General features: G+C 34.9%; 1 protein-coding gene across 1 annotated transcript; it reads right to left on the reverse strand.

Annotated features, from left to right (window-relative positions):
* Positions 1-11,118: 11,118 nt before the first annotated feature.
* aos (protein argos) lies at positions 11,119-60,123 on the reverse strand. Its single transcript, XM_089105961.1, has 5 exons — positions 59,758-60,123; positions 50,361-50,365; positions 37,727-37,891; positions 29,116-29,331; positions 11,119-14,883 (listed from the first exon to the last, which is right to left on the reverse strand). Exons 1-5 carry the CDS (start codon positions 60,074-60,076, stop codon positions 14,698-14,700), a joined length of 891 nt encoding a protein of 296 aa, XP_088962087.1. The 5' UTR covers positions 60,077-60,123; the 3' UTR covers positions 11,119-14,697.
* Positions 60,124-68,951: the final 8,828 nt, after the last annotated feature.

Below are 68,951 nucleotides of genomic sequence, written 5' to 3' on the forward strand. Positions count from 1 at the left end.
GTCCGGTGTCAAACAGGGGTGTGTCCTCTCTCGCCTTCTTTTTGTCATTGTAATCGATTATGTGCTTCTAGATTGCACGGGGTTTTGTATTCAACTCCGCGACAATAAACAACTAGCAGATCTCGATTTCACCGACGATATCACCCTGATGGAGGCAAACAAGAAAAAGCTCCAATACTTTCTCGATGTCATCCGAGAGAAGGCGAGCCTTTTAGGATTGAAGATCCACTCGGGCAAGAGAAAAAGCATGACAACAAGCGACTCGCCACTGGACATAAGGTGTGGGGATACGCAGTAGAGCAGGTGGTTGAGTTTAAGCACCTTGGAAATACAGTTGAACGAACGGGATCTAGCGAAAAAGAGGTGCAGTCGAGGATTGGAAAAGCCAGTCGAGCTTTTAATCGACTAAAGCTAGTTTGGCGATCGAAAAAGTACTCCACCTAACTGAAACTAAGGCTTTTCCACAGTAACGTCCTCTTGACCTTCCTGTATAGTAGCGATTGCTGGAAACTTAACCATCAACAGGAAAAGAGGATTCTTGCATTCGAGAACAACTGTCTTCGAAGAATACTAAACATCGACTGGAGAGCAAATGTGACAAACCAGTCAGTTCGATCTATGTCGTGCCAGCCCCTGGTAACAGATGTCATCCGCCAATGAAGATGGCGATACTTGGGGCATGTTACTCGTATGACGGAGGATAGACTTCCTAGAACCGTACTGGAATGGCAGCCGCTGGGATCCCGTAGAATAGGACGACCAAAAAATACACTTCGTCGCACATACCAGCGGGACCTCAAACACATCAATACGACGGTCCAGCCCCAGTGGGAAGATATATGGGCAGCAGTACATATGAGGGATGATTGGCGGCTCTTCCTGGATGCCCTGGGGGACCTGGTGGCACAGGAGGAACTAAGGTCTAAGGTAAGGTCATTTTCACTTACTTTGCTACTATTGGGTAAACACCAAGTCTTATAATAATTCAATCTTAAAACGACCAGAAATTACTATCAAGAATAAATGAAAAAAAAACGAACAAAAACTAACCTGAATAATCACACCAACTATAAGGATAGCTGATACTGAAATATATGAATAAAAAAAATTAGAAATTAAAATGACTGCTCAAGGCAAATCTAAAACAAATAAAAATTATTGGAGGAGGAGTTTGGCTCCTCCTCCTCCCCCTTGTAACTATAAACCTTCTAAAATCTATTGCGTCATCTGTGCTTCAGTGAAAAACAATATATCAATATTAGTTCAAGATTATAGAACTGAAATGTGAAAAAATACTGTTAAATAAAATCTTGAATTACTGAGATTTTCAGATTCAATATCATTATATATTAAAAACTCAGTTAACTTTCATTAGTTTTTTTCCAGTCATCCTGATTATTACAGTGAATTCGTTTATTTTTTATTTTTCGTAGATGTTTTGAAAAATTCAAGCATAGTCCAAAGTGCATATAGTTTTCAGTAAAACGAAAATGACGCGATAGACCTTATAAATTTTACGGTTATTTGAGGGGGGGGGTATAGGAGCCAATATCCGTCTTGTAGTAATTTCAATTTGTTTAAGTTGACTTGAGTGTTCATTTTAGTTCAACTCGTTTCAGGATTATATGTCATCTTTATGTTTTATGTGGTTATTAATTTTTTATTTCTGTTCGTTTTATGTTTTGTTTTTCAGAAAGATTTTAAAAATTAATTTTAAGTCCAAATCTAGTTCTTACAAAGTAGGAGTAGTTTAGCTTAGGAAAACCTTGACAGGTTAAGAAAGCTTTAAGCTCTTGGCTTTAAGCAGGCAGGCCTGCTGGGAACATAATCTCTGCTTTATTTACCTTCCTCGGGAGCAAGAAAAGACAGGAATAGGCAAGTGCAAATTAGTTTTGAGACAAACAAAGTCGCCAAATGCTAGATGGCGTTATCGATTTTTTTCTCGATACTAGCGCCAATTTTCGATCTTACAAGTTTCATATACTCTTTGTGTAAAGACAACATGAATCAGGATCGAGACGATATGGCTCAATAACATCCCTACTGTAGTGTCAGCAGAATAACACCATGTAGCAGTTCTTTATTCCCGTAAATAAATATGAAGTGTACTTACCATTTGTGCAGGCATTACTTAGTACAGTAAAAATTAAGGTCAGTCATAGATTTTGAAAGTTATGTAGTTGGTAAGTAGTTTCGAAACCTGCTTGGTAACCACTAACTATATTTGCAGGAATACAGCTATGAAATATGTAGGAATGTAGTTTTGCAGGTATACAGGCAAGCGGGAATGCTGGAATGCAGATATTTATTATACTGGAGTGTGGAAATCTAGTTGTTCAGTATACAGGAATGTAGGAATGCTGACATTCATAATACTGGTGTTTAGAAATCTAGTTGTTCAGTATACAGGCATGCCGGAATGCAGATTTGCAGTATGATTTCATGTAGGAATGTTGTTATTCAGTATAAGTATATGGAGGAATGCAACTTGCAGGTATACAGGGATTTAGACCGTGGTGCCTTCGGAATTTTCCTAAAGTTTAATTTTTTGTTATAATTAAATAAGAATGTCACCTGAATCACAAACGCCGTTTAAATAGAATAATAAGCTCTTTTAAAAGTTCTAAAAAAAATTTAGCGTAAAGAGCGAGGTATTGAGGAGAGGGCCACCCCCTCATACATACGTCACAAGTTCTGTTCGTTCTAAGTTTTAATGTTGCTCCTTATTTCAGTTGATAAAACTTGTCTTTTTTTATTTAATTTCTGATTGTTTATTAAATAATGCTGGAAAATCCAGCTCCCCCTTCATGTAAAATTTCCTCCCCCCCCCCAAAATTCCTTCATGAAAAAGAACCTCCAATGCTACCAATCCCCCCCTCACCTCCACCAGAAAAATCCCCCCTGAAAAATGTCTCTATAGTTCCCAATAACCAATAAAATATGTAAACAATGGACAAGCTTCATAGCTTGCCGCCCTTCCCCCGGGGACTTTGGGGATCAAGTCATCCTCAAAGACATAGTTATTAGATTTTTCAACTATGCTGAAAAAAATAGACTATCTCAAAATTTTGATCGGACGACATTGGGGAAATAATGAGCATGGAGGGGGGGGGGGGTTGCTGCCCTCCAATATTTTTGGTCACTTAGAAAGAGTACTAGAAATTTTTATTTCGGATCAAATAAGCTGTCTCTTAATCTTCTATGATCACAGGTTCAATACGATTACCCCCTGGAAGAGAATAAAATAAAATAAACACGCATCCGTGAATTTTCTTTCGGCAAAAAATTCCAAATTCCACATTTTTGTACATAGGAGCGTGAAACCTTTGCAGTAGGGTTCTCTGATATGCTGAATTTGATGATATCATTTGCATTGAGATCAATTGATGTTTTGGGGGATGCTTCCTCCCTTTTTTCAAGAATTGGGCAAATTTTTTCAGGGTCCTAACTGTGGATGAGCCCCATTAAATTCGATGAATTTACATATTTTGAATAAGCATCCAATCTCGATTCCTTTGATGTTTCTATTGTTAAGAAGACTCTGTTTCTTAAAGTTTCGGTTACTATTGAGCCGCATCGCTCCTTACTTACAGGTCTTTACCATGAACTGTTTGAAACGCTCAAAATATACCCGCTCAAGTATTACCCGCAATAAAATGGTTTTCCGCACAAAATTTGTGATTTACCCAATTGTGAACGTTCGCATTTGGTCAGTCCAACAGGTTGGCTGTCCCTCAGCCCCCTCTTATTGCACTTCCTGGCTGAATGGTCAAGAAAGGGAGATCAATACTACCGTTAGGGACTGTTGAGTCAAATACCGAATCTTTTACCTTTTTTTAATTTGAAAATTGTCACACAAATCAAAATGTTTCAAGAAGTCTCCAAAATCTCTGGAATACAAGGTTCAAGGTCACCATTTTCAAGGTCACCACTTACGAGGGTTCAAGGCCACCAACCAAAGTGTGAATTTAGCTTCCAAATAAACACGTTCAGGATAATAAATAACTATCAAATAAAATTTCTGATTTTCATCTAATTTACAAATTCTCATACAAATCTAAAGGCTTCAAAGGTCTTATGGATCTCGGGATTGTAATCACTTACGCATTAGGGGGCCAAGGCTCTATCCAATTTATGTAAGTTCATTTATTATTGAATAAAAATGTCTAATTTTCACCTAAGTTACAAATTCTTACACAAATCAAGATGCTTCAAAAAGGCTCAGAGATTTTGGGGGTGTAGGCAGCTTTGAGGGTTCAAGGCCTCAGTGCAAAATGTGATTACAATTTTAAAAATGAGTGTTTTTGCTATGAATCAACTTTAAACAAGATTTGATTATGCAATCAAAATGACATAAAGAATTTTAATAAACTTAATAATGCAATCCAAATGTAAGGAAAAGTTTGTTAATTTTTCTTATCACTAATTGGAAAAATAATCAGACTCTTAGCAAACGTACCGACTAGCATTTATTTTTTGTTTACCACTCTTAATTTGCTTGAAAATCCTGCTAAGAAAGAGAATTATATAGAAGCAATCAGCATTAGTTGTTCAACTGGTAGGCGACATCACATTTTAGGTTAAACCGTGATAAAAATTTTCCGTGATTGGAAACTCAAAATATAAATTACTCAATCATAAATATTAACAAGGTTCGAATTTTTGATGCAAGACATGATATTCTTTTAAACTGGTATTTTATCCAAAATAAGGAATTCTCATCGTCACCCGCGGAAATTTTTCAGGGGAGTGACAATTATCCCAAATTTTTTTCAAGGGTAGGGCAGTTAGTAAGAGTAGGTAGTTCTTTTCAGAATTATGTGTGTGTAGATTTTGTGTCATTTGATCTTCTAAGGTCGAGGTGCTTGCGTTGCTGCCCCTCCTCATCTTACGGGTGCCCATGGAAATTTTTGTCTCATTTATAAAATTTATATCCTTTTGTTTAATTTACAATAATTAATACATTTCCTCATTGCCACTGTCAACTGCCCACACCATCACATTCCTGGGTTAATACCCACAAAGCAGTTACTGAGATGTTCTCAGAGGGAGCTGTTTGATTGGAAATGGAAATGAAAAGCAGATGAGAGAAAAAACTGGACTTGTGAGGTTTAATAGCTGGGCCATAAAGTCGCTAATAATATCTGAAATTTTCTAACTTCTAAGGAAATTGTCAGAAACCAGTTACTAAGCTGTTTTCAAATGGATTGATGGGAAACGAAAATATAAAGGTCAACCATAGAAAAAACTGGCCGTGTGAGGTTTAATAGCTGGGCCATAAAGTCGCTAATAATGTCTGGAATTTTCTAACTCCTGAGGTAATTGTCAGAAAGCAGTTACTATGCTGTTTTCAAAGGAAATTTATTGACAGGAAATGAAAATATAAAAGGTTAATCAGAGAAAAAACTGGCCTTGTGAGGTTTAATAGCTGGGCCATAAAGTCGCTAATAATGTCTGGAATTTTCTAACTTCTGAGGAAATTGTCAGAAACCAGTTACTAAGCTGTTTTCAAATGGAATTGATTGATAAGAAACGAAAATATAAAGGTCAACCATAGAAAAAACTGGCCGTGTGAGGTTTAATAGCTGGGCCATAAAGTCGCTAATAATATCTGACATTTTCTAACTCCTCAGGTAATTGTCAGAAGGCAGTTACTAAGCTGTTTTTAAAGAGAATTGATTGACAGGAAACGAAAATATAAAGGGAAACGAAAATACAAAGGTGAACCAGAGAAAAAACTGGCCGTGTGAGGTTTAATAGCTGGGCCACAAAGTCGCTAATAATATCTGGTATTTTCTAACTTCTGGGGAAATTGTCAGAAAGCAGTTACTATGCTGTTTTCAAATGGAACTTATTGACAGGAAATGAAAATACAAAGGTCAACCAGAGAAAAAAACTGGCCGTGTAAGGTATAGTAGTTGGGCGATAAAGTCGTTGCTAAAGACTGTATATGATATCTTCAAACTTCCGGAAGAAAAACTCTGATTTCGGTTGCTAAGGTGCTTTCAAGGGGAGGAGCACCAAAGTAGTGCATATTCAAAATCAAAAAAGTGAGTTTTGTCTTTATACGACGAGGCTTCCCGATTGTTGAAAAAGGGAGAGAATCTAAACCATTACAACTTTTAATAAATGAAACAATCTAAAGAAAACAAAACGAAAAAATTATACCAATCCCCGCCCTATTTAAAAACCACGGAGGTAGAATATAAAATCAATGAGTTACTCCTCCCAACGAGGTGAAAGCAACTAAATGTATTCAGATGAACTTAAATTGTCAATCATCAATTGTCTCTATTAATTCTTAACAAGCAATTTTTCCAACAATCCATTTTTGTAAGCTAACAAAAAATTCTTAGCCAACATTGCTGTTGAATTTCACTAAGAAATTGAACGGTTGTTCGAAAAAATTGTTTGAGAATTTTTATCGTTCTGCAATTTTCAATGCAGCAAATTTCAATGCTGCGATATCCAAATACCGATATTGCAGCAACGCAGAATTACTAGTTTCTACATCATAAACAGGACAGTAGGCAGGATTTTTCAGGGGGAAGTTTGTTTTCGGAGGGGGGAGGAGGGAGGGAAAAGAGAACATTTAAAAAAACACATCAAAAATTTGTTTCTATGCATTTTAGTTACGACTTCACGAGTCGGACAAAGATTTGAGGGGAGGGGGTCCCACCCCTCACCCACCACATACGCCCCTGGCCATACACATTGAGAAAATTCGGGACCAGTGTTTCCCCATTAGTCTATTTTACGTCTACTACATTGGCTTATTTAGAATACGTGGCTGCTAATACTTCTTATAACTAGAAAACTCCTTCATTACTTCCCTGTAAATATCTTCAGAGCTAGGCTAGCGTAATGACAAGGACAACAATTTAAGGGTGGGGGAAACTGCTTCCCCTAGGTTTGACAAACACCTCTCTTGGTATCTCCACTAAAGAAATCAACAGAAAACAAAAATTTCGCCTATATTTGAAAAAAATTCTATCTTTAAAAAAATTGTAAAGATCCTTACCCCACCCCACTTTTTTGTTAACTGGTACCCCTTTCTAATAGGCAAAGCTGATTAAAATAAATTTAATTAATGCTAGGCTAGGCTAGGCATATATTGACTGAACTTGTCAAAAGTCATCCAAATGCTCTTTCCCACTTTCATCAAAGACATTTTCAATCTATATTTATTATAAAAAAAAACAATTTTTTAACTGAAAGTAAGGAGTAAGGACACTAAAACTTAAAACGAACAGAAATTATTCCGCATTTGAAAGGGGCTGTCCTTTCCTCAACACCCCACTCTTTGCGAAATTTTTTTAATTGTCTTAAAAAGTAAAGTTGTGATAAAGTATCAAACCTTAGTGGAAAAAGCGAGGTGCTGAAGAGGGGACAGCCCCTTTCATATACGGAATTATTTATGTTCGTTTTAAGTTTTAATGTCGCTCCTTACTTTCAGTTAAAACAAACTTTTTTTATTTAGTTTCTGAACGTTTTTGAATTAAAGCAGGTTTCGAAGATTGCTCAACGTACATGAATAATTAAAACGAAATTTGTCTATTCATTTTACTTTTTTTAACTAATAATAACCTTATAATAACTTAAGTTTGATTTGTGTTCCAGTTATTTAAGAATATCTCCTGAATCACAAAGGCTGTTTAATTAGAATAATAACCTTTTTTAAAAAGTTACAAAAAACTTTAGCTCAAGAGCGAGCTATTGAGGAGAGGCAACCCCCCTCATATACGTAATATTTTCTGTTAAGTTTTAATGTTGCTCCTTTATTTCAGTTGAAAAAAAGCTTGTTTTTTTATTTAATTTCTCGTCGTTTTTTAAATAATTTTGGGAAATCCGGCACCCGTCTCATGAAAAATTCCCTTCCCTCATGAAAAATTCCTTTATGGAAAGATCCTCCCACGTAACCTTCTCCACTCAACCCCCCCCCCCCACCACCACCAGAAGAAATCCCCCTGAAAATGTCTGTATACTTACCAATAACCAATACTATCTGGAAACAATGAACAAAGCTCACAACTTGCTGCCCTTCCCGCGGACTGCGGGGTCATCGTCAAACACATAGTTGTTAGATTGTTCGACTATGCTGAACAAAATGGCTATCTGAGAATTTGATCTGGTGACTTTGGGAAAAAATGAGTGTGGGGGAGGGAGCCTAGCTGCCATCCAATTTTTGGTCACATAAACAGGGCACTAGAACCTTTCATTTCTGTCCGACCAAAAAAAAAAAATATAAATAAATAAACCCGCATCCATGATCTTTCTTCTGGCAAAAAATACAAAATTCCACATTTTTGCAGATAGGAGCTTGAAACCTCTACAGTTGGGTTCCCATAATCTTATGGTGTGTTTTTCATTAAGATTCTATGACTTTTAAGGTATAATTCCCCCTTTGTTTGAAAATAAGGCAAATATTCTCAGGCTCTTAACTTTTGACGAGGAAGACTAAACTTGATGAAACTTAAAGATTCCATTTTTTTAGAGTTTCGGTTACTCTCGAGCTGAGTCACTCCTTACTTACAGTTCGTCACTACGAACATTTGATTGTTGGTAAATTGATTGCACAAAGAACTCCCCCTCACCAACATATTCACCTGTTCTTTGGCCTAAAATAGGTGCAAATAATTACAGACCCTGCCTCCAATGGGAGGCATAAAAAGAGAGGAGTCTGAAATGTTACAAAAGTGAACTTTTAAGCCACAATTTTCCGATTATTAAACATTAGAATTCAATTATTACTATTATTAAATTATTTTTAAATTTGATAATTATTATTGCTAGATTTTTGTTAGAATTAGATTAAATTTGATTATTAATAGATTATTATTCCAGCTATTGCAAGATTATTAACTAACAATTGGACGTGCAAGAACGAATTTTTGGTCAAATATTATAGATGGTGTTAAGGTTTAAGTCTCTGAAACATACCAGATTATCGGGCAACAAAATAGCATAGTTTACAGGAAGAAGCAGAAATACTAATTTACGTGCTACGGAAAGAAAATTCCGATGGGATAGCTTAAAAACGCTTCTTCTAAAAATGTACATGGCCATCCTAATTTGTAAGCTGGCTCATTCTCCTGGTGTTGAAGCTAAGAACTGCATGGTGTAGGATGATGGCTGCAGTCATCACATGAGTGACCGTAAAAGTTGCGGTGAACAGTTGCATCGCAATAAAAAAAAAAATTTAAGAGCTAAGAACTTTGATTAAAAAATCCTTTTTAACAGCATGATATTCCTAAGTTACTTACGTAAACCAATTGTAAAGAATGTTGGTATATCTTAAGATATTATGCAACACCCAATGGGCTAATTGATGTCCTCCAAGACCAAAGAATATCCCTTTGATCCCAGATCAAATAGTATTAAAATAACATCTTACTTGATCTACACATCTAGATTTTCGGACGCCATCTCAGAATCCACGTATACAACGTCTTTTAGAAATAACAAATTTAAATTTTACCGTAATTTTGTAATTTACAATTTTAAATTACATTCGGTCATTCATGACAAGGGATAAGGCACAAAAAAGTTTAGATTAGGAGCACATGCGCTCCAAATGGGCCAGAAACTGTTTTCATATCAGTTTAAAACTTGAATAAGGGAATTAACGATTTTGATCTCAAACTGTCAGTAAAAAAGTTTTTGGCCATTTTGTGTGCCCACTGTTAGGTTAACCAGATTTTTTCCAGTTTTTAATTAATATCCAGGTTTTTTGGGGCCTAGGACTTAAGGATATAATGTATTAGCCGATTGGAACTATGTCCATTAGCAGTTTTAATACACGGGCATAAAAGAATTCTTCTTTCTTTTTTATGGTTGTTTGGATATATTGTAGTTTCTTTTTTTTTTCATTCCCCCTTGTATCCCTGGCCTTGGAGCCTTTCGAGGGGGATTAGGAGTGTTGTGGATGGATTGTATGTTTTGATTAAATTATTCAATATATGCCTATTTTAATGTTTTTCTATTGATTTAGTGTTTGATTTAAACGGTATGTATTCCCCCTCTATTACAGGCCTAGGAGCCTTTGGGGGATTAGCACAATATATTTTCTCTAATGATTAATTGATTAGGCATAAATCTTATCTTATCCATAATTAATTTTTGCATGTAACAAATATTAGAGATTTCTCTATGGCAAGAAACAATCCCTAAGAATTGAAGGCCTATCAAACTGCCAAGATAAAATATTTCGAAAATCTACTACGGACCATATCTGCAAACAATGGGCCAGTTGCATAATCTAGTGTCCTTTCCCTTGTGGCTTCGATTAAGATCATCCCTGAGAAATTTGTATTTGACCTTTTCACTATTTGAGACTAACACCTCATAGGAAATTTCCTTGAAGGGTTTTCGAGACCCCTGAGCAAATGAGCAGAAATTGAGGCATGAAGGGCGTGAAAATAAATAAGCCCCACGGTTACCCGTTATGGATGAAGTGACCTGAGAAAAAATATACGGGAGACACTTCACTCTTTACTAAGTCGGCACTAATACTTTGAATTTTTTTTTTCTTGTTTTAAGGGAAAAAAGAAACACTCTTCTAAATATAACTTGTGGTCAATGAAGCGCAATGACACTCAAGCGTTAAGAGGCATTTAGGGGGGGGGGGAGATGATTACAAACTTGTTCGTGGTGCGTCTGTTCATTTTGATTTTTCTTTTCATTGTAATATTTGTTTGCTTTGGTTTTATTTCTCCATTGATGGTGATATTTGTTAGTTTGGAAATTGGATTCCTAATGTAAATTATTTTCAGCTTTAACGAAAACTAACTCATTTAAAATCTCATTTTTTGCCAATAATAAAAGCTGCCCTTGAGAGAAGGGTCCACGGCACCCACACAGAAGAACACCCCACCACGAACACCCCTAGGAGACCTGGGGTAAGATGCTGTGATAGCTTTAGAAATGACTTTAAAATCAAGAAAAGAACCGGACATTCTAAAGGTAATCCATGAACGTGCTAAGGAGGTGCCCCTAACGCGACCCAAAATTTCCAGGGCATATATCAACCCGAAATGTCCGGTACAAAACCAAGTCAAAGAAACAAGCAAATAAGTCCTTCACTAACAAACTTTAAAAAATGCTATAATATTATTGTAATAATGGTTTTATTAATAAAAAATATTATGACTTTAGTAAATGAACTCACAGCAAGTGTAAAACAATAACATCAAACAACAAGTAGCTGAATAAAATTTCAAAAGTTTACAAAAAAGCTTAAGCACCTAATCTTCCCAATATTCTTGTAAACCTTAGTCATTGATAATTTAATGTGCATCTTAGTACACCATAGTCAATTCAAAAGTATACAAAAAAAGCTCAAGCACCTAATCTTCCCAATATTCTTGTACACTTTAGCCATTGATAATTATACTTGTACATAAAATTGAGCATGAATTATAAATTCAAACAACAAAACCAAAATCCTTAAGCATATTAATTTTATTATCAAATAAATCACCTTCTTAAAACCTGATTGGTCTTCTTATATTTCTGTGTGAAATTTTCAGTCAATAAATAAGACTGAAAGTTTTGAGCCACAAGATTTTTTTACAAGTAATCTATCTGGGGTACTTGTGTATAAAAACGAGCATCCATTGCAAGTTCAAAACACTCTAAGGCCGGGCTCAGACAAGCATTATAAGTAAAAATAGGCAAAATTTGCGTAAGGAGTAAACAGTCAAGATTATACGCCGACGAGAAAAATGAGCCGATATTTAATGAGCAGTTTCTTAAAAACTTCATAAAAATATGCAAATTAACAAAATTATTTAGTTACTCGAGAGGCTTCTGAAATAGCCTACGTTTTAAGCCCATCCTTAATTGGTGTAATGGTGTGTTTTAATTAACAAATAATGAAAATGATGATCTTTCAAATGAGCGATAGCATTTATGAGGCGAATTGCGTTACTAATACTAAATGAAAAGAGTGCCATATTTTCTTATTAATCTTAGTGTTAAAGCAATATCCGATTACAAGTTCAAAATGGGTATTGGTTCAGATGAAGAGGACGGCGTGGCCCTTTCTAATCGTCTAGTATCTACTAATAAGGGACTAATTGAGGAGAGGAGGGCAAAATCTCTTATGAGAAATAAAATACATGAAATTAGACTTATACAGGAAATGTATTACCCATAAAACGTATAATGCGTTTTATACATGATATGAGACAAGGCTAAACTTGATCTCTACTTGTGTATATACTTGCCATGGCGTTCCTAATGACCATTATTATACCAGTTATGTTGGGGCTTTAAGTAACATTATTTCCACTCTGGTACCAATTCACAAAGAAGGAAAACAGGGTCGTATCAGGGGTAGAGGTTTTGAACCTTCCCGAAATTTTGTCCGACTCGTAAAAACGTAACAAAAATTAATATAAACACTTTTTAATTCGTTTTATAAAGTTATTTTGTATCCCCCCCCCCTCCCAAAAAAAAGATACTGGATACGTTCTTGGAGGAGAAATAGATTATTCAGATCTTTTTAAAATGGAGATTTTTAAAAATTCTAGGGGAAGGAACTTTCTTTTCATTCGATTTCTTTAATGACAACGAAAAAGTTATTTCCGATATGAGGCCCCTGCAGGCCCCTGTAGCATATATAAGGCCCCTGCAGCACCCCACTTTTGCATGACGTCGAACAGTATTCGAATTGCTACGTCGAACCGTGAAAATATATAAACAAAACTAGTTAAATAGATTTCATAACGCTTTTTGTTCTTAAATATTGAAACATTAACAATCTGTTTATTTCCAAAGGCATCTATACCTAAAAAGAAAGCTATACCTTCTTAAGCTGTTTGATGCCATATGCTTTAAGTCTAGTTTATGTTGTTTTTTCATTCACTTTTGAATGAAAATATGGCACCTACTAATATTAATAACTACATATGAAGGTATTTTCCCTAAAAATTGAATTCCCAAATTTTCCTAATTTTTAAGATTCATATGGTTGTGTAAGTTTCTACTTCAGCAATTCACACAAACACATTACACTGTCCTTAGCATTTTCAAATTGCTAAAAAAAAATTGTACTACTTCTCATTTTTATTCTGTAGGCTACAAGTATGTCATTTTTATGGTTTGAATCTTGATATTTATTTCAGCCTTTTTCTTATAACAGTTTGGTTACTAGCTTGGTATAAAATACAGCAAGCATAAAAGCAAAAATGGATATAAAGCACTCTTTTCTACGCAAAATGGGCAAAGGTACAGATTTTCAAAAGAATCGCTTTGAAAAATGCATTGATCTAAGGGATTTAATGTACAACCACCCAAAAACGCCGAAATGTCACAAATATACCCCATTTAGCAACACTGATTCACGCTAGGTTTTATGAATGTTATTTAGAATCAGCGTGTAGTGATCTTTTTGAATTTCAATTAAAACTGATGGAAAATGACAACAAAATAATCTATTTCAGGCTTATCTATGTGAACACGGGGTTGGAAAAAATTGAAAAATTTGGAAGGAAAGGAGAATGAACATATACAACTGATATGATTTTTAATATGATTTTATGAATTTAGTATCAAAATTTTTTAAATACGATTAGTGAAAACTAGAAACATTGTTGAAAAAATTTCTTCTCAGTAAAGGTCCCTGACTTATCAAAAGAATCGAAATGGAATTAGAGGTACAATTAAGCAGGATATAGTAGATAGTATAATTAATTGCACATAATATAAACAGAAATAGAATCTAATAGTAACAATCAAAAATGGTACTAGCCAGGAACCCATATATAAGCGGGAAAGCCTCGAGCCCTTCCAAAATTTTAAAATTTCTTGAAATTCTGGACACTTTATTCAAATTACCAAATTAAATGTGTTTTCTTACTGTTAGCCCCCTCCTACCAATTTCTTATGAATCCCCCCCCCAAAAAAAAAAAATTATGAGCACGTCATTGCTAGCCGGGTATCACCCTCACACGCTTAAAGTATGAAGGATATCAAAATAAAAACATTTTTTTTCCTGGGCCCATCTGTCTATTCATACCCGAAAACTACGATTTTCTAATATTTTTCTTTTGGTTGTTTCAAAAAAATGAGGTTTTAGGGTATTAGTACATTCCCGTCAGTATTGCCATATTGCATAAGTTGCCTATAAGCTGCATAAGTTGCTATATTTCATAAGTTGCCATATTGCATAGTAATACATACGATGTTTGTCGTAACCTGTTTGGTACCTTTTTTGATGTTTTTTTTTTACTGTTTTTCAGTTGTTATTTTTTTTTTATTATTTGGAACCCGCTACCAAAAAAAACTGAATAATTGCTTTTCGGCCTTTTTCGACCTTAAAAAAAAAAATCAGTTCCCGATGTTCTGTTTTTTTCTAAGATTTTCCACTTAACCAACTCAAACAATCTGACAATTATCACTGCCGTTGGTACTTTACGTAGGTTATGTAGATAGAATACTTAATCAAATTATTATAATCACATAAAAAGAATAGCAATAAAATTAAATAGAACCATTTCAAAAGAGGTACTGGATATGCGCTCACACACAGAATCACTTTAGAAATTACAATACATCATAGTACAAAATAAAAGTAAATATTTACTTCCATGAACAACAATTGAAGGAAAAACAATCCAAAAGTAACAACACTTATGTCAGTGAATACCACTTGTTATTCAGATATTGGCACATATTAAGAACTGCAATAAATAATTATATACAATATCCAGAGAAAATATTATAGTCCTTGTTAGGGACAACGCCGACATCTGTGTGCTTATCAGGGCATTTGTGACCGCTAGGGCATCGGCAAAGGGTATCTACCTTAACTTCATCGACTTCAAGCCGTTTTTTGACATTGAAGAAGCGGCATGGCTCTTTCCTCTTGCAACGAATCCTCTGCAAAAAAGGTATATTGAAGAATACTAGAAATTTACAGACACTAAATGAAATGGAAAAAATTAAAGAACTTAACTAATTTTGTCATAATTCTCTTCAAGCTCTAAGTTAAATAAAAAAAAGTACTAGGAATTTTGCGAGAAAATTGAAGTTGTTCTATGAGAACAAGAATTAACGCCATCTAGCGTTACTCAGAAAAGCTAGCAAGTTGTATTCGTACAAACTTATTTTTTTTTTAGCTGATTGAATCCTCTCTTCTTGCTTTCTTCTTTTTTCCTCTTGCTTTACACCAGGCCAAAAATAAAACCTTATGTTCACTATTACACAATGCCTAACATTATAAATAGTTTAAATATTTTAAAATCGGTAAAAATAGTTCAAAAACACAAGATGCCTATTTTCAGAAAACACCTGGTTGTATCGAAAAAATAGGGTTTTACTTAAAGTCTCAACTTCAATAAATCAAAATTAAGTTTTTTGAATTTTCATAGTTCAGCAGATTAACACTTCAGTCGCGCGTTTTAATACATATTAAAAAAAAAGCTTTATTTATTAAAGTTACATCCTTTGTCCGTTTTCTTTATTCTATAAACTGGTATAATACTAGAAAAAGTAGCAAATGTAATAAACAAGCCTTTTCCCACATTTTTCGTTTCCTTTGTGACAGAACTTTTTGTCGAATAGAATAGCTTTTAAAACTATCTTTTCTTAACATATGTTCAATATTTACCATATTTTCCGTATTTACCATATTTACCGTATTTTGACATATTCTGTATCTTCCCAACTTACCAAAGTCCTTTTTTCTAGGGGATACTCATGTTGAGTACATTAGTCAAAACGTGATAATATTAAAACTTTGATATTTATATTTTATTTAGTCAAACACATAAGACGTTCTTGTGTTTAGTTAGCCCTACTGCTGTTTTTGGTACTTTCTGTTCATTTTAAGTTTGACTTGGTTTTTGATCATAATTACTGTATATTTTGGGATTTATTTATTTTTTGATTTATTACATTTTGTGTTATTCATGTAGGTTTTATGCTTAAATTATTATTTGACTCTATTTCTGCTCATCTTTGGTTTAATGTAGCTCTTTAGCTGTGGAAATTTTTGTTTGTCAAACTACTTTCCGTTCGATTCTAATTGACGTATTTTTTGGTGAAAAAAAGAATATTTTAAATTGTTCAAGTTTTTCTCCTTAAGAATCAAGATTTGGCTTGCTATTTATATTTCGGAGAAAAATTTACAAAAATTTTAAAAGTAGTTTTACTATAGTACTTTGGATAGATCGGTATGGCAATGTTATTAAAATAAATAGATTGAAAATCTGCATAATCTTTGGGCCTTTTATTGGTCTGAATAAGTTCTGATCTGCATCATTTTATGATCATGAGCATAGACAAATGTTAGTCTACTATCCCCTCAACATACACTGAAAGTTTAACCTTTATTCCCTTATCCGTTCCTGAAATTACAACTACATCATTTTGACAGCTTGGTTGCACTTAAGTTCCTTTGATTCAGTTCAATAGTAACAGTAGCAGTAACAATTGCAGTAGTAGTAGTAGTAAAAGTCACAAGTAGTCGGAATCACAGTCACAAGTAGTCAAAGAAGCAAGTAGTCATAGTCACAGTTAGGGGCGGATCCAGGACTTTTTTGAGGGGGGGGGGAGTCAAAATAGGTTCATCCGATAAACTTGCGTTAGGAGCAAGTATAATTAACGCAAACTTGCGTTAATTAAGTAAATTACACAACTTTATTCTACGTTAGGGGGCGCGCGCCCCTCGCCCCCTGGATCTGGCACTGGTCACAGTCATGAGAATCAGCAGTAGTATTCACACTTAGTCGCAGTCACAAGCAGTTGCAGTCTCAAGCAGATGCAATCACAAGTAGTCGCATTCATAGTCACAAGCAGTCAGAGTCGCAGTCACAAGTAGTCATAGTCGCAAGTAGTTGCAGTCAAAAATAGTCACAGTCGCAGTCGTAAGTACTGGTAGTAGTAATACTAGAAGGTAGTAGAAGTAATATTAGCAGAAGTAGCTCTGAAAGTTCCAACTTAGTACGCTAAGCTGTTGTTGAGATATTGCTGATCCGCTCTTTTGAAAACCTGCATGCACTATGTGTGTTTTAATTTAGTTCGAAATTCCCATAAGCGATTCACTTAATTTCATCTCTAATTTGCGGATACCCATCAAACATACCTCCCTTCCCCAATAACAAACCCTGTATATAAACAATGGGATCTTGCATAACTTACAGTCCTTGCCTCGGGGGCTGTGAGGGGCAACATCATTCCCTGAGGTATAGTTGTTGAATCTTACGACTATTTTGAACAAAATTGCTATATCAAATTTTTTATCTGTTTTTCTTTTTTGGGTGTAGGCAGCTAAAAAGAGGAGGCTGTTTGCCTTGCGCTGCCTACGATACAAAAAAAAAATAAAAAAGGGGTTTGTTACTACAGACAAATTAAAACTTTTTGTTATTTAACTGGCTTCACATTTACAGACTCAGACAAGAGAGTCAATCAGGTTTAAAACGACGGGGTTATTTATCTCTCCAAAAACTACGTTTTCTTGAGTGCCTTTGAAATATGCGTCACAGGCACAAGCCAATGATATTGAAACACACTTTTTACAACAAAATCAAAGGAAACTAAAGAAACTTTCTTCAAGGGTCGAGAACTGTGAAAATAAAATCTGATTTTGAATTAGTTAAGTGGAAATTTAAAGAGGCGTACACATAATTTAAAAAAAGCAAAATTAGAAGTTTAATTTTGATGAAAAACCGGTCCCTATGCAGTTTTTGTTAGGTGCGAGCAAGGGGGTATCCAGAGGGGGAGGGGGTTGACCCCCCCCCCCTTCGATATATATTTCTGACTAATAAAAACGTAAGAAAATGAATATAACAATTTTTTGAAGCGTTTTTTAAAGTTTTTTCTGTACCCTCCCCACCACAACAACAAAAAACCGTTTGTACCGATTTTTTTGTTTGTGCAAAATGATGCACCCAATCACCTAAAAAATGGTTACGAACATTTATTGGCAACAAAAAACATGCCTTATTTCCTGTTCATGACAATCCACTGGCAGGGTTGCGACCCCTAGTGATTTATCACTATTTATAGTTATTTTTATCCAGACAAAAAAACACTAAATTTTCACATATAATAAGATTCACATAATAATAAGATTATTTGTGATAATAAATTTTCACAAATAAGATCTTATTGAAAAAAATCACTAAACCAACCAGAAAATCACTAGAATATACTGATATTTTTGTCACTGGGTGGCAACACTGCTTACTGGGTTAATAGTTGGTATAAAAAACATAATTTAACTTAAATTATATTCATTGTTTGCCTGACCTATTCATTTCCGTAATACATTACAACCAGACATTAATATATCATTGTTTTTCATGTGTATAATTAGACTATATTTCTAATTTTGAACAAGAATCCATTTGTATTTCTTTATCAAACACGTGATTAGAGGTCTCTCCTAGCTTAGGCGCCAGTTATAACCTGGAGGAATATTTTTACCTGAAAGACGCTAATGATGAAAAAATTATTACTCAGCTTCTTAACCAGCGTTGTGAGATAAGATATATAATTAAGGACACGCCCCGGAACTGGCATGCCATGCAGAAGTTGACATGAAGCTGATAAGCTGAAATGATTTTAATTAATTTGATCATATAATCAAGACGTTCAACCTGTTTTCACTCGGAAGCTTTGGAGTATTTCTTTATCCAGGGTTGCCACTATTGTTTTCTATAAAAAGTGACCAATGCCGATAAAAAACAAATCTTTCCGATTTTCTGGTCTTCACTTTTTCCAAAATATCAATTTGATTTCTTTTCCTGTTTTCCCAATTGGTAATCATTATTATTGCTATTATTATTATTATTATTATTGTGGATGGACTCATAAAACTTAGTCAAGACTAAATTCCCAAAGTCAAATTCCTTCCACCCCCACCCCCAAAAAATATAGCACCAATAGCCGCAGGATTACTTGGATGTAGTATTTTGCGGTAAGGTTTACCTGCCTCATTTTTGCTCATTTGTAGAACAGGCTTCCTTTGTAGTGTCAGGACAACCGTCATTCCCCCATTTGGTGAGCCCCACCAGCTAGCGTCAGATTGGCTTGGACACGGAGAGTGACCCATTAGTTGCTTTCCATCAGCAGCAAGCGTCACTTTGTTTCCCAAGACTGGTTCTAGCAAGAGGACTTCTTTCTTACACCTTCGATTACCTAATGCACATGAGTCAGGGCTACATTTGTGCAGGAGATACCCCCTGTGTATAATTTAGAAAATCATCATTGGCTTCAGTCCATCCGATATCAGCAATGTATTCCTCAATATACCCAGCCTCATTGTCAGACGCTGGGCAGGACAGCCAATGACTGGACGGTGACTGAAATTAGCAGTAGCTGGCCCCTACTTTTGCTTACTCTTCTCAAAGGCATCGCGAAAAGGCTATTACCATTAGCCCCTGCAGTGGCATCGTTGGGGGGGGGGGGCAAGGGAGGCAGTTGTTCCCCAATAATTTGGAGAAAAAATTTCTACATAGCCCGTGCCCCTTGATTCTCCGGGTGCAGACCCCTCTTGCCCCCTCCCCCCAATGAAAATTCTGGAGCTACACCCCTTCATCCCTGAATAACAATAGTCAGATTGCTTAAACTGAGTTAAATTAAATTGGTTTAGACTTGTTGAGAATTGAGTTGAAGCTTTCAAAGGAAACGACGTTTGATTAGGATTGGAGAGGAGGTACGCTTCTCATTTGGGCCAAAAATTATAGGAAAATTGTAAGAGAGGGAAACAGGCACTGGTGTCGAAACGAAAAATCACCAATACATTCTAGCGTTTGGGGATTTTATGACTTTTAGAGTTTATTTTATTACTTTTATTTTATTACTTTTTACAGTTCTGTCCCCTAAATAATTGCATACTTGTCTAAGAGGGTACTTTAAATAAATTACTTTTGCAAATACTTACGACTCACTGCAGCACCAGGCCACCCGATGCCAACGCAGATACGCATGATCCTCCGCCATCCCATTATATTTAAACTCTCCCTTTTTACACCGCTGATGAAGTTTCCATTTCCTTTAAATCTTTCTTTATGACGTCCTCCCACCCCAGACAGGGACGACCTGCTTTCCGTTTAGCCCTAGATGGTTGGTCGAAAAGAACAATCTTCGGCAATCTGTCATCCTTCGTTCGCACAGCGTGCCCTAACCACCTCAACCTTTCTTTCATCATAGCCCTAGAGAGCGGTATTGAACCACATTTTTCGTATAGCCTATTGTTAGAAACACGGTCAGTCAGCCGGGTACCCAGAACAATCCTTAAGCAATTTCTCTGGAAAACATTTAGCAAATCTTCATCCGTTTTTCGAAGCGTCCATGCTTCAGAGCCATATTTGACTACTGTCATCACTGTAGCTTCTAATATTCTAATCTTGGTTTGCAGACTTATCTTCATATTCTTCCAAACTTTTTTTGACTGTGAAAAAACACCCTGAGCCTTGGCTGTTCTATTTTTAACATCTTCACTGCTCCCACCATCTTTACTAATAATACTACCAAGGTAAGTAAAGCTGTCCACCTGATCAATCTTTTTATTACCCAACATCACCTTTTCATCTTCACTTATTCCTAGCCTTAGTGGCTTAGTCTTCCTAACATTAATTTTCAAACCAATTCTAGCACCCTGAACTCGCAAAGCCTCTAAAACGACATTCATTTTGCTCACGTTTTCATCTAGGATGCTTAAATCATCAGCATAATCTAAGTTCATGAGACTTTTTCTTCCCCTTTTGATTCCATGGTTACCCATTGCCTTTCCTGTGCTCCTTAAGACAATGTCCATCAAAATAATCCATATAAAGGGGGATAAAACAAAACCCTGCTCAGCTCCTGATTTAATACAAAACCAGCTGCTAACCTCATTTCCTACCTTAACCGCAGCAGTGTTATTCTCCTGTATAGCACTAGTCACTTTAATGTATTTGTCTGGTATACCATACAAGGATAAGATCTTTACTAAGGCTCTTCTATCAACAGAATTGGACGCTTGCTCACAATCCATAAAATTGAGGACAAAAGCTGTTTTAAAACTCAGGAACTTCTCGATTATTACCCTAAGAGTAAAAAAATGATCGACACATCCTCTACTTTTTCTAAAACCGCACTGTTCTTCTATTAAAACTATGTATACTGCATCTGTCAGTCTAAAGAGTATCAAAATAATAGGTACTGTACCGTATAAAGAGACCAGACTAATGACTCGATAATTACCACACTCACTTTTATCCTCTTTTTTATGAAGTGGTTTAATTAAGATTCTTCTAAAATTGATAGGTATTTCCCCTTTTTCAAAAATTATATTCATAATCTTCAATAACTTATTTCTAACCTCAGAGCAACCATATTTAAGAAACTCATTTACCACCCTATTAGCACCTGGAGCCTTATTATTCTTTAATCCTTTTAGTACTGTTGCTAATTCCTCCTCACAAAACAAATCTTCCTTCACATCCAAGGTATCACAAACTTTTTCATTTTCCTCTATTTTTTTTCCTGTTCTCAAAATGCAAGTTCTCAAAATGTTCGGCCCATCTCTCTTTAGTTTTTTCCTTATCGCTAATTGCGACCCCATTCCTATCTTTAACTGGGACAAGTCCAAATTGACTATTCCCTCTCAATTTGTTAACGTGCCAGTACAAAATTTACTATTATGCCGTCTAGCTGCATCTTCCAGATCCTCGGCAATTTTATCCTTGACCTCAACTTCACGCCTCCTTCGTTCATATTTTAATGCTTTCTCCACTTTCTTTACATTTCTTTTGGTTTTCATACGATTTATCACTCAGATAATTCTTGTACAAGTCCTTTCTCCTTTCCATTGAAAATAAAGCTTTTTCACTAATATTCTTAGCTGGAGTTCTAGCTTTCTTCCCTAATACACCTTCAGCAACTTAACAAATTATTTTTCTAAAATTACTCCAACCATCTTCCACATTGTCAAATTTCAAACTCTTAAGTTTAGTATTCAACTGTTCCAGGAAATTTTCTCTCAAATTCTCATCCTGGAGTCTACCAACATCATAACTTCTCGGGAGGTAGTTACCCTTCCAATATATTAGCTTTAAATTGACCCTTGACACTACTAGGTGGTGATCTTTACTTTTAAGATCAATAACAGTACTCCTATATACCCTAGTCTCCTGTATTGACCCGGCCAGCCTTCAGTTTAATGTAACATAATCAAAAAGGTTTGCTGTCATACCATCACGTGAATGTCAAGTTAACTTACGGGTCAATTAATGATCAAATACCGTGATTGTTATAACTAGATATGTATAACTGCGAATTTGCAAGAGTCCTTAGCCGTTACTGTTTTTTTTTCCTAAATCGAATTTACCTTGGCTAGAATACCATCTATCCCTTTTTCTACCAACATGGACTTTAAATTCTTCCAGTAAAACATCATATTTCGACCTGGGACCCTGTCTATTTGCTCCTGTAACTGTAAGTAAAATTCACCTGAGTCACTAGTATCTCCGTCAGTCGGTTCTAAAGGGGCGTATACTACTATAACTGATACCCTGAACTTTTTAGTCATAAAATGAATTTTTTAGTCAGCAATTATTATTCTATTATTAATATTTTCCCAGCCTAAACAAGAGTTAACAGCTTCCTTATTCATCATGAGCTCTATTCCCTGTCTATGTACCCCATCCTTCCTGCCTGAGTGAACAAATTCTACATCACCAAATTTCATACTTCCTACTCCTGGGATATGATTTTCTGAAATTCCTAATAAGTCCAGTTCGAATCGTCTGAATTCGCCAGTCAAAACGTCGATACGATAGTCATTTTTAAATGTCGTAACATTCCAAGTTTCAATTTTCATGTTCTTTAAATCATTGAAATTATTTTTGCCTCAGGAAAAGCAATGATCCCGGATACCAGTGCAGGACGGGGATCACATATCTTCTCAAGTCTACACCGAAGTGCTTAAGCCGGCTTAGAACCGGACAGCAAGAAGTCCCTGGGACGTCCATGAATGGAGGTTTTGTGCAATCTTAGGCCCATTTTTGTTACAACAAGGTTTTCAGCATATGGTGATGCTTTTGCATAAACAAGAGTCGAAAATTCTGTACAGGCAGACTCAAGTCTACTACCTCCAACTCATTATACATTCATGGTTACAAATATTATCTACTATACGGAGACAGACCATAAGATAAATTAACCAGGAAGAGGGTTTTCAGGCCAAAAACGCCCATCAAAACATACCAAGCCCAGAAGAATTGTCCATTAGTCAGAATCCCGTGCGAATGCTGTGTCGTTTACTAGGCTATAATTTTCTCGAGAGGCACCACTCCTCAAGTGGGAATAGAGTTGACCGCAAGGTCCCCAGTCTTGCAGGTACCCCGGAAAGGTCGAGGCAGCCCTTTGCAGAAGCCGTTGTCCATAGACCAGGATCTTACACCACAGTTGCTCTTCTAAATAGGATCCTTCCGTGATAGTGTTCTGCATCACCATGCAATTTAACCCATTACTGGGAGAAGGTTTGTAACTCTTGGGACTTGTGGACAAACCAGTGGGCCCTTTTGAGTGTACATTTGAGGGGCCTTCTTCCTCCTCCGCCTGTATTTGACCCCGGGAGAGGGTGCCCGAGATTCTATTATGGACCCCCAGGGACAAGGTCCCCCCTTGGTCTGTGCCTCCTATGGAGGTACCTTAAATATCTGTAGAGCGTTCCCGTATCGCCACCTGGGGACACGCTGAATGGCCTGGGGGAGGCCAGATAAACTGACAAGTCTCCTAAAACTTATTCTACATTTTTAACACAGGCTTGGGTCAGAATTTGGTTTGTATATTTACCAAACTTCTATTCATTGCGGGTTTGAATCCTATTAATTCCCAGAACTAGCTGGATTTTGAACAAAATCCAAAGTTTCAGCGGCCCTGTTTATATCCCTCTGCTGATTTTGGAAGTTATAAGAATTTATATAGGAATTAAAATCACAAATGAAGTATTTTACTAAAACAAATCAACTATAAACAACCAAGACAAACGAAAGTGATAAGAAAAAGAAAATAGGATATAAGAAAAAAAAAGACAATTAGATAAAGCACCTACCAGTTAAGTTACAATATGAAATTAAAAATTGAACAGCTAAATTAACCGAAAACGCTGTAAAAAAGATGAGAATGATGGAGATGCAGGATGTTCAAAAGCTGTAAAAATCTTAAAAAAAAAACTGCAATTTGTTCCCAAACAAAAAGACAAAAACAGTTGGGCCGCTTTCACACCCAAACAACAAGACGATTAGGAAAGTAAGCGCTGTTCGGTATATCAATTATGTAGGTATTATAGAGATACATTCAGGGAGAGGGGCCTCGGGACTCCTCTCCCCCCCCAAAAAAAGAAAGAAAAATTATGGGCCCTCTTATTCAATTAATTGCATAAACATTGGGCTTTTTTTTACAGCCAACCCTCCAATTAAAGGAGAGGGTAAAAAGCAGAATTCTGCCCCCGGAAGGCCTGGCAGCTTAACGTCAACTAGTCTGCATAGCTTGCCAAAATTTTCCAAAAATTACCTTTTGTGCAGGCTGAATTTCAAATTAAAACAATTCTAGAAAAAAAGTCAGACCAATTATCACTTATAGGGAAATTTATACTGAAAATGCTCGACTTTTAGGAAAAGGAACTAAGGAACGAACTTCATAAGACTTGGTAAGTTTTGAAAATCCCCCACTCAAAACCTAAACACATTCCCTGTGAGACGGGAAATGAGGTACCCTGTCTTGTAATTCTTTTTTATTCAAAAAATAATAATATAAATACATAAGATGAATAAGTGCATACACCAAAAAGGTATAATCAAGGCCATATCCAAGTTTTTTCGGGGGGAGGGGAGTTACAAAAAAACTTTTGAAAACGCATAAAAAAAATTGTTTATATTTATTTTTGTCACGTTTTTACGAGTCTGACAAACAGAAACAGAACAGCTAGTTTTTAGGAAAAGGAACACCAATCATAGACATATTAATGTACAAAGTAAAACATCTATTATTTTTAAAAATGATAAAATACTATTTGTGTAATATAATCACAATAATTCTGCATTTTATGATATTATTAATTCTGTAGTTTATGAAACTTCAAATCAATTATCCAATTGTCTTTAGATTTTTCTTTTTTTTTAAATGAAGTTGCCAGATATTATACTTTCAGTGGCGTTAGTAATTTCTGCGTGCTAGTAATAATGCTAGTAAAGTAATGTTGCTATCAATTTCAGTGGCGCTAGTAGTAAATCCCTAGTTGCCAGTTATTACATTTTCAGTGGCACTAGTAGTTTCTGTGCGCTAATAATGGTGCTAATAAAGTAGCGGTGGTAGTAATTTCAGTGGCACTAGTATTAAATCCCTAGTTATTCTCTGTCTAAGACTGCAATTTTTCAATTGAAATACCCCCCAAAAAAGTATTTTTCGAAGTCTAAGGGGGGAACTGGGGGGGGGGGGGCAGGGGTTAGGATTTTAAAGTATAAATAGTTGAAAATCTAACTCTTATCCGTCTTCGATTTCATTTGATTTTCCAGAGATATTGCTTAAGGATTGTTCTGGGTACCCGGCTGACTGACCGTATATCAAACAATAGGCTTTACGAAAAATGTGGTTCAATACCACTCTCTAGGGCTATTACGAAAGAAAGGTTGAGGTGGCTAGAGCACGTTGTGCCGATGAAGGATGACAGATTGCCGAAGATTGTTCTTTTCGGCCAACCGTCTAAGGCTAAACGGAAAGCAGGTTGTCCCCATCTGGGGCGGGAGGACATCATAAAGAAAGATTTAAAGGAAATGCGAACTTCGTGGGAGGGTGTAAAAAGGAAGGCTTTAAATACATTGGGGTGGAGGAGGAGCGTGCGCAACTATGTTGGCCTCAGGTGCCTTTGCTCTGTAGTGAACTGTTAGTAGTAGTAGTAGTAGATATGCAATTTTGTAATCCTCAAATTTTCTAATTGTGGTGATTTAGTTGTAAAAGAAAGGGTGCTGTTCTAAGTCCAGGACACATGCGAGAAGTGACGTTTGGTTAATGCTACTGAAATAAAACAAATAAGATAAAAATATAATAGTTCATGAACAAACTTGGGCTATATATTTGCATATTAGGGGAGGGGGAGGTTAAAGCATAGCCATGGGCAGCATATTGTCTAGGGGTGGGCAGTCGATAGTGTGATGGAGGGCCTTTTATCAACTGCTTTTTCAGCCATATCTAATTTAAACTTGAAGGTCTAGGGGGGGGGGGGCAGCTGCCCCCCTGCCACCCCCTCCTTGCGCCCATGAGCATAGCATATATTAAATACGTAGCCTAAACTAGCTACCTTTTAGTCCCCTTAAACCCCAAAAAACTAAAGTTTAAATCTTTGTCACGGAGTGAGCAATATCTCACTATGCAGCGGAAACCTATTTATCAATAGCGGCTTTGATATTTCGATGCGGTCTTTCTTTCGTGTGTCCTGAATTTTAGCACAGTACCAAAGAAAGTTATAGTAGTACATTTTTTAAATAATAATTGTTATCATAGAACAGTTTTATCTACTGGTCATCATAGTTTCTCCTGATTGAAACGAAAGGGCATAAATGCACAATGTGGTGTCTTATGTTTCGTCAGCCGATAAATGGTCAGTTATTCTTATCATTTTAACCCCAGCAGCGTTGCCAAATGGGCTATTTTGCTACCAAACGAGTACTTTTTACGAAAAGGAACAGCAATCCTAGACATATTAATGTATGCAGTAAAATAATTCAAAATAATAGATCTAAGAATTTGAGTATTTAAAATGTTATTTTCTATGGCCATGAAAATTAGCTACCACCTTTAAAACCAATTTGGCGGATAAAATAGATGGCAAACACTTCGTTCTACCATTTGTTTTGATTCAAAACCCTACTCCATTACAAGCCATTATACGGGTCTAAAATGTGACGAAAACCCTCAGATGTGGAGTTGAAAGCACGGCCCACATTCTATCAAAAAGGCAACAGCTTTCCTATTGAAGAAGCAACTTTTTTTAGGGTGATACCCTCGAGTTCCCTGGGATCCTTCAAACGACTTTAAAAACGACAGTCTTTAAGCTTTATAAATATGCATATTAATTATAATATGTATTATAATATATTAATTTTTTATACATCATTATAAATATAGTTATGAACTGGCAAAGAAAGGATAATAATCAAAAAAAAAATTTTTCGTTGTTGTTTTTGTGATGAAGGGCTATTTTGTGATGAATGTGATGAAGGTAAAATTAATATTTATAATATTTATCTTGCGATTTGTATTATCGAGTACAGTGTTTATATGACCTTATTTAGCTTATAATAGATTTATTATCATTACGATTTAGCATCCTGCACTCGGCGACACATATAATCTTGGGGGAAGGGGGCTGAAATTTCGGAGTTTTAATGAGCTTTCTCTGCTCGCAAAGATCCGTAGAGTTGAATTTTGACAAGTATATATAAAAGTTGCATATTTATATGAATAAAAGTAAAAACTGCGCACCATAAACTACCCCCAAGCCAGAGAGGTTTGTACCATTGACGGTAGTTAGATCGAGTCAAATGAGAATAAAGCAACATAAAATTATACAACATATTTGCCAGGGAGAAGGTTGCAGTGGAGATTCGCCGGTAGACTTAAAATTTGATGGTTATTACACACTATGCCGTAATACCTTTCACAATAGCACAGCATAAGACGGTACTTACTTATTATACCGACAACACTCAAGAAGAGAAGTTAGATGGATCATAATGAAATATACCAAAATATAATACTTTAGTAACAAAATTATGGAAACTACAACAGAGAATTGTGGAAAGCAGGCTGCCCAGAACACATTATATTAAATACCTAACCTAACCAACTCTATATATTAAATATTTAATAAAAATTACCTGTATAGTAGTTTATCTCACTCAGGCTAAGCTAATTATCTCCGAGTGCACATAGAGAAACCAGTTTTAAGCAGATCAAGAACAACAGCGTGGTTGGTATAATACTCAGGTGTCCATAAGACTTAACTTTGCGTTAAGTAATCTTAAGGAGCAGAATCACTCCATAACATAGGGAACGTCTTGTAGACCCGAGCCCTTTTTAGAATTTTAATTAATTTGCGGATTTTAATTAATTGTGGATTATCAGAATTTGAATTTGCGTATGTTACGTTATGGGAAGGTCAACATAGTAACAGCAAAATAGAATTTCTGGATGCGCAATTAATAAATTTTGAAAAGAAATAAATAAAATGTTCCTAGAAAGCCTTATATTTTTGATCAGAGCTAGAATCTCTATCTCAATTCACGTTTTTTCAATTTTGAATTATTTGCTCATGGTGATTGTGATTGTGATGACCTTAGACGATGAATACGATGGTTTTATGAATTTTAACTAGTGTAAAACTAAGTATGAAATGTCATGTCATTTTAAAGTAACTTTTTAATTAACGTAAACTAAAATAAACTTACAAGTATTAAAATTTCAAGTAAAATGATGGCAACCTGTAAATACGTGAATCATAATTAAATTATTAATTAAATTACTTTTTAAGTAATAATTAAATTATTATTAATTAATTTGTGTTATAAACTGAATAATCTAATCAAACTAATACGATATATTAAATTATCTTAAATAATAAATTATACTTATATTTAACTCCTTTTATGATTTATTTATATCATTTTACTGTATTTGATTAAATCGCTTCGTAGTTACTCATTACTACGGAAATATGGACATATCTGCGGAGTCTGGTAGAATTGACCATAATATTTTCGAGTCACATCCACTATTTTTCGAAGCAGTTCATTTGTACTCAGGGTTGCCAAAGTTCTTAATACTGAAGAGTTAAAATGAGCAATAAGTTGATATTTTTAGCGTCGTTTCTGAAAACTGGCGGCGTGGCCGAGTTCAAACTCAAATTTAAGACCTCTAGTTCTAGCTGCTTTTAACGGTCTGGTCACATATTTTTTCTAGCTGCAAATTTGTTGTATTCATTTTTTTTGCGTTTTGATGAGTCAAACAAACATTTCGGAGGGGGGGGAGGGGTCAAATCCCTAACCCCCTGGATACGGGCCTTGCAGTCTGGATCAAAGAGAACGGCTGAAAATTAATAACACAAGGAGTATATCAACTTACCGTTGGGGGGGAGCACACATATGAAAACTCCATTCCAATCGCATCGCCATCTCCCGTCAAATAACGCTGCGGTCTGTCAACAAAATAGGCCTTACTATTCTTTGGACAAACGCAGTGAATGACTTGTTGCGTTTTGTTTTCTGGAAATAGTATATACGTCCACGCAATATTCCGAAAAAACTCACATTTGGGTAATTTTTTCACTGGCTCGCATATCTAGAAATAAAAGAGTGCAATATTCAGATATAAATGGCATAAATAATTTAATTAAAAACAATTCAAATAAATTTAGCAGCCATCCTGGCTATTTCTGTTCTTTTCTAAATAAGTAAAAATTTATATTTTTTTACTTATTTAAATGTGAAACTTTGATCGTTTTTATTTTTTTATAGAGTTAATGTCTTTTATTTATGCTTTCTTGTTTTTGGTATTTTTCTCATCAATTTAGATTTTAAGCTAGTTTTTCTCTGTCTTTTCTTTTCTCTCCGTCGATAAAGACTTCTGATGTAAAGCCAAATATTCGGACTTTTATTATTTTATTCGGAACAATTTTTTTATTTTCTATAAAGTTTTACCATATTATTAATCTTTTTAATCAGTTATTCAGTATGTCAGTTCGTTTTAATTAAATAGATCGCTTATTAGGTTTTTCCAATGTCTGCTATACAAGTGGTTTCCAAACTGTTGTCCGTGGACCTTTGGGGGTTAATGGGGATTTCCGCAGACCTTTAGGGGTCATAGAGGCTTGAGGTGAAGCCCAATATTCCTTGTTTTATTTGCGATGATCTTTTTAGATTTTTAGTTTGTACATGCTAAAGGTAACATCTGTTTCCTTACAGATGTAAGGAAACATCTGTAACGTTTTTATAAAATCATATGGATTTATTTTATGAAATTATTTTTTAAATTATATCCATCTTCATTTATCTGATTATTAGTATTGGATGGTACGTCACAAACTTATACAATCTTCTATATATGTATATTTTTAGTTTTAGTTTTAAGGGGACCGCAAAACATTTTAGGAGTTTTCAGAGTCAGTCATTGTAATTTAATTGGGGGCCACTTGGCTACATCAAAATTATTGCAGGGACATACGATTTTACATAAATTTCGGAAAAGAAAGTTTTCAAAAAAAGTTAAAGTTTAAACCTAAAACGAGAAAAAATATGTCCTATCAAGGCCGTATCCAGGGAGGGTTTAGGGGTTTAAACCCCCCCCCCCGGAATGTTTGCCCGACTCGTAAAAACATAGCAAAAATGAATATGGATACGACCCTGTGGTTCTATGATCATTTAAACTTAAAAAAAAAAACATAAATTACTATCAATGAATAACCGAAACCCAAAACGAACAGAAAGTAGGATAAAGAATCAAGACAAGCAGAAATAAAGTCTTATAATAATTCAAAATTAAAAGGAACAGAAATTGCTATCAATAAATAAATGAAACCAAAAACCAACGGAAACTGAAATAGATAATCCAACATAATGATATTCAATACCAGAGCAAGCACTAAAATATGAACTAAGGAGATGTGAAATGGAGGCCATGGATAAAGTTGCCGAGGATCTAGAAGATGCAGCTAGACGGCATAATAGTAAAATAATGTACTGGCACGTTAACAAATTGAGAGGGGGTAGTCAATCCAGACTTGGCCCAGTTAAAGATAGGAATGGGGTCGCAATTACCGATAAGGAAAAAACTAAAGAGGGATGGGCCGAACATTTTGGGAATTTGCTTAACCGAAATAGTGTTGCAGGAAAATATGTAGAGGAAAATGAATAAGTTTGTGATACCTTGGATGGGAAAGAAGATTAGTTTTGTGAGGACGAATTAGCAACAGTACTAAAAGGATTAAAAAATAATAAGGCTCCAGGTGCTGATAGTGTGGTAAATGAGTATCCTAAATATGGTGTCTCCTGAGGTTAGAAATAAGTTACTGAATATTATGAATGATTTTTGAAAAAGCGGAAGTACTTACCGATTTTAGGAAAACCTCAATTAAGCCACTTTATAAGAAAGGTGATAAAAGTGAGTTCTTTGTGGCGAATGGCGAGAAGAAAAAGAATAACAGTATAAGTGTTAAACATATAAATCATAAGCTTAGCCTTAGTGTTAAAGAATGACATAAATCAATTTAAAACTACATATGGGGCTGCTTGGCAGAGGTGGTTTTAGGTGGAGAGTAGAGGGGCATTTGCCCCGGGCATAGGAATTTTAGGAGCGTAAAATGTTAAATACATAATCAAATAAATAAGTTAGAAAAGTCAGATCTAAATAAAAATTTTGTTAATAAATGAAACATTTTTAATAAATGATAATTTTGTTAAAATTTGGCATTAAAATTTTTGGAAGACAGGGGGAGGGGGGGGGGTAATAAAGACTTTAATCCAGTTGCAAGAGAGGCCAGAACCGCCACTGCTGCTCAGTATGTAAGGCTTCAAAACAGTGAAATTGAATATGAATAGACTTTATGTCAATGTATTGAGAACAATAATTTGTTTGTTTATTAAGTTGTTTGTTTTGATCATTTGTTTAGGGTTAGTGTTGCTACAAGATTATGATATTATGCAGTTTTATTGTGTGTATATTATTCATGTTTTTATTCCTCGCTCCATGGTTTTAGACTCCAACTCCTTATTGTTTTTTTTTATTTATCTGTTTTTTATTTTGCTTTTATATCTGTTTGTTTGTTTTATCTTGTTAGTAGCTCATCCTCGCTGGCCTTGCAAGCAACACTTTTGACGTGGTACCGATTGATTTTGTATGCAATCTTTTTTTTTTAAATAAATCGTTACTACTACTCAGGGATACATCCAGGATTTTTGTTCCGGGTGGGGGGGGGGTATTTTTTTGGAGGAGAGGGTATGATGCAACAAAACTTTACAAAACACATAAAAATTTGGGTATTCCCGTACTAAACTCACTCTTTTATATAGTGCTAGTTTGGTTAATGCTAATGAAATAAAATAGGATGAATATATAACAGCTTAGAAACAAATTTGGGCTATATATTTGCACATTAAGGGGTTGGGGGGGGGGGGGTAAATCATAGCATATATTAAATACGTAACCTAACCAAACCTAGGTACCTTCTGAAACCCCCCCCCCTAAACCTCCAAAAACAACAGTTAAAATATAGTTCTTGCCTTTCTTTAGATCCCACAAGCCAGCGTAAACCTATTTTTCATCACGCGTCTCAGTCTATTTTGTGACTGGTTTGCAATGCCGTATATAAAAGAGTGCGTTTAGTACACGAGTACCAAAATTTGTTTATAGGGTTTTTTCTACTTTTTTAAAAAGTCGGACAAAAGTTTTGGTGAGGTTCAAACCCGGACCCCCCCCCCCCACAACCCGATAGAAACTTGCCACTGCTACTATACAATGTCAATATATAAACTGTATTGTGTATTATTCCATTTTTTTGGAGGGGGAGGGGACTAAATTGAAACAAGGCGCCCTCAAGAATGAGATACATAAATATTTAAAATTGTTTAAAATTAGTTTTAAGAATTGTTTAGGGTTTCCTTCAAATGGTCCCATAACCAATTTCAGAATAGATTTAATCCAACAGTAATTATCTAAAGATCCTTTTGATATCATACCATCTACTATGATTTATAGTTGCAGGATCCAAGGAACAGATGGTTAATTTATAAAACATTTTTCTCAAAAGTTGAATGCGTAACTAAGGTAGCACTTTGAATTAAGAGCTGAGGATAATAGCCATGAAAATTTCTCAATAAATGACCGGAAGTTAGTGCTCGAGAAGCCTTGCGCTTGCGCAATTATAGTTGTATCAGGGCTTGGCTGCCTGCGAGTTCGTCTGTAGACTCCATAATTTTCCTATTTGCGTCAACCGGAGTTCATTAAAACTTAAACAACATTCAAACTTCTAATATTTTTTACGGTACTTGTTAAATATCCCGAAAACGCTCAAGAACTGAAGTTAGTTTAATCATAATGATTAGTTAGATTAATCATAATGAAATATACCAAAATATAATACTTTATTAACAAAATTATAGAAAATACAGAAGAAAATTATGGAAATGCGCAGAACGCATCATATTAAATATCTAACCTAATCACATCTATATAATAAATATTCAATTAGAATATACCTGCATCGTAGCTTAACTCACTGATACTAAGCTAATTATAACCGAAAAAAAAGCCGGTTTTTCTCAGATCACACAGGTCAAACATCTTGAGTGTTTTCCGGAAATTTAACAAGTACCTTTTTACTACTGATAGGGAATGTTTCGGGTATACGGAATGATTATTCCAACTTTCTTTCTAGATCTGTTAGTTTTTCTTAATTTTCATATAATTTTATTTTAATAAAACTATATGTTTATTCTATTTTATCACAATTATGTTTCTTATTAACTATTAAAAATGATTAACTAATGGTTAATACATTTTGTTTATTAATATCATATATTTTATTTATACACTATATAATTTTCACGTTTGCATCAATTGAAGTTCGCTAAACACGTAAACAAAATTTTAACTTTTATTATTTTCTTTACGGATTCTTTATTACTGATAGGGAGTGTAGTGGCTATACAGAATAATTTTTCCAACTTCTTTCTAGGTCTGTTCGTTTTTCTCAATTTTCATATTTATAGCAAAAATATATATTCAATCCATATATATTACAATTATACTCTTTATTAATTATTAAAGTTAATTTTCATATTTACTATTATTTAGTAATTTCCATATTTACTATAAGCAAATTTCATTAAAAACGTAAACAACGTTTAACAATTATTAGTTTTTTAATTGAGATCCACTATTGCTGTATTTTTTTTTTTTTTTAGTATTTTCTAGGCCTATTAGTTTTTCTTTACATAATTTTTATGCAATTTTATTTATAATAGTTTTATTTATAATATAGGAGCCCAATAATTGCGCCAGATATTTATATTCAAAGAAAGATAAAAATAATATATCATATTTACACTAGAGAATTCCCAATTTTCTCTTGTTTATTTAATAGAGTTTGAGCTTATAATGAAAACGATGATAGCGACAGGATATAGGATAAATATCTGTTCAAGAATTTCCCTAAAGTCCAAGTATATCTAAATGAAAATATTTTTCTTTTGGATGTTCTAAATGATGAATTTATTAAGGCAGTGTCGCATTTTCTTCAGTGTTGCCACGTTGAATCGTGAAAATAATTACGCTAAATCAATTGGTTTATCGTTCGCTTTTCGTCCGTATGCAAGCTTTTTCTTAATTTGGCACCGCTCAAGGCCATATCAAGGGGGGAGGGGTTGGTGTTAGGATGTTAGAACCCCCTCCTCACTATATGTTTGTCCGAGTCGTAAAAGAGAAATTAATATAAATAAATATTTGATGCGTTCCTAAAAATTTTTGCTTGTAACCTCCCTCCCAATCCTGAAATCCTGGATAATCTAAAAATTATATAACTCGACATGGAGGCGTGGGCTTTTTCATTAAACATTGAATCCCTAATTTTTTTTTTTTTTTTTTTTTTTTTTTTTTTTTTTTTAAGAAATATACGGTCGTATGATTTCCACTTAAACAATTCAAGCAGTCAGATTTCAATTTTATTAACCTTGGTACTTATATGAAATGAATTCGTGAAATGAATTTTTATTTTGAAGATAAATTTTTAATAGGGATATTTTTTGAAAAGAAATTGGAAAAGGTTTTAGAGATTCACATAACTAAGTACAATAAAAACTGATTTTCGAGCTAGACTAGAAAGTTGAGGAAATAAAATCCAAATATCTAATTTTTACTACACTAGATGATTGCTAGAGAGGAGGAAGATTACTAAGAGGAGGTCACTACTAAGATGATTACTAAAAAGGAGAAAAATTACTAAGAGGAGGTCACTACTAAGATGATTACTAAAGAGGAGGAAGATTACTAAGAGGAGGTCACTAGTAAGATGATTACTAAAGTTATCGACTTTTGTGGCGTTTTCTTTATCACAAGAATAGTGAACAGACTATCGATGAAAAAAGGGGCATAAATTATGATTTATTTCTGAACAAAATCTAAAAAGAAATAGTATATCGGTGGAAGCACCTTTTTCAGCCATTTAATGGTTGGTGAGAATGGCCGACAAAAATATATTGACCTTTTTTGGCAGCGGAAATGAAAATTCTTAATTTTTCATTAACAGGGGAGTAAAACTGGGGACTGTAAAACCTCACAGTCTATTGTAAATATTAACGGAGTTTAAAAATCCTTGAACTTCCGGCAGAAATGAAAATCCTTAATTATTTCACGAAAGGAGTAAAAATAACAAAAAAATATTTTAGACAGACTTTCTGACAATGCATAATACATTTTTTTTGGGGGGGGAGATCAGAAAATATTTTTCGAAATCTAAGAGGGGAAAACTTATTTTTTTTATATTTTCAATGAAAATACCAAAAAGCCTCCTTGATAGGACTAAAATCATACTTCTTTTATAAAAAAAACCTGCAAAATTCCAAAAAGATTACTTCCTGACAGCGCAGAGGAGGTGGCATAACTATACTAAAAATTAGAGGTGGAGGGGTAAACAATTCCAAAATCTAGAAGTAGGGAAACTTAGAAGTAGGGTTACTTTTTCATTTTTCAATGAAAATACCAAAAAAAAAAAATTCAATGAGAATTACCCAAAAAGATATTTTCAAAATCTAGGGGGGAGATATAGGGGGCGCATTCCTGTGGAATTGCGTACTGGTGAAACTTCATCATAGTCTTTTTTCTTTGCATTGGTATATTCAAAGCAATCAATTATCAGATCTAGTAATAAAAAATTTTTTATTAAAAGGGGAGTAGAGAAGGGACTGCAAATTAAAATACCTCAACAGTTTTTTGTATAAAATAATTCCAGAAAAAAATGAAAAACTTCCTGTAACTGTGAAAAAGCTTAACCATTGTTTTTAATAAGAGCTGAGAAAAACTTTTATCCATCTAATTTCTTAATTTTAATTAAATTTCATTGGGATTTAAGAATCCTTGGAGTTGATAAAAATGAAATCCTTAATTTTTCCTTAACAGGAGGCAAAAAACAGCATTTTTGAGCAAAAAGCTGCAGAATTGAAGGAAGTATAACTTATTGGTTAATGATGCCATTAAAATAAAGGACTGTACCATTACTATCATTTTTTAAAACAGGAATATCCAATGCAGTTTTTTTCTCAATCTAATTTTTTAATTTTAACTAAATTTCCAGTGGAATTAAACATTCTTTAATTTCTGGTAGCAATACAAATCCTTATTTTTCCTCAAAAATGGAGCAAAAATGGGAGCGAAAATCATAAAACTAATAACTACTAAAAAAGACTAATCATAAAACATTCAAACTACATTATACAAATAGGAACTAAATATATAGCCTACACACGGACGCCAGAATTCACCAGGAGAGGGGCTGTGGTTTTTCTGATACAAAACTTGAAAAAAAAACCACAAAACTTGAAAAAAAATACACACATACAAAATCCATACAATTTTTCGGGAAATAATCTGTGCAATAAAGTTAAAATTAGCCATTAAACTTTTTCTTTTCATTTTACAACTGTTTATCTTATGGATTTGATTGAATTGATCTATAAATAGGTCAATTAACAATTTGTTTCTTATGATGTGACTTCGAATCTTCTAAAATGAAACTTAAATGTGGCCGAGTACATAGAAATTTATTTCGAGAAAAGCGAAGATTTAGGGGAGAAGAATGTAAAAAAAAAACTCAAGAAAGGCAAAAAATATACAGAAAATGTAAAAAAAGGTTCAAAAGTTATAAGAATTCCGAGACGTATGGGTTTGAGGCAACGCTGCATCCAGGGGTGGGGGGATACCGGGCTTCACCCCCCCCCCCAACATTTTTACTGGCTCGTAAAAAGTAACTATAATAACAAATTTGAAGCGTTTATGTAGATCTTTAACCCCCCCCCCCCCGAACAAAATCCTAGATACACCCTTGGATTCCCATCCCACGTGTGTGACAGTAAATGCTGACCATCTAATTCAAATAAAACTATACTCTTTTTGTACCAAATTGAGGTGTACTTTTTCATAATTCTCTTGAAATGAAATGTTTTATTGACTTTTCTACTTCAGAGGAAAAAAAGAAGCAAAAAACACTCAAGAACCACAAAACTGACAAGAGAGGCTCTAGGTCCCCCTGGAACACCATATTTCCTTGAATTTCAGGGTGTTTTATATTTTTAAATTGGCAAATTAATTAATTTTTATTATTCACCTCACCCCCCCCCCCCGAATTTTTTGTTTTTCCCCTCCTTCTTCCGAAAAAATATCATTCACACGCATCTGGTCTTGCATATATTTATATTCTCAATCTATAGTTTTGCTTCAGCTGATTTTGATTTTAACCTGGCAAGTGGCAACCCCGGTTTGAAGATATGTTTGCCATGACCTCTTTCACTTGAAAAACTTATGCCGTTTTCTCGTTTTTTCTCTTACAGACAAACCGGAAAACAGATCAACCAATGAAAATGCGAGAAGAATTTTTTTCCACACAGTATAATAGAACGGAGTTTATAGTTGGTAAATTCATTTGACGTTTTGTCTGTTAAACGCCAAATTAAAAAGTGGCTTAAATTACCTTGAGTTGCCTGTTTTTGTCCATTATTGTGTGCCCATCTCGTGAGTCTAAAGACATTGAACAAGCGGCTTCATTTGAACACCGACACTGTCTCTCTATCCAAGGCGTATCATACGTATCTACTTTATTGCAAACACTATATGGGGCACAAATGGGGAGTCTCGTCTTCAGAAACCTAAAAAGATGGCAGTCAATAGGACTGAAACAAACAATAATTGACACTAGCTCCGTCTCCCTCATTTCCTCAAAATCATCAATAATTGCAAAACTTAGGCGCTTAAAACTGGTTTTCATTACAGCTTGGCTCGAAAGAGAAAGAGAAAGGACGAAGATGAAGATGAAGAAAAGAATGATGAAAAAGATGAAGGATGAAGAAAAGAGAAAGGAGCACTTTATTTTAGAAAATAATGCACCCGTTTCCTACCTTAACACCACCATCATCTAGAAATACAAAACTTTAGAATTTATTCAAATTGTGCATATATTTGTTTTAATTTAAAATATATCTCTTTATTATTTTATTATGTTTTTTGTGTTCATTTTTACAGTTTTATAATATTTATTTTAGTTTTAAAACTATTAAAGTTATATTTTACTAAAATATGATAGAAAAATATATACGAATTAACGAATTACGCCAGCTTTCTAACAAGGAATCTTTAAACTAAGCTCATTTTTTTACCGTTTTTTTTATTCTAATTTATTCAAATTTTTTAGCTTGACTTAATAAAAATAAATATTTTCGCTGTTAGAGTTACGGATATATTGCAGGGGTTTAAGCTATTTTAATTTCAATTTATTACTTTTTGAAGGCTTGGAAAACTTATTTTATTCTTTAAGCCTCCATGTTTTGCAAATTATAGATATTTATGCAGGGTTCAGGTTAGGGGGTTTACATACAGACTAAAAACACTGCCTTTGCACATGTACCCTATAAAACTACCCAAGAAACCAAAATAAGAACATACCCCCCCCCCCTGTACCCATCGTAAGTCTATTCATACTCGAGGACCACGATTTTCTATAATTTTTTCTTTGGTTGTTTAGAAATTATGAAGTTGTGAAATCATGTTCGAAAGTTGTTCGAAATTATGTCTTAATAAAAATGAATATTTTCGATGTCAGAGTTGTGGATATATTGGAAGGGTTTAAGCTAATTCAATCTCGCTTAATTTAACTTTTTGGCGCTTGGCCAAATTAATTCTATATCTTACAAATTATAGATATTAATGCACGATTTAAATACAACTAAAAACCCGGCCTTATCTGTGAAAAAGCCAGGTTATAGTTCGCACACCTACCTTATAAAAGTACCCAGGACACCAAAATCAAAAGATTTACCCGCCCTGGACCCATATTATATATATTCATACCCGATTTTGGTGATTTTTCTTTCGGTTGTTTCGAAATCATGAAGTTGCTATAGGAGATTTTCAGCAGTGTTGCCACGTCGATCCGTGAAACTAAATAAGCAAAACTAATTAGTTAAATTCGGAGATGCTTCTGTCTGTAAAAATTCAAACACTACAAATCACTTGGTTCCCAAAGACAACTGTACCTTCTGAAACTGTTGGCATAACATTATTGTGGCTTATTTCTTGCTAATTTCTGACCCACGTTTCTTTTTATTTAAATTCAGTGCCCTTTATTACCAAAAATTGCATAGATTCATGTGGAGGTTGTTTTTTATTAGAAATTGGATTTCCAATTTTTCCTAATTTTCATATGGCCGTGCAAGTTTCTACTAAACTAATTCAAGCGATCACACTTCCTTACGCTGTCCTTAGTACTTACATATACCACAAGACAACGCAGAGTCTGTCCAGCTTTTTAGAATAAAAAGCAAAAGTGTCGCTCTGGGGGCCTGTGCATTAGGAGGAAGACAGAGTGGCCAGATGTGGCACGTTTGCGCCATTTGTCGCTTTTTTGAGGTGGTTGTGCGTTGAATTTTTCGAATCGGCACATTTTTTTTTAGGGCAAATCGTTCATTTTCACTCGAAAAATGGAGCTTTCGGCACATTTTCACTTTTAGGCGGCGCAACTTAAGACCAAGCAACTGGCAACAATGGAGGAAAAGGATAAATTTGTCAAAACAGCAAACGCAATCTGGGAATTTTTCTTAAGATTAGAGGAATTAAGGGAGGAAATTGTAAAATGACGATAATTCCGTATAGGACCAAAGTTCACTCTACGCGTTTGCCAGCTCTAACTATTAAAGATAAGGTCTACAGAGATGCATTTTGGCCTGAAGAGGTGCATTTTCTTAACAAAAAAGATAGAAGTAGCATCGCTATGTGAACCCTGACTGGTATTTCTTAGTAAAATGAAATTCTTTAAACACCCCCAGAAATTTTTTTTTATAAAAAAAACTCCTTTAAATACCTTTCTAGAAAATAATGTCAAACGTACATTGTTTTTAGTGTAAACACAGTAATATTTTGTTTTTTTAAATACAATTTTGCCACGGCTAGAGAAGCGAAATTTTCAACTCAGGCCCTAAGTTTAAGTGAAGTGAGTATGAGCCCATATGAGAATATATGTTTTCACCGAGCAACGTGAAATCCGTATTTCAGCACAAAATTTTATAACCGTTATAGTCGGGTTGAAGTTTCGACAGAAATCGCTTCATAAGACTGACATTTAATTAAAGCTTGATTCAAGCGTACCATGTCAACGAGGGGTTGCCACTTTTAAAATTATGCCCCTCAGGTGGTGCACAATATGAGTGACAGAAATGTACCATTTGGGTCGGGGGTGGGTCTCGGGGTCCGGGCCCTCTGAAATCCTAAATTCTCCCTAATTTAAGGACACTTCTTATTCAAATTATGAATACAGTTTTTGTTTAGTGTTGGTCGACCCCAAAAATGATCCTGTGCGTGTGCCAGCATTAGTAGCAATTGCCCCCCCCCCTGTATTTTGAAAAATACCTCATTTTTGGTATTTGTATTACAAAAGTCGAAAAAACGGCACTTGTCTGTTATAGCACCTATGTTAAGTTCGTCATTCACTCATGCACTATAGAACGGGTTTATTGGTTAGTTTCTTTCAGGTTAGCGTAAGACAAGACAAAGACAAGTGACAAAACAGATGGGAAATACATAATTTGGGCTATATATTTGCACATTAGGGAGGGGGTGGAGGTAAAGTATTCAGACAGTGTTAAGATAGAAAACAATTTTACTTCGTAATATGCAGAATAATTGTACCCAACACATATTGAATGTAGACCCGCTATACTTTACCACCCCCGCCCCCCCCCCCCTAATGCACAAATATGTAGCCCAAATTTGTTTCTACAGTAGGCTATTATATTTTCACCATATTTTGTGACATTTCACTAGGATTAGTCAGAGAAACAGGCTCTACTTCGATGAAGAACTTAAGATAGACGCTATAACAGATAAGTACCGAAAAAACATCACTCCCTAGATTTTGAAAATACTTTTTTATACCTACATTTAAAAAATCAGAAAAATCTTGCCTCCACCCCCTGACATTTTTGGCATTCTCCCACCCCATTTGGAGAGTGACCTGCTTTTCCTTTATACAGGATAATACTGATGGTATATAATTTAATTTGTATGTCCTGTGGCACCATTAAAATGTTGCTATGCGAAATCTTAAACTTTTTCTTGAAACTCGGTGCACAAATTAGGATATACACTGAGAAAATATAGAGAACAAATAACTATAATCTGATATTTATATTGCATTTGTTGACAGGGTTGCGCAAAATACCATTCTTGCCCCGTGTTCTGACAGGTCTAAATCCGTCCCTGGGAACAACCCAGTCAACTTTCCGACCTACAGAAACATTCACTGACCCCCAAGTACTAACTTGAAAATACCTCATATTAAACTCGCTGTGTTTTTTTTATTAAGAAGGAAAAAAGTCAGTAACTAGAAAGTTGAATTCTTCACATTCTTTATGCCTGGCTTCAGAATATCTTTTTTCCTCTTTATCATCATAATACATAAAGTAAAGGAAAAAACAGGAAGTGCGTTTAACTGCGTTGATTGTCAACAACATTCAAGAATAGTTGCATGATTTTCCAAAAGGTCGCTAGTAATTGCGGTAAAGTGATCGACTTCTTTACCCGCAACACGGATGCGGGGTCTTGCGGGTTGGGGTCAGGTCGATTGCTTACCACAGCGCCTTCGCTTAATTATGCTAAGCCTGTTTAAAACTAATGCTTTCTAGAATTTTCCACGTCATGCTATGACAGCTATCATTTGTTGTGGTATAAACATAATGTGTTTCCGTACTTTGAAAGTTATCGCTGTCAAGCCTAAAGGGCGTAAATGATATTTTCACATTTTTGAAAAAAATGCTAGAAGTCGTTTGCAAAGCTGTTCTTGAAAAACAGGAGTACCAATTAGGAGAGGCGAGCCCATTTCGCTTAGATTTTCAAAAAAAAAACTTTCTGTCTTCGTTTCTGAAAAATCAAAAATCCCTTCTCCCTCCCTACAATTCGGTGAATTGGCGTCCTTGCTCAAAGAAGGAATATCATATCCATGGAGAATCAGAGTGTAATTGAATGGCGGACTTCAGGCTCGTGGCGCCTTGAAATTTCAAGATATTTAAGATATTTCCCACAAATTCTCCCGTATAACTAACTTGTTTTTAGCAATTTTGTCCCCTACCCCTAAATAAATTCCTGTGTTCATGCCCGGCTCAGAAAATCTTTTTTTTTATGTCTAGCTATTTCAGAGGAAAAGGAGATCAGCAGTTAATGCAAGGATAATAAGGAGTAATTTAGGCTGAAACCATTTATGAATTGTACTTTGCTTCGAAACAAAACAAGTCATTAGTAAATGTATACTTGCCGTACTCAAATTCAATTTGTACCTAGAGTTTGATTTTCAAATAGTACATCCCTCCTAAATAAACAGCTCTTACACAAATAATTCCTGGAATAGCTATGAAATCTCAATTTTCAAAGACCTGCAAAAATCTTAATCATAGGAAAACAGAGACTTTACTTGTGAAGCTTTTCACTCTTTTACTGGCTTAAATTTTCACACAGTAGAACCAATCAGGTGGGATTTAACTTTTTTTTCTTTTCACTACTCTAAAATTTTATATGGGCGGCTTTAAAATCAATCGGTTTTAAGAAGGTGGGCTATTTCGCTCTCGAGAAATAAGCAATGATGTGATTGGCTTATAAAATGCATCACAGCTATAAACCAATGAAATTAAAGTAAACTTTTTACCATGGAAATATAGGAAAGTAATCCTTCTTTCCCTCTGACAAAATTTTCAGACGGCTCTGAAACTTCAATATCTCCTCTATAAAGAAACCATAATTATTTGGGGGTGTCTCAGGGACACCCTCTTCATCCGCAATTCTTATATTTCTGCCAATTCCTGTTCATTTCCTACTCAAATTATAAGATTTTCTACCCCCCACCTCTGAAAATAATTTTTGTGCACGTGCCTAAGAGGTACAAGTGTAGTGTTTCACTAATTGGAACACAGCGCTATAGACTGTCCAATAAATGAAGAAAAAGATACCCGTAAAGCGGGTAATCCAACAGTTTGTGGCAACAAACTGTAAGTAAGGAGCGACCCGGTAGCCGAAACTCTCATGGTAGCCGAAACTCCAGAAAACGGTATTTTGATATCAACAGATACATTATAAGAATCAGAATTTAATTCTGATTTCAAATATATAAGTTTCATCAAGTTTAGTCCTACCCATCAAAAGTTACGCGCCTGATAAAATTTGGCTGATTTTCGAAAAAAGAGAGAAAGATCCCCTAAAAATTATAGAACCTTAATGAAAATCACACCATCATATTCAGCGTATCAGAGAACCCCATAGTAGAGGTTTCAAGCTCCTATATACAAAAATGTGGAATTTTGCATATTTTTGCCAGAAGAAAGGTCGTGGATGCGTGTTTTTTTGTTTTTTTTTCAGGGTTGATTGTATCCACCCAGTGGTCCTAGAATATCGTGGAAGGACTCATTGGAACGAAAATTAAAAGTTCTAGTGCCCTTTTTAAGTGACCAAAAAAACGAAGGTCAACTAGGCCCCCTTCCACGCTCATTTTTTCCCAGAGTCACCCGATCAAAATTTTGAGATAGCCATTTTGTTCATCATGTTCGAAAATTTTATAAGTATGTCTTTTAGGATGACATAATTCCCCGAAGTTCCCGGGGGGAGGGCTGAAAGTTATGAACTTTACCCAATGTTAACATATAGTATTGGTTATTGGGAAGTATACAGACGTTTTCAAGGGGTATTTTCTCTGGTAGGGGGGGGAGTGGGTCGGGGGTTATGTGGGAGGATCTTTCCATGTAGGAAGTTTTCGTGGGAGAAGGGATATTGCTATGAAGGGGACGCCGGATTTCCCAGCATTATTTAAAAAAGATCATAAATTAAATATAAAAAAATAAGTTTTTCAACTGTAACAACAGCAACATCAAAACCTAAAACGAACAGAAAATATTACATATATGATTGGGTTCACCCCCTAGTCAATACCTCGCTCTTTAAGCCAAAGATTTTTTAGTACTTTCATAAGAGCTATATAGTCTAATTAACGGCCTATAAGAATCTAAACGGTCATTTAAAGAATTGGAACAAGATTCGAACTTTAGCTTAAAGAGCAAAGGTCCTGAATCATAGAGGGCGTTAACCAACCTAGATAGCACGTATTAAAAACACTATGCACATAGAAGTTCGTTAGCATAAAGTTTAATTCGTAAACTTGTTATGTTTATGTTATTACTGATGATAACGTTTGTAACATAAAGTTGGGAAACAAGTGCCCCCTTCATAGAAATGTTCCATTTCCCCAAATGAAAGCAAATCCTCATATGCAAAGATCCGTCCTAATGTGATCCCATCCTCCAAGCCCCCACCCGCCAGAAAAATCCCTCCTGAAAACATCTGCATTACTTCCCAATAACCGATCACTATATGTAAACAATGGAAAAGGAGTTCTTAACTTGTAGCCCTTACCCGGGAACTGTAAGTGACATTAAGTCATCTTCAAACGAACATATTTATTAGATTTCCGACTATGCTGAACAAGATGGCTATCTCAAAATTCTGATTGGCTCGACCTTGGGATAAAGTGAGCGTGGAGGGGCCAAGTTGCCCTCCAATTTTTTTTGTTGCTTAAAAAGGCCATTAGAACTTTTAATTTCCGTTCGAATGAACCCTCTCGAGATAATCTAGGACTAATGAATCCATACTGATCACCCTTGGGAAAAACAAAAAAAAACAAAAAAAACAAACAAACAAACAAAAAAACAAATAAAAAAAACAAACAAACAAAACAACAACAACAAAGGCCAAAAAACAAATAAACACGCATCCGTGATCTTTCTTCTGGCAAAGCACACAAAATTCCACATTTTTGTAGATAGACGCTTGCAGGCATCTACAGTAGGGTTTTCTGTTACGCTGAATCCGATGGTTTAATTTTCATCAAGATTGTATCACTTTTAAGGGGTTTTTCAGCTTTTTACGATAATAAGGCAAATTTTTTCAGGCTCGTTAGACTAAATTGATGGGTTAGGCTAAATTTGATGAAACTTATATATTTGAAAGCATAAAAATCCGATATCTTTTGATGTATCTACTGGTATCCAAATTCTGTTTTTTAGGGTTTCGGTTACTATTGAGCCGGGTCGCTCCTTACTTACAGTTCGTTACCACGAACTTTATAATTAATTTTAATACCGTAAAATACTGTTAAATACTTTAACATTCACTTGCGAAAAATATAGTTACGTCAATTTAAATAAACTAAAGGGGGGGGGGTCAAAATTTTATTTTTCAGAATCTAGGGGTGGCAATTTTTTTTTTCAATTTTTTTCAATGAAAGTACCAGAAGAACTTTAAATGAAATACCGAAGAGGGATATTTTTGACATCTATAGAGGCAAGGGAGGCGGCAACGACCCCCAATTGACCCTACTGGTAAAGTAGTAGAAACTACATCCTAGTCTTTAACCGCAATTCCAGGGGAGTTTCAACACTTCACCCCATCTTCAAAAATAATTATGCCAATTATTTCGTAGAGATCTCTTTTACAAAATCAAAGCAGAAGCGACGTTTATTCTTTCGCATTTTTAGAACGAATTTGTATACCTCGGGGGATGTAAAGGGGCTGGTATGGTAAGTTCGTACGGGGGACGGTAAGGTCCTCGTGACCTTACAGCTATCTCCTCAAAGTACGTTCCACTGCCCAAAAGAACCCCAAAGGGGTTCTAAAATTTACCCTCTCTCCAGAAATTATTATACAAAGTTATTTTAGAAAGGTCACTTTTACTAAACCCAACCAAAAGTGATTTTATTGTTTCCTCTTTTTGGAAGGTATTTTTTGAATGTTTATACATCAGGGGGGGTGAAAGATAGATAGCCTCTCCTCCAAATAGTGTTCCAGGACCCAAAAGAACTCCGAGATTGTTGTAAGCTTTCGCCTCATAAAGCAAATAAAAAAAGTAAAATAAATCCAAAAAATAGAAAAAAAGAAAATTCCCTTATATGGACAAAAGTTCGGTTTACGTGTGTTTCGAGACATTCCGATTCGGTTTTTTCTTTCAATATTTGGGGAAGTGGATTACACCGTCACTAGTGTTTTAACACATTTGGTCAAAGTGTATTATTCCGAGGCCCTTGGACCGTTCCCATATGTGACTCATATTAGCCAGTAAAGTCAATTGGGGGGAGAGGGCATGTGCCCTCTTATATTTTGAATAATTCTTTGGGGGGGGGGTATTTTCGGTACTTGGGAATTATATGTGCCTTTCTAAAAAGTCAAATTTGGTTAATGCCAATCAAATAAAATAGGCTGAATATATAATAGTTTATAAACAAATTTGGGCTGTATATTTGTATATTAGGGGGGGGGGTAAAGCAGACCATATATTAAATACGTACTTAACCTAACCTAGGCACCTTCCCTCCTAAACCCCAAAAACAGCGGTTTACCAATGAAAACCACGCTATGCATAGCATTATTCTATAGCGCTCTCTTGAATTAACCCGCAAAAAAACGGGTTTTTGGTGACTGGTTTCCTTGTAAAGGCCCATATAGTGCCCAAGTACCGTATTTTAATTAAAATAATGCCTCTTTTGGCATTTTCATGGGAAATATTGACAAATCGCTACACCCCTAGATTTTTTAAAGCTACGTTGACGCCACTGGCACTAGCAGTGTGTGTTTTCTCCAGATAGTATATGGCTACTCAAAATAATCTCAGGGATGTTCTAAAGTTTTGGTTCTTCACTGAAGTTATTATGCAAAGTACATGGTAAAGGTCGCTTTTATCAAAATCTAACCGGAAGTGATGTTTATTCTTATCTCAATGCTACTGCCTTGGGGTTTTGAGCTCACTCAAGCAAAAATCCATGAATGAAGAGAATTCTCTCATCGAAACTTCATTCATAAAATCAGCGCAGCGCGTATTCATGGAGCAGAAAACGCATGAATGAAATTTACCTTATGGCTGGCTATAAGCGTTTTATCTGCTTTGCATAGTAATTGTTCGAAATGACTATGATAATGGAACAAGATGTTGAAAGATCAAGTTTGAAAAAGTAATCAAATGCAAAGCGGTATGTTAGGTAGCTGTATGTGCTCTATCAATCATTTTTTATAAATAGTTAACTGACAGAATCAGTTCAAAACGGAAGCTGATCGATTGCAAGCGGAAATGAAAAGGCAGATCGAAGAAAAAACTGGTCTTGTGGGGTTTAAGGGCTTTGGCCATAACAGAAGTAATCAAGCTCGGTAACATACACGTGTAACACATAACACGTATGTCTTGTAGCGACAAAAGGAACACATCCGTGACATATGCAAAAGAACGGCTTTGGGCCAAGGCCTATTGCTTCCACTGGAGGAGGGGGCGTTTGCCACAATGAATTTCGAAAATACTATTTTGGGGATTTTCTTTGAAAAATGCCTTTGTTCGGTGTTTCCATTGAAAAACTTAAAAAATGACAAATTTGCCCCTTCTACAGCTAAAAATACATTTTTCCCTCCCCCTCCTTAAAATTCAGTGAATTAATATCACTGGATCAGGCCCCCTCGAAATCCTAGTTTTTCACACTTCAAGGCACACCTAATTCAAATTATCGAATAATATTAGTTTTTTACATCTAGTTTCTGTCTTACATCTGGTTCTGGCTTCTGTTTTTCGGTTTCTGATGACCATTGCATCAAGTACTGATGGTAGAATTGGAGAAGGCACTACCTTCTAACGGGGGCCATGGAGAAGGCAACCTTCAGGGTACCAAGGGCAGTGAGAATGAAATCTAATTGTTCGAACTGGCTATGAGGAAACATACACAACCATATGTAACTTAATTATTAGGAAAAAACAGGAATTAAATTTCTAATGGAAAAAGATCAGTTTGAAACTGTGCAGTTTTTTGGTAGTATCGGGCGCTAAATTAAAAATTGCAATGTAGTAAAAAATCAAAAAAGCAAGCTAAAAATATATGGCACCGAACAGCTCAATAAGGTTTAGCTTTCTTTGAAGGTGGCGCTGTCTCTAGGAATTAACATATTTGATTTTTAAATATTTACGGACAAGGCCGTGTCTAGAGGGTGGAGTTCTAGGGGGTTTGCACCCGCCCCCGCCCCCCCAAAAAAAGAAGTTTGTCCGGCTCGTAAAACGTAACAAGAATGCATATAACCAAATTTTTGATACGTTTTTTGAAGCGTTTTTTTGTAAAAAAAACGAACGACAAATCATTTTGTATGCCCCACCTCAAAATCCTGGATACGGCCCTGCTTAAGAACGAAAACCGTAGTGAAATCTAACTATTAGCTTTGCTAATTCATTTTTATGATTTGACTTGAAAATACTGACAAAAATTTGGTATTGTCCTAAAACTTCATAATTTTGACCCAACTGAAGAAGACTTTGGGTAAATCGGGGTTTTCAGGTATAAAAAGACCTAGGATGATTCCTGAAAGGGAAGGGGGCCTGTTTTATTTGTACATCTTTGATGATTTAAAGCTGCAGGAACTGCATGGGTATCCATACAAGTGAGACAACTTCGATTATCAAAAGGGGTCGAGTCAACAGAGCTTGGGGTTCTTGTGTAGCAAAGAGTAATCAACTAAAACTCAAATACGACTCAAATAAAACCCAAATATTGTCAATATTTTTGGGGACCTAAATTGCGATTGAAAATATATCGAATGCATTTCGTGGTGTTATTTTGCTAGAATTGTTGTTTAACTTTGGCTAAGTTTGCAAAATTACTTTTGGTACTTACGTATTATCCCGATCTCATCCAAAAATTCTGACTCAAATACGACTCGGAGGACTCATTGGAACGGAAATTAAAAGTTCTAGTGCCCTTTTTAAGTGACCAAAAAAAAATGGAGGGTAAATAGGCCCCCTCCCGCGCTCATTTTTTCCTAAAGTCACCTGATCAAAATTTTGAGATAGCCATTTTGCTCAGCATGGTTGAAAATATGATAACTATGTCCTTTAGGAGGACTTAATCCCCCGAAGTCCCCGGGGGGGGGGCTGAAAGTTATGAACTTTACCCAATGTTAACATATAGGCTAGTATTGGTTATTGGGAAGTATACAGACGTTTTCAAGGGGGATTTTTTCTGGTAGTGGGGGGGATGGGTGGATTGGTCGGGGGTTTTGTAGTAAGATCTTTACATGAAGGAAGGTTTCATGGGGGAAGGGACATTGCTATGAAGGGGGCGCCGGATTTCCCAGCATTATTTTAAAAAAATATCAGAAATTAAATATAAAAAAAACAAGTTTTCCAACTGAAAATAAGGAGTAACATCAAAACTTAAAACGAACAGAAAATTTTACGTGTATGATGGGTTCACCCCCTAGTCAATACCTCGCTCTTTAAGCCAAAGATTTTTTAGTACTTTCATAAGAGCTTTTTATTATAACTAACGGCCTTTGTTATTAAGGTGTAATTTTTAAATAATCGGAACAAAATTCGAACTTTCCCTTAAATAGCGATGTATTGACTCGGGGGCGAGCCCCCTAATATACGTATTAAAAATATATAAATATAGAAATTCGTTACGTAAGTTAATTCGTAATTTACGTATATTTATTACTAATAAATATTTTCGTAAATAAAATTAAACAAGTTTCGAGAAAGCCATTTAACCAAATAAAAGTAAAATTAATGTGCAAATTTTGTTTTAATTGTTCATGTACGTTGAGCCAAAATCGAAACCTGCATTAATTCAAAAACGTTCAAAAATGAAATGAAAAAAAAAAAGTTTTTTTTTAACTGAAAGTAAGGAACGACGTTAAAACTTAAAACGAACAGAAATTATTCCGTATATGAAAGGGGCTGTCCCCTCCTCAACGCCTCGCTCTTTACGCTAAAGTTTGACTTTCTCACAACTCTTTTTTTTTTACAATACAAAACTTTAGCGTAAAGAGCGAGGCGTTGAGAAGAAGACATCCCCTTTCATATACGGAATAATTTCTGTTCGTTTTAAGTTTTAACGTCGTTCCTTACTTTCAGTTAAAAAAAAAACTCGTTTTTTTTTTATTTAATGGGTTCTGGGCGGCCTGCTTTCCATAATTCTCTGTTGTGTTTTCCATAATTTTGTTACTAAATTATTATATTTGCATCATATTTGTGTATATTTTATTAGGATTAACCTAACTTCACCTTTGTCACTTGTTTCACTTCACTTCTTGGGTAGGGTATGGATAATATATAAGTACCTTACTTTTTGCCAACTATTTCTTGTCAACAACTTTTTTTTGCCAACTTTATGTGTTACTTTTACATTTTTTTTTTGTTATTTTAATTTGGTCTATTTACATTTCTATTTATCACGTAGCCTACTATTACAAACATATAGTTAATTATTTAACCATCTTCAATATGACATTCATTGCCCTACTATTTGTAACAAATATCCCTCTTTTTGACAAGTCTCTATCACAGACATAACTTTATAACTTTATTACTCATTAGCCCCGGGCTCGTACCAACAGTTTGGTGCCTTGGGGTCTGGACCCCTCGGAAATTCTAAGCTTTTCCGAATATCTGAGTACTTTTTATTCAAATCATCATGTAATTTTTTTTTATTACCCTCTCCCTCCTACCCCAGCAAAAGAGAAAAATGCAGCTTATGTGCCTGACTGACACCTTCAGATGTTCTCCTTTAAATTTCTCAGGCTTTACTGAACTTATTTGAAAATTAGCAGCTCTGAAACTTCAATTTTCAATCTTTCCACAGTAAAGGCAATTTTTTTGCAGGGAGTCAAGATTTAGCAGGTGGCGGGTTAAAAAACCTAATCTTGTCACTTTTGTTAAGTATTTTATGATTATTTTTTTTTTAGGACAATTTGTCCCCTTACAAAAGTGAAGAGTTTAAAGAACCCTCCATAAAAACCCAATTTTATAAAAATACTAAATTCATGGGGGGGGGGGAGTTAAAAAATTCCAAAATCGGCAAATTATGTGAAAAAAATGTAAGAACATATGGGCAAATATTAATAATAGGGGGTAATATTAATTCAAACAACACACAAATCACAGTCTTTCTTTTCTTTATTATTCATATATTTCATTATTATTATTATTTTATTATTTATTATTTCTATTATTCATTTATTCCTTCTGATTTCACACAGTTTATTGACTCTGACAGAACACAATATATAGTTATTTTCCTGTGTATTGAGGCATTCGGGCCAACATACCATTAAGCGCCAGTCACCAGTCGACAAAATTGGGAGGAGTTGGTGTCAAATGGTCCATCAAAACCAAAATATATTAAGGTAAAAGTTTTAAGGTTAAAAGATAAAAGTAAATGAAAAAAAAATATAAAGTAAAAACGAGACTAAGCAAAAGGAAAGGAGGAATTATCAATATTGAAAACAAGATAAAGAACAAGAAAGAATAGAATCAAATAGTTAGGCAATATCGTTCAAATTCTTGAAACCAATAAACAAATCACAAATCAACTGTTCCAAGGGGAAATGGGGGTCAGGACTACAAGGAGTTTGGTCTTATCAAATTTTTCTCTTTTGTTACACTTTCAGATCGTTTTTTCTTTCCCAGTTGGCTCAACGCCCCACCTGGCATTTCTCTGGCCACGTGGGGCAGAAAATATGATGGATTATGGTAAATACGGAATGTATAGACTCTACTCTCACGGGTACATCGAAAGGAAACTATCTGGTGGATTCTCATTCACCTCCAACTGAAAAATCAAATTTACAGTCCCTATTCAAGTTTCAGAATATCATCTTTTGCTTTTCTACGTTTGATTAAAACGGCACGGCTCAATAGTAATCGAAACTCTAAAAGACAGAATTTTGATATCAATAGATATGTCAAAGGCATTAGATTGTTATTCCGATTCTAAATATTTAAAATTCATTAAGTTTAGTGTTACCCATCAAAAGCTACGCGTCTGAGAAAATATGCCTTATTTTTGGAAAAAGGGCGAAACACACTCTAAAGGTCAAGGGATCTTAATGAAAATCAAAGTTACAAACTCCCATCTGCAAAAATATACAATTTTTTTTTTTTTTTTTTTTTTGCCAAAAGAAAGATCACGGATACGTGTTTATTTGTTTTTTGTTGATTTTGTCCCCCCTAGGGGTGATCGTATCGAACCAATAGTCCCAGCATATCGGGAAAGGGCTTATTTGAACGGAAAATTAAAAGTTCTGGTGCTCTTTTTAAGTAACCAAAAATACTGGAGGGCAACTAGCCCCCCTCTCACCCTCCTTTTTTCTCAAAGTCGTCTGATCAAAATTTTCAGATAGCTATTTTGTTCAGGATAGCTGAAAGGCCCACAAACTATGCCTTTGAAGATAAAACGACCCCTCCCATTCTCTAGGGATAGGTCTTTAAGCTATAAATTTTGCCCATTGTTTAGGTATAAGTAGCCTATTTGTTATTGGAAAGTATGTATACATTTTTAGGGTGGGGAGGGGTGAATTTTCTACTTGGGGGATTTTCTGAGGGGAGAATTTTCCATGGAGAGGCAAGTTTTTTTTTTGGGGGGGGAGACTTTCCAGGGGAAATGTTACACAGGGGGAGAATTCCTGAATTTGCCAGAATTCCTATATAAATTTCTTTTTATTAGTCTTTCTTTCTCTTTGCCGACTTAATGTTACATGTGAAGACGTTAAGGAGAATTGTCCGGGTGGAAATTTTTATCGGGTTGGAGTTGTCTAGAGTATCTTTCCGTAGGTGGGGGGATTTTCACGGGAAAAGTTCGCCATAGGGGAGTTTTCCACGGGGCAAATTCTCCAGAGGGTATTTTCTTCGGGAGTATTTTTATACTAGGGGGTGGGTTATCTGCAGAAAAGCTTTTCCACGGAGGAGGGGATTTCCGGTAGGATTTTAAAGATAATCTTTTCAAATGAAAGTGCGCTAAGAAAAAATATTCACCTGGAACTGTCCGAAAAAAATTTTTCGGGGGGAATTTTCAGTTAGAATGGAATGGTCTGAGAAGAACTTTACTGGTACGGGGGGGGGGGGGGCGGAGAGAGGTATTTTACGTGTGAGTCACTTTCCATGGAAGGATTGTCTGCGGAGAGAAGGAATTTTCCATGGAAAAGGAGCCGGATGTCCCTGCATTTTTTATAAACGATCAGAAATTAAAAAAAAGTTTTTTTTTCAACGTAAAGTGAGGAGCAACATCTAAACTTAAAACGAACAGAAAGTATTATTTATATCATGAGGGAAACTGCCCTCTCCTCAATACCTCGCTCTTTACGCTAATGTTTGACTTTTTGTTCCAATTCTTTAAGAACGTCTCCTGTAACACACGGGCCTTTTAATTAGAATAATAAGGATTTTTAAATGTTCAAAGAAAACTTTTGCATAAAGAGCGAGGTATTGAGAAGAGGGGAGTCCCCCCTCATGTAGCTAATAATTTTCTGTTTGTTTTAAGTTTTGATGTTGCTCCTTACTTTCAGTTGAAAAAACTTGTTTTTTCTTAATTAATTTATTTTTTTATTTAATTTTATTTAATTTTGGCAGGATTGGATTGTCCAGAAGATATTTCCGTGGGGAGGTGGATTTTTGCGCGGAATTGGAGCCATAAATCCTGACGTTAAAAAAAACGATCAGAAATTAAATAAAAAAAACATGTTTTATTAACTGAAAGTAAAGAGCAACATTAAAACTTAAAATGAACAGAAATTATTACGTATATGAGGGGGGTTGCCCCCTTCTTAACACCTCGCTCTTTACGCTCCGTTCTGCAAGAAAAACTTTTGTTTTTATTTATTTAACATATCAACGAGAGACAAATATTTACTATTCCTCTATGGCTATGATTTAGTTCTATCCATCTACCAAACTAAACATTTCAATTTTGATGTACAATGATTTTACAGTGAAACAGGAGAACCAGGAGACAGGAATGAAACAGGAGAACCAGGAGACAGGAATGAAACAGGAGAACCAGGAGACAGGAATGAAACAGGAGAACCAGGAGACAGGAATGAAACAGGAGAACCAGGAGACAGGAATGAAACAGGAGAACCAGGAGACAGGAATGAAACAGGAGAACCAGGAGACAGGAATGAAACAGGAGAACCTTAAAATTTGGTTGAAAAGCACGGATTCGCAACCAAAACACGGAAAATGAAGAAACACGGGTTTAAGAAAAACAGATACAGTAAAAAACGGTAAGAAAAAGAAACAGAAAACGTCATGGGCGTAGGGGGGGGGCAGCTGCCCCCCCCCTAGACCTTCAAATTTACATTAGATATGGCTGAAAAAGCAGATGGTTTGGAAAAAGCAGTTGATAAAACTCCATCACACTATCGACTGCCCCCCCTAGACAATATCTGCCCCCCCCCCTAGACAATATGCTGCCTACGCCCATGGAAATCGTACCAACCCCTATTTCACACTAGCACAATTTAAGACTATATGGTACATTCAGTGGCGGAATTTCGTCAAAATCCTGGGGGAAAGGGCAAAGTTGGAGCCAATTTTCCCAAATTAAATGAAGCCACAAATAAAGCCATGACCCACATATTAGCATAAAGGCAAAGGTATACTAAAGAAAACTGACCTGTTTCGCTGGAAGCTTGAATTATGTAGGCTTATCTTTGTTTTGACAAGATTTTTTGCAGAAACTAAATTTCAGCTGGGGGGAACTGGGGTACTGGAGAGGACATTTCTCCCCTGCCAAATAGTCAATTACGCCCCTAGTAACATTATGTAATCTTAAGGAGCAAATTTTAATAGTAAAGCATTTAGTCCTGAGTTTCTCGAGCTATTTTAAGAATTTTCTGTTTCATACCTTTATGCTACGTTGTGGAAAATTTCAACACAGCAACAAAAGGAAATTTTTGGATGAGCAATTAATAAATTTTAAAAATAAATTGATAAACAATTTCGGAGGAAGTATTTCAAACTTTGTCCGAGCTTGAATCTCCATCTTCCCAGTGACGTGAACTCACAAAAATATTGGGAAGGGGGGAAGGTATTTTTTAAGATCTAGGATGGGGGGGGGGCAATTTTGTTGTTTTCCCTATTTTTTCAATAAGAATAAAAAATGGCATTTTCAATTACAATACCCAAAAGTTGTATGTTTCAAAGTCTATGGGAGGGCAAAAACTTGGGGGAAGTTTTTCTATAATATGCTTCGGATGATCTCAGACGATGATATGACTCTTATGGATTTTTACGTCAACATTTAAGACATAACTTAATTAAATATGTATGGTTATAACGTAATTAAACAACCTGGCATATAAAATTACGCAGGTAGTTTGAAAGCTGCTTAAATGTCAGACTTTCCAAATTGTTGAGCGGGATTACCGTTGCAAACGCTTGTATTATTTGAACTGAAGTCACTCCTAGCTGGAGACAACCCAATTCAGTAAATCATTAAGCCTAAGACACAAATTGAGTGTTTTAGTCATTTACCTAGGGAACATTAAATTTGTTTTGGGAGCACCTTCCCGGAAGTAAGACGGCCAAAAAACATCCATTATCCTTATGTTCTATTAGCCTTTAATCAATTTTATTTTTGCAGAAGGTGGAACCCCCTCAGTACAGTGGCGAAATAAAATATTGATATTTTTTGTTTCTAGTCTCTTAGCTTTATAGACTAGGGGTATAAATTGCTATGGGGCAAGGGGCAGTTCCCCCCCTCTGGTTTTAGTTTGCCAACAGTTTCAAGGACAAACAATTTTTTTTATATACAGGGGCGTAAAATTACTGACAAGGGGGGGGTTAAGGAGACCAATGTTTTTTATATTTTCCAGAGAAATCTGAATACAACGCCCTTTTCAATGGAAATACCAAAAAAGGTATTTATCGAAATCTAGACGAGCCAAAAATTTTTTAGGGGGTCAATGCCCACCTGGCCCCTCTAATTGACGCCACTGCTAAGATTTATATTGGAAAATGAGCTCGGCCCCTCCAGGATCTTTACTTTACCCATATGTTATAGACTTCCTACCATAGTGGAGGAAATTCTACTTCATCATAAATTTAACTAATCTAGAAATTATACTAATCATTAGGATTAAGGGCGTTATTCGCGAGCCATCCGCTTAGCTTTCCATTTTAGATTCGCTATTAGTGGAAACCTGTCATTTATCAGACTGATATCTCAAGAAGACAAGATGGAAAGCGAATCCAAGCAGAAAGTGGATTTTAGCGCCGAATCCAAATTATTACACTACGTTTGAGTTTAAAAAAACCTAACAAATTCCCTGTTTTCTTTATTTTGTTAATGAAAAGTTCATGAAACGAATTGTGCTTTGACAATTTTGCAGAATTATAACTCCAAAATTTGATCACTATGGCCAGTTTGCTTAGACGCGTTGCTTAGAAAAATGTAAGCGTGGTCAATTTTCAAATAAATTGCTTTTCAGCAACTACTCAAAATATTTCACAATATTTGTCGCCAAGAGGCAGAATGTAGTGGAAGTAGCTCCCGCGTGGCGCTTTAAGATGTACACCAGGTGACAGAGAGTGGGATACCCCTCAGTAATGATTTTGCACCCGTCTGCGAGCATTAAAAAGTAACGACTTTTTTCGTTTTTATTAGTAGACTTATATATCCAATTACAGTCCAAATCTTTTGGGTTAATTCTTTAAAATCTGGCGTCTAAACAGGAAGGCCCCTAGTCTTACGCGAAAATAACACCCCAAAATTAACTACCAGGTTAATTATCCGCTACTAAAGTAATTTTACCAAATTAAAAAGCCATCCAATTATTTTATGTAACATGAGGCTAAGAATAATACCCAATAATTCAGTTTTTGATAAAGCTAATAAGGAAAATCAAAAGCCTATTATTCATCAGCAACGTTTAACTAGGGTGGGGGGTGACACTTTGGCCTAAATTACCTTATAATCCTTTATTATTACCAAAGAAAAACAGAGGAATAGATGCAAATATAATCCCCTGTTTCTGAAATGTTCGTTCCATTTACTGGCTTACAATTTCACACAGCAGAATCAAGTAGGAGGAATTTCGCCCTTCCTTCGTTTCACTGGCTGAAAATTTTACGTTTTTACCAATCAGGTTTTGAAAAGTCAGGGTCATTTGTCTCTGGTGAAATTGCATTTTATCAGGGAATAATGTAATTGGCTTACGAAAAGACGTTACAGATTTAAACCAATGAAACTAAAACACACTTTTGACCATGGAATTACAGGAAAGTAGTATCTCTTTGGTTTTCCTTGTAGGCTATATGCTTTGTATGACAGTCTATTAATTTTTGTAATTATATTATATCAGATTTATTATCCGATTCATTAGAGTTCGTACGGCATTCCAAATCCAGTTAAAACTAGGCTTAACATACATCTAGACGTAAAGTCAGATTTGACTAGAAACTAAATTTTTAATCAACATAATCTAACTAGTTAAATTAATTAACTAAATTTTTAATTTAGTAATCAACATATTAAATTAAGATATTACCCTAAAATTTACATATTAAGTAACAAATTTTAATGTTATAAGCAACCTATCTAGCATTATAATATTTTGCCCGGTTCCGACGGGAAATAATTATCCGATGGATTTCATTCTTTTCATTATGAAAAAAATTAAGAAGAAATCTATTTAAAGATTTTAAAGATAATTATAACATTTAATCAGAAAGGCCCAATATTCACTTTCAATTTATTTACATTCCAGTTCCCCTCCCCCCTTATGGCTGGATATAGCCCTAGGATGTTTCCAAAAATGTGCTGAAATATTGAAACTTTCACGAATGGATTGAGAACCTAAATTATGTAATGGGAAGGCACTCTTAAGTTCCTACGTCCACCCCTCCCTATTTCTAAAGCAAAAAAATTCTTCGGAGGACGGGTTACCCGTTTTGATTCTGAAAAACTGAATTTGTCCATAATTTTACTTGAGTCTACTATTCTTTGACTCTAAGTTTTGACCATTCAATTCCAAAGCTTTGAGAAAGATTTTAAGGCATAGACTAAATATAATTTTTTTAAATTGAATATTTTTTTTGCTTTGATTTTTATATATATTAGCATTATTCTAGTGGACTCCATAAATTTTGCAAAAATAACTTTGTTTAACTTGAGCGAATGGAACTAAAGAAGTTAACGTGTCGTTTTGATAAAATATGACATTGAATAGCTTTTAGTTTCTTCCTTCCTAAGGCACATTTTGGGAAATTCTTTAAAATCTTATAATCAAGATACACCAATTGGGATGGAGGAGGAGCGTGCATAGCTGTGTTGGCAGCTTGGTGCTGCGATGAGTTGTTAGTAGTAGTAGTATAAGGCTCAACCACAGTTTAGAGAATATATTAAAATAGAATATAGTAAAGAGAATATATTCTCTTTACTGTGGGCTATACACAGTTTCTTTAGGCTTCATTCTGACTGTAAACCTGCTTCTGAAAGTTTTGCTTTTATGCTACAAAGTTTGGTAAATTTTTCGTTGTTCATATTATTGACTTACGAACAAAGTAAACCTACCACTCGATGCCTTTTTAATGCTCTTTCCAAATATAATAATCATTTTTGTCGGAAATGAATTTTACCCCCACCCCTATGTATACCAATTCACAATATATATCTGCACATTAGGGGGGCAGGGTGAATTTTATTCCTTATGTAAATGAGAGGTAAGTTTAAACTTTCCCCCACCCTCTAATGTGCAAATATACACCCTGAATTGGTATATATATATATAAGGGGGGGGTAAAATTCATTTCCGACAAAAATGATTATTATATTTGGAAAGAGCATAAAAAAAGGCATCGAATGGTATGTTTACTTTATTCATAAGTCAATAATATGAATAACGAAAAATTTACCCAAAGTTTATCCAAGCTCGTCATATGTCAGTGCCCTTTGGAGGAATGGGGGTATACATACTTCAAAGATAATTATGTATTATAACGACCCCATGTTCCCCTACACTTTTTGTTAATTAGGCTGTTTAAAATAAGTATATATATATACTTATGACCAAAAATATGTCTTTCCACGGGTGGGATGCAATAACGACAATTTTGAAATTCTCACTTTAAATAATCTAGCATGCGTTTTAGAAAAATGGGGGGCGTAACCACTCTAAACCACTCCCAACACCTGAAATACGCTTGTCTTGATCTAAATTGAATTTAGCCTCTTAAGAAAAAAATACTTTGAAAAGAACAAAATCAATAATTTGAATTTTGTTTCAACTACATTTTTATGCGTGCTGTAATTACGAGCAAAATTAACTTGAAAATTTCAAAAATCTAAGGGAGGGAAGAAGGCAAAAAATTGGGGCAGCCGAATAAAATAATTACTCCCCCCCCCCTGTTAAAATACTCGACCTGCTTGACTTTTACAAGGCTTAAACATATAAACATAGTTTGAAAACATACAGGAAAAATAAGAAACAAAACAAGAAAAAAATAAGCTAGTTTGAAAAGAACAAAATCATCAGTTTAAACTTTATTTCAATTACATTTGAATGCATATCGTAATTACCGACAAAATTAACAAGGTATTTTTTCCAAAATCTAAGGGGAGAAAGGTGGCAATTGGCCCATCCCGTGTATTGGGGCCACTGAATAAAAGAGAAGAAAACTCACCCCTCCTTGGTAAAAGACTTGTACTGCTTGTTCTTTCCGAGGCACTGTAGAAGTATCAGCCTGAGAATTATCAAAAATAGGCAACTTAACTGCCGAAGAAGAACAAATACAAAGGAAAATGACAGAACTGAATAATGTTTTACATCGAAAAGGTCTCAAAACTCGAATTCCTCCACACTTCTCTTCGCATGGCATTCGAGAAGATATCAGTTCAACACTGTCCTGGTAAGGTAGTCTGTGGCATTCTTCGGCTGTCATATTTTCAGAATTTTTTTGTTTCACCATTCTCTGTAATTTCATCACGGGTATATACATATTGCCAAGTGTGGTTGTTCACTAAGACGATTGTGTATTGATTTGAAGGCTTTATAGTCTTTCCTTACTATGCAGGTGTGATGAATGAACGTAAAGGCAAAATAAAGAGAGTTAGGCGGAGTTCGGGTATTCGATTTGGCCGCATTGGAAGAATAAAAAAAGTATCAGCCTGTTAAATTTCTACTGAGCAACAGAAAACTGTTTATCGCTGGGAAAAACCCAAACAAGCAATTCGGATAAGGGTAAATTTTTCGCGGTTAATATTATTGACTTACAAATAAAGTGAACTTACCACTCAATGCCTTTTTTATGCTCTTTACGAATATAATAATCGCTTCTACCGGAAATTCAAATTTATTCACCCCCACCCCCTAATATGCAAATATATACCTTGAATTGGAATATACGGTACTGGCAGTGGCGGATCCAGAGGAAGTTCGAGAGGGGCGCCCCCCTCTAGCGTAGTCTAAAGTAGTGTAATTTACTTAATTAACTCAAGTTTCCATTAATTGAACTTGCTCCTAACGCAAGATTATTGGATCAACCTATTTTGCGCCCCCTTCCCCCCTAAATTTTCTTTTTCGGATCAACCTATTTTGCGCCCCTCCCCCCCCCCCTAAGAAAATCCTGGATCCGCCCTTGGGTACTGGTGCATTATGCAGCCACCGCGAAGAAGTCAAGTTTGGTTAATGCTAATGAAACTAAATAGAATAGGATGAATATATAATAGTTTAGAATCAAATTTGGGCTATATATTTGCACATTAGGAGGGTGGGAGTAGGGTTTAAAGCATAGCATATATTAATAAACAAAAAATCGCGAAGAAAAGAAGAAAACGAGGACAATTAACAGCCAGTGAAAAAATTGAAAAATTATGCAAATATTTCAGTCAAGACCTCCGCTTGACCGTCCTCAGTGCAGAGTCCTCAGTGACCGTCCTCTGCACTGAGGACGGTCAAGCGGAGGTCTTGACCGAAATATTTGCATAATTTTTCAATTTTTTCACTGGCTGTTAATTGTCCTCGTTTTCTTCCTTTCTTCGCGATTTTTTGTTTATCATGATTAGCCAGTGTGGTCTCAGAAATTATTTATAGCATATATGAAATACGTAATCTAACCTAACCTAGGTACCTTTTCCCCTCTAAACTCAAAAAAACAATCGTTTAAATATTGTAACTCATTGAGAAACCACGGCTTTGCAATCATTTATCTATAGAGGTTTCTTGCAAATAGCCCATTTGACGGGTTTCGTGACAGGTTTCCTTGATACAGTCTTTCGCGGTGCCCGCATAATGCACCAGTACCGAATATACCATGAATTGTCAATGGCAAAGTTTTAAATTGCAAAACTCAGCGCTATTTTTGTCAAAAACATTCGAAAAACTTGAAACTGTTGGAAAACGTTTATATTTGACTCGCCTAATAAATGAGGTCTGAATTGTTGTAAATAAGTATTTCTGGAATATATTACTCTTGAACAACTTATTTATAAACTAGTTGTATGTTTTTAACCGCTTTTCAATAACTTATCTATTATTGATAACTTCTTTGTGTGGTTACAATTCAGGGTATATATTTGCACATTAGGGGGTGGGGGTGGGTAAATTTGAATTTCCGATAGAAGCGATTATTATGTTCGTAAGAGTGTAAAAAAAGGCATCGAGCGGTATGTTAGTAGATTAGGTCTTTTGAATTCTATGGCCCCTCCGTACAAACAGGTTTTTCTAGTAGTTACGGGTCATCACACTCTTTGCCAAGAGGAACGTGTATAACTTGATTGGCGATTAGGATTTGAATATAAGGAATGGTTTTCACTACAATTCATATTAGTAAGAGAATTGAATTCAAAGAGAATAGTTTTTTATTTGAGAGGATATTAGTGGAGAAAAAATGAGTGGTGCATTTACACTATTGGAGATTAATGATGGAACCGACAGCAGCAGCAGCAACGATATACGAGGACCCAATGTGGCTGTGGAAATAACTGCTGGCTGTAGACTATGTCTTGAATGGGACACTATGTATGCTAGATACGTGATATCATTAAGCAAATTTAAGCAGGAGGACCAACTGTGTTTTGCTGGAAAAGTAAATATTCTCCATATAAATAAACTTCGGTCAGCATTAGATGTTCTATCGAAATATATTGATCAGAACAAAATGCATTATTGAATATTATTATTGTAATTATGTTCAATAAAACTGTTTCTAAATCAATTGTATTTTTTCTTTTTTTTATATAGTAGACAAGCGTATATTTTGAGTACAAAAAGAGATTCTGATTAGTCTGAAGTTGGTTGTGAGAGAGTTAGGACTCTAAAAAATGGATAGATTAGAGAAAGATCGAATCATGAAGAATCTAATTCATATGGACAAACGTTTGATTCTAGATGATGATTTTCTAGAGTTGTCTATTCAAAGGAAGATATTTTCTCAGGGAATGCTTATTGATATAATGAAAACAGATTCTCAGTCATAAGACTACTGTATGAAGCTTCTACGTCTCGGTTCAAATGCATTTACACAACTTATTGATATATTGATCACGACACGGCAAAATGATATTGTGGATATGCTTTTAAACATTAGTTTAGAAATTTAGGACTTTTTTTCATAAGAAAGATGGTGCTCAAGGATGATTTACTCTCTCTCTCTCTCTCTATCTCAGGCAATTTTTTGATGTTGCTAGCTCAGTTTCATTGTGGTAGTGAGAGTGTCAACACATGACAAAATGTTCCATACATGCCCACTATGTATATACACACTGGGTAGTTGGTCATCATGTGAGAATTGCACAATGATTGATGAGTATTATGAAAAGTGTAGATTATGCAACCCGTGTAAATTGCATAGAGGATATGCTGTACAAATTAAAGGTTGTAATTCCTGTCTTGAGGAGGTGTGTGACTCTCATCCTAGAGGTCACCTATGCTCCAATTGTCATTATGATAAATGTAAGCAGTGGGAGAGTACATATACCGGTGTGATTGGAAAGAATCCTATCCGTGATTTTAGTTTATTGCTACGAGATTGGTATCGTCGTGGTTTTAGATTGTTCTGGGAGGAGGAACCAGGTCAAAGATTCAACTGTTTGAACAACAAGAGAATATGGTTTCTACGTCATTGTTGTGAAGACAATGGGTGTTTTGATTATAAGCCCACTGATTTTTATTTGGCAGTGACAGAATGTGATTCGACACTTGAGGACACTGTTTGTGAAATTGCTTCAAATACGCATATTGAAACATGTGAATTCTATAGAATGAATGAGAATAGTATCATTGACTATACAAAGAGATATGACAAGAGTGAAGTCACACTCTACTGTAGAAAATGTGACCCTGACATTGCAGTACATCAGGATCAGTACACTGTGAATTCATATAATCTACCTGCACTAGTCGTTATCGACAAATAACGAGTAGCTGATTAGATCTAAAAGATTAGAAATGTCGTTTTTTATCAGGTATATAAATTTTTTTTATTAAAAAAAAATTAACATACATCTTTATAAAATTTTATTATTAGGGCACAAAAAACAATATTAAATAAACTTGTAAGTATTTTATCCACTAAAAAGTCGTTCGATTCAAGTAAGTCAATGTAGATGTCGAGAAACTGCTTTCAGGTGTAGCCACGATATCTGAACATGAAAAAGAGTAGTGGATGAAAACCACCTGTCTTAGTTGTTAAATCATGTATTCTTCTTTCATTTTCAATAATAGTTTTCCCACTGCTTTCAATAAAGTTGCTGATGTATGGAACGTAGAATTTATACGATAGGCCAAGAGGATCAAAAAATTCAATATTCTTCGCTGTTTGAAAGATGCATAGCCAATGACCAGTCTTCAAAGTTGATGGACATTTGCGATTTTTTTGCGAAAAGATATTTGCGTAACGGTATTGTGATGGTTAAGAATGCCTCACGGGTAATTAAAGAATGAGGAATGGGATGCTATAATTAGAATGATTTTAAGTTGAAAAATTGTGACGTAAAAATAACTCAGTTATTTGCTTGCGTGTATAGGAATTCCCATGTTATTTGCTTGCTTGTATTTTGTGATAAAATAAGTAGTTTTTGTATCTTTTAAAAGAGCTTTAAGGGGTTTGAGAGACTCAGTTGCCTAATTCCGTGTGGTATTACTTTACTTGGTGGTCATTAAAAACGAAATTTTTGTGTTAAATAAGTAGTTTTTGTATCTTTTAAAAGAGCTTTAAGGGGTTTGAGAGACTCAGTTGCCTGATTCCATGTGGTTTTTCTTTACTTGGTGTTCATTTTTTGTATCTTTTAAAATAAATTTAAAGGGTTTGAGAGACTCAGTTGCCTAATTCCGTGTGATTTTTATTTAATTGATGGTCATTAAAAACGAAATTTTTGTGTTAAATAAGTAGTTTTTGTATCTTTTAAAAGAGCTTTACGGGGATTGAGAGACTCAATTGCCGGATTCCATGTGGCTTTTCTTTACTTGGTGGTCATTAAAAACGAAACTTGGTGGTCATTTGTTGTATCTTTTAAAAGAGCTTTAAGGGGTTTGAGAGACTCAGTTGCCGGATTCCATGTGGTTTTTCTTTACTTGGTGGTCATTAAAAACGAAACTTGGTGGTCATTTGTTGTATCTTTTAAAAGAGCTTTACAGGGTTTGAAAGACTCAGTTGCCTAATTCCGTGTGATTTTTCTTTACTTGATTGTCATTAAAAAAGAAATTTTTGTTTTAAATAAGTAGTTTTTGTATCTGTTAAAAGAGCTATACGGAGTTTGACATACTCAGTTGCCGGAGTCCATGTGGTTTTTCTTTACTTGGTGGTTATTAAAAACAAAACTTGGTGGTCATTTGTTGTATCTTTTAAAAGATCTTTACAGGGTTTGAAAGACTCAGTTGCCTAATTCCGTGTGATTTTTCTTTACTTGATGGTCATTAAAAACTAATTTTTTGTTTTAAATAAGTAGTTTTTGTATCTTTTAAAAGAGCTTTAAGGGGTTAGAGAGACTCAGTTGCCTGATTCCGTGTGGTTTTTCTTTACTTGGTGGTCATTAAAAACGAAATTTTTGTGTTAAATAAGTAGTTTTTTATCTTTTAAAAGAGCTTTACGGGGATTGAGAGACTCAGTTGCCGGATTCCATGTGGTTTTTCTTTACTTGGTGGTCATTAAAAACGAAATTTTTGTTTTAAATAAGTATTTTTTGTATCTTTTAAAAGAGCTTTAAGGGGATTGAGAGACTCAGTTGACTGATTCAATGTGGATTTAATTTACTTGGTGGTCATTAAAAACGAAATTTGTGGGTTAATTAAGTATTTATTGTATATTTTAAAACAACTTTACGGGGATTGAGAGACTCAGTTGCCAGATTCCATGTGGTTTTTGTTTACTTGGTGGTAATTAAAAACGAAATTTTTGTGTTAAATAAGTAGTTTTTGTATCTTTTAAAAGAGCTTTAGGGGGATTGAGAGACTCAGTTTACTGATTCCGTGTGTTTTTTATTTACTGTGTTTTCATTTAAAAAGATATTTGGTTTTGATATTTGGATTGTGTTATGCTATTATATTATATTTTATTTTATTTTGATTATCATGTTAATTAGTAATTGTTGTCTTCCTTTACTTGGTTTTAATTAAAAACTTATTATTTTTGTTAAATTATTAGTTTTTGCATCTTTTAAAAGAGCTTTAAAGGTATTGAGAGACTCAGTTGCCTGATTCCATGTGGTTTTTTCTTTACTTGGTGGTCATTTGTTGTATCTTTTAAAAGAACTTTACAGAGTTTGAGAGACTCAGTTGCCTAATTCCGTGTGGTTTTCCTTTACTTGGTGGTCATTAAAAACAGAATTTTTGTGTTAAATAAGTAGTTTTTGTATCTTTTAAAAGAGCCTTAAGGGGATTGCGAGACTCTGTGGCCTGATTACGTTTTGAGGTTTAGTATTGGTGTGTCATGTGAAGCAAATTTTGAATTAGATGAACAGAGTTAGATATCCTATGTTGCCCACGTTCGAGCTGTTTTTCTTTACTGGGGGATCAAAGCCTACGAAATTTTTGTGTTAATTCATGAGTTTTGTAAATATCTAAGTAGAATTACATTAATGGACTATCTCTGTTTCCTATTTCCGGGTGATGTTTCTTCAATTGATGATAGTTAAAAAAGATATTTTTGTGTTAAATTATTAGTTTTTGCATCTTTTAAAAGAGCTTTACGGGGTTTGAGAGACTCAGTTGCCGGATTCCCTGTGGTTTTACTTTACGTGATGGTCATTAAAAACGAAATTTTTGTGTTAAATAAGTAGTTTTGTATCTTTTAAAAGAGCTTTACGGGGATTGAGAGAGTCAGTTGCATAATTCCGTGTGATTTTTATTTAAGTGATGGTCATAAAAAAAGAAATTTTTTTGTTAAATAATTAGTTTTTTTATATTTTAAAAGAGCTTTAAGGGGTTTGAGAGACTCAGTTGCCTAATTCCGTGTGGTTTTTTCTTTACCTGGTGGTCATTTATTGTATCTTTTAAAAGAGCTTTACAGGGTTTGAGAGACTCAGTTGCCTAAGTCCGTGTGGTTTTCCTTTACTTAGTGGTCATTAAAAAAGAAATTTCTGTGTTAAATCAGTAGTTTTTGTATCTTTTAAAAGACCTTTACATGGTTTGAGAGACTCGTTGCCTAATTCCGTGTGGTTTTTCTTTACTTGACGGTCATTAAAAACGAAATTTTTGTGTTAAATAAGTAGTTTTTGTATCTTTTAAATGAGCTTTAAGGGGAGTGAGAGACTCAGTTGCCTGATTCCGTGTGGTTTTCTTTACTTGGTGGTCATTAAAAACGAAATTTTTGTTTTAAATAAGTAGTTTTTGTATCTTTTAAAAGAGCTTTACGGGGATTGAGAGACTCAGTTGCCGGATTCCGTGTGGTTTTTCTTTACTTGGTGTTCATTAAAAAATAAATTTTTGTGTAAAATAATTATTTTTTTTATATTTTAAAAGAGCTTTACAGGGATTGAGAGACTCAGTTTTACCTTGTCACAGTTACATTTTATTGTTTTTTTAAAGTTCATTTTGAATTTTTATCGTTGAAATGCAAGAGTTGGAATAGTTCAGTAGTGTTTGGTTGTGGTTTACCTTGTCACAGTTACATTTTCATGCTTTATCAAAAATCGTTTTGAATTTATTTCGTTGAAATGCTAGATTTGGAATAGTTCAGTAGTATTTGGTTGTGGTATACCTTGTCATAGTTATATTTTCATGATTTTTAAAATTCCATTTTGATTTTCATTCGTTGAAATGCTAGATTTGGACTAGTTCAAAAGTGTTTGCTTGTGGTTTACCACAACAAATTTACAATTTGATGATTGTTCATAGTTGATTTTGAATTGAATTCGTTGAAGAGCAATATTTGGAATGTTTCCGTAGTGTCTGGTTATGGTTTACATTTTCAATTATAAATTTACTTGATTGTTCAAAGTTAATTTTTAATTTCTTTCGTTGAAATGCAAGAGTTGGAATATTTCAGGATTGGTTGTTTTTTATTATACTTGTATCAGGTTCATTTTCTTGTTTTTTAATTTTTGATTTTGTATTTCTGTCGTTGAAATGCAAGAGTTGGTATATTTCAGTAGTGTTTGGTTGCGGTTTACCTTGTCACAGTTACATTTTCTTAATTTTTCAAAGTTCATTCTGAATTTCTTTCGTTGAAATGCAAGAGTTGGAATATTTCAGTAGTGTTTGGTTGTGGTTTACCTTATCACAGGTACATTTTCTTGATTTTTCAAAGTTCATTTTGAATTTCTTTCGTTGAAATTCTTGAGTTGGAATATTTCAGTAGTGTTTGGTTGTGCTTTACCGTGTAAGATGTACTGGTTATTTATTATTCTAAGTTTTTTTTTAATTTATTTCGTTGATATGCAAGAGTTGGAATATTTCAATAGTGTTTGCTTGTGGTTTACCTTGTCACAGTTACATTTTCTTGATTTTTCAAAGTTCATTTTGAATCATTCAAGAAACGTGATTAAACACGTTTTTAAACTACATACTACGTGCTTACCTGTCCGTAACACTTTTACAACTGAGTGGGAAGCCTTCGCTGGTTTCTACACCGTGCAAAAAAGTGAGCAGTACGAAACCTCCCCGTTTTCAACCCGACTGGTTTTTTTAGACAACACACCCACAGAGATGACACACACACATAGAAACGAGACACGCACACACACGACACACAAACAGAGTCATTGTTAGATAGATATCCAAAAAGTTGGGTTGATCTAGGTTCACTTAGAGTGGCGCGCCACTCTAAGTGAACCTAGATCAACCCAACTTTTGCATATCTCTCTCACTATGACTCTGTTTGTGTCGTGTGTGTGCGTGTCTCGTCTCTATGTGTGTGTGTCATCTCTGTGGGTGTGTTGTCTAAAAACCAGTCTGGTTGAAAACGTGGAGTTTTCGTACTGCTCACTTTTTGCAATGTGTAGGAACCAGCGGGGAATCTCCACTCGTTTGGAAAGGTGCCAAGAAAGGCATGCAAATAGCATGTAGTTTAAAAACGTGTTTAATCCCGTTTCTTGAATGATTCAAAATAAACTTTAAAAAATCAAGAAAATGTAACTGTGACAAGGTAAACCACAAGGAAACACTATTGAAATATTCCAACTCTTGCATTTCAGCGAAATAAAAACAAAATGAACTTTGATAAAACAAGAAACTTAACATGTTACCCTCTACAACAACAACCTTCACTTCTGAAATATTCCATCTCTTGCATTTCAGCGAAAGAAATTCAAAATGAACTTTGAAAAATCAAGAAAATGTAACTGTGACAAGGTAAACCACAACCAAACACTACTGAAATATTCTAGCTCTTGCATTTCAGCGAAAGAAATTCAAAATGAACTTTGAAAAATTAAGAA

This window comes from Artemia sp. Qi Xiang Cuo, chromosome 20 (genome assembly GCF_049724085.1).
Source record: "Artemia sp. Qi Xiang Cuo chromosome 20, ASM4972408v1, whole genome shotgun sequence".
NCBI classification, from domain to species: Eukaryota; Metazoa; Arthropoda; class Branchiopoda; order Anostraca; family Artemiidae; genus Artemia; species Artemia sp. Qi Xiang Cuo.

Coding starts and splice junctions, on each gene's coding strand:
- aos (XM_089105961.1), bottom strand. CDS start 60,076: ATGTATATACCCGTGATGAAATTACAGAGAATGGTGAAACAAAAAAAT. Junction 29,332..37,726: donor ACAAAAACAGGCAACTCAAG/GTAATTTAAGCC, acceptor TTTTATTTCTAG/ATATGCGAGCCAGTGAAAAA. Junction 14,884..29,115: donor ATGTGTGCTCCCCCCCAACG/GTAAGTTGATAT, acceptor CCTTTTTTGCAG/AGGATTCGTTGCAAGAGGAA.